Here is a 72,089-nt window from a genome sequence, read left to right as displayed (position 1 = left end):
ACCTGAAGAATGGCCATGAAAAGAGGACAGGCTCATTTGAATTAAATACATCAGATAAATCCCTGAAACAGAATTGCAGAGCTTGCAACATATTTGCATATTAATAAAGTTGGAGGTAATTCATTTTCCTAGTTAATTATTACTTGATAGCAGTAAAAAACAATGAAAGTAATACTATGTATAACTGTTTAAAGAAAGGGAAGAGGGAGGCATCTCTGAGCACAGTGGCATCATGAAAATAATTATCCATGCCATTCCTATAATCTCCTTAGCCCTACCATTCTTACCTGGTGTGAAGCTAGCTGAGATGGTGTAAGAACTCTAGCTGATGTTGTCGTATGAGATGGCAGTTTTCATGCTACACCTGTTTTTTCTCCTTTTGGAGAGTATCTACCTTTGGTGAAGTGATAGCTCTTGACTTCCAGAGTAATCTCCAGTTTCAGCTGGTGACTTACCTGTTGCAGAGATGCCATCACTGTCAGTGCAGCACGGTGCATTGCCTGCTGCTGTAGGCACTGCTGCGGTCCAGCATCGGCACGTATGTTTTAGCCACGATGCAGTAGCTGACTCCAGGCCTCAAGTCTTCTATTTTAATAATCTTGTTTTTTCCTTCATACACCAGGACTCTGTGTTGCTTTTGGTGGAGCAGAGTGAAAACAGCCAGTCAGGCACATTGCTCTAGCAAGCATGTCTGTGACTGAAGTTTGGTAAGAACAGAGGCTGCAGAGCAGCATGTGGACTTGCACAAAGTCAACAACATCAATAGTTAATGATTTTAAAATATTCCCTTCAAAATTCCCCTTTCGTCCCCTTTTTTCTTTTATTCAGGGCTTAGAGTATGAAATACTAAGTTGATGGGAAAGAATAAAGGGAGGAATCACAACTCAATTCAAATTCAATTCCTGAAACATAAGCCTACTTTGTTTTCAAATGCGTACCCAGTCTTTCATATTCTCACAATCCCAGAAGACAATTTCAACTGTAAAAGAAGAATGATGTGCCCATACTTTCCTGGCTTTTCAATGGTAAAGGGTATTATATTTGAATATGCATTTACCTCGTCTAGCAAGTTGTTTATTATGAAGACTTGATATAGCAGATCGTAATAATTTGTCATTGGTATCTTGCTGCCTCTCTTCCTTTTGTAAGGAGACCGTGGAGCCTGGAGCTTTAGGATTATGGACTTGTTGCTATGAATCACAGTTACTGTCGGAGGTCCTATCATAGCTAAGGAAAAAAACCAAAGCTATGAACACAATTGTAGTTTGTTAATGTTTCACAAAATACAATTACAATCCATTAAACAATTTAATGTTCTTCTTCCCATAATATATTATGCTGTATTTACTATTAAAGTGCCACTTTGTAAATCCTTACTTATTAGTACTTATTTCTTGGGACATTTTGGGGGTGACATTTCCTGTGTTTGTAAATCTGTCTTTGAGACTGACTTTGTGAAATCTCTCTGAGCTGCATGTTGCTGACTGCAGCCAGGTCAAACAAATGCCTTGGATTTTTTCCTTGACTTTTTTTTTTCCATATTCGCACGCTTGGATTGCACAAAACAGCTATCTGAACCATTTTGGTTATGCCAAGGATGCAACCTCAATAATTACTTTCAAATTTTTTGCAATCTGCTTGGCTAGACACACCTAAGGGTTCAAGCTAGTGCCTAGATACTTGTGTGTGCAGTCCCCAAGACATGGGGAGCCAGAGCAGCAGCTGCCCTGTGTGTCTCTCCAGGAAGAGGAGGTGGCACAGGGTGAGATGGACTGCTGCTGCTGCAAGGTGCTGCTTTATGTCAAAGCTTGTGGTTTCATCTATACAGGAGGCTCAATGTAGTTTGCACTGCAAGACCGTGAAGTGACCTGCATTCACGTTCACAGTTCAATTTTGCATTGGCTAGTGAGGGAAAATTGGTTAATTCATGGGGAACTTACTGGTAGGTACACTGTTCAGAACTTATGTCGGTGTTTTGACAGTCTTCCGATTTCTAACATACTATGGCACTATAATGAGTGTACTAGCTAACAGCTTGGCTCATGTCCTTTCTAAATACACTGCAGTCAGGAAAACACATAAATGTGAGAAGAATGGTGGCCACACAGCTCTCAGTTCTCTTCTCCCTTTTCTCCTCAAGCAAAGAACTTCTCCTTCTTTTCCATCTTGTGTCCTTTCAGCAGCTCCAAAACCAGCTGAAAATAATTTCTATAGTTCCATGCCTCAAGGAAGGAGTTGCATTAGAGGGAGACACACATTTCTAATCCCCTAAGTATGGATAAGTGCCTACTTATCCATAATAGGTTGGCTTCCAAGTGTGAGGAAAATGATTTAATTTCAACCCTTCACCTGAGAGCTATTGACTCACAACTTCTGCAGTTTTGTAGCTGGAAAAGGATTACTCATGTTTGTAAACTGTAAGCAGAAATGATACATTCCATGCCACAGAAATCCCAGTTCTTTTCTCAGAGGGACCCATATGTTTGCACCTACTTTCTCGCCAGGGAGTGAATCTGCAGCTGAGGCTCCAGTCAGAATAGACGCCAGCTGATGCGGCTTTCACTCTGCCATAATAAGGCTCATGGATATCAGAGGTCTCATTTGTCAGGTCACAGACATGGTTTTGAATCCCCCAGCAGTCATCTTTGTTTTGCCACATGCTCTGCCCATACCTATGGAGAAAGAGAAGGATGGATGTAAACTTCAGATGTCGCCAACTGGGTTAATACAAATCTTTAACTATCTGTTTTAACTTGGTGGTACTGACAAGCATTTTGCCATGGAAATGAACTCTCCAATCTAATGGCAGGGAAGATTGATTTCGTGGTTCTTTGGGAACTACAGGTTTGTGTCTTTTCTGAAAGAAACCTAAAGTGGAGATGCAGGTCACCAGCCCCGCAGGAAACTGCTGCACACTTGCCTCTCAGGAGAGACAGGTGAGCTTTGGCATAGCTGGTGTGTTCAATAACGAACAAGACGCTGTTTTCCACTGACTCAAAGGTTATTTCAGGTGCTCAACAGGCATGCCAGGAATGGGAGCATACCTCCTCTGAGGACCAGCCCCTAGTGCTGCCTCAAGTTTGCTGTGCGATGCACCGTGCAGCACTGCTGTGGGCAGGGTGGGCCACCAAAATACCCTGAATGCACTATTGTAGAGATGCTTGGCCTAGTTAGACCTGCTTCAGGAAGAGGGTTGGACTTGGTGACCTCCACAAGTCCCTTGCAAACAACATTTTTCCACAACTCTATGGTGCAATGAGGGTGCAGAGCGTGTTGCTGGAGGTGCTTGTTCCCCTGCAGCCTCAGGCTGTTCAGCTGCCCCTTCTGGGCTGTCAATAACTGCAGCAACAACCGAGAGCTGGCAGCTGAGCAGGACATGGCTGTTTGACAGATGTGGGGAGATACATCTCTTGTCACCTGAGAAATCCGTTGATATTCCAAGCAGAGCCAGGTGCCAGCCCCACAGGAGGCTGGGATTCCCTCAGTACTTACACTTTATACTGCACAAAGTAGACTGTGTCTCTTGCCACTCTGGCCCGCCCAGGCTGCCAATGCAGAGTGCTGTTGAAGTTTAACGAATGAAACTCTACCTTCTGCGGTTTAATCGAATCTTGCAAGTCTCGATTTTCCAAAACTAAAATCACTGCAAGTAATAAGGACCAATAACATAATGAGTTTGTCACAGACACACTCCTTCACATTTAAACATGGGGTTATTGCTACATTTCATTAGGCTTTATGACTAGCAGACTTCAGGGAATTGAGTCTCCTGTATCTCATGTTCAAAACTTTTCAAGTCAGGGTGATGAGATCCAGCAGTTACAGAACAGACACACTTAATAATATGAAAGGAACATTTTTATGTGTAGGTTGATTTGGTTTTGTTTTTTGTTTTGGTTTTAATTTTTCCTTAGTGAGTTTACTGCTCTGAAAGGTGCCTGATGAACATCCCAGGAAACAAACCCTTTGGATCAGTTCACAGAGTCTGCAGAAAGCAGCCACATCAATAATTAAAGCTGAGTGCTCTTTCCTCCACATCTCAACTTTAACCTGCAGGGATCTTAGCTATTTTAATAGTTGCCAGAGTCACGTTTATCAGCTTTTGCCTAATAAAAAATAATCTGAGATTCACTGCTTTTTCAATCTGAACTTCTGGAAAAACTGCCTGACAATTTTCAAGACAGTCTGTTTTCAAAGTGTGATGGTTGCAAGAGCACAGAATCAGTCAACAACCTCTCTGAAGCATCCAAATTCTAGCATTTTTTCTGGGTTTTGTGACCCAGATGACTCTCTATTACTGCAGATTTATCCCTGGCATACCACAGAATCAGTTAAGACTTGTTCTAATTGAACTGAAAATGGTGATGCAGTTATGAATAAATTAAATGAGCCACATACTTGAAAGGCAAAACAACAGACTAATTTGGAAATGACAGGACTTTTGAAACCCACCAAAATATTCAGAGATTTCTTGACTCATTCGGAGATTCAATAACAGACTCAGCACCCCCCTTGTCACATAAGAAAAGAGCAGAAAACCTTTACTTACTAGTTATCTCATCCTGAAGCAGGTGCATCAGCAAGCAGAGGGAAGAAAGCCTGATCCCCTTCATGCTTAAGAGAGCAGCTCCATGACTGAAGAGCATCTCTCTTCCTCTTGGGCATGTCTTATGAGGAAGTAATTATTAAACACTCTAGAGTTCCCCTTATTTCCCGTGGTTTCCAAAATCCCCTGGTTTGGCTTTGGTTTACTTTAGCTGGAAAACATATGAGTTGCTCCAAATTAAACATAAGCAAATATTCTTACTTGGCAGCTGTGGTCACTCTGGAGTTTGGAACTAATTATGAAGCAAACCAGCCTGAAAACAGTTTTGTTTGGTTTTTTTTTTTTTTTTTTGGCACTGATTCCCAGATGATGTCTGGCAATTTTGCTTTAATCCCATAAATTTGTCACAGAAGCTTGCCTGCTTGCCATGCTATTTTTTGTTTGTTTATTTGTTTTCCCAACTTGCTAGTCACTCAGCACTGAAGAGCACAAATTTTGCAGTAAATACATAAGAAACCTACCCATGGGATGTCATCTGGTTTGGTCGCCTTTCTTCAGGTTGAATGCAAGCGGATGGAGTTTGCAGGTGTATTTGTGGCAGAATGTCACCTGGGCATTTACCATGGGAGGAACGAGGTGCTGTGGAATCGCTGCTGGTCCCGCTGTGGGGCACCGTTTCCACACTACACTGGCTGCTGGAGAGATGCTGGGGCAGCCACAGTGCTGCCAAACCCTGGGCAGGGAACCGGGAGGAGAGCCCAGCCTATGGGACCAAAGTACCACTCTACGTTGGACTTTCAGACTGCCAGGAGTCATATGTCCCAACCGGTGTGGGTGTGTCGTGACGCTGCCTGCACAAATATTGGCATTTGTTGCAGCTGTCCTCCAAATCCTGCCTTTCCTGTATGGGCATCCCTGAGACTGACCCCAGGGCTGGGGATGCCGGGGGCTCCCTGGTGAAACTGTTTGTAAACACTTCAATGCCACATGTGCACCTGCCCAGTGGGAGCTGGGTTTTGTGCTCCTGGGGTGCGTGGAAAGCTCAGTCAAGTCAGCTGCTGGCAGCAAATGTGATACTTGCTCACCCTCTTTTCCAGCCTTGCCCCTCACTCTTCCCTTCCCAAAAGATCCCTAGCACTGATGTCCACGCGTGCTTTGCCGCTCACATACCAGAGTATCTGAACAAAAGCCTGGATGCTTACTCCTTTCACCAGCTATCCTTGACAAGGAAGAAAAGACAACCCCAATTTGGTACGCCCTAGCGCAGCACCGTGTCACATCACCCACCAAAGAAATAATTTGTGTGAAGACTACTTCTCTGCAAAAACAAGAATTTGCCCAACAATCATCTTTACTTTGGGAAAGGTTGGAAAAAAACCACATACCAGGTCAAAAAAATGCAAGTTATGGCTCAAATTAAAGTATCGTTTTATTTAAAAGCATTTTGTTAGCAAACTGGACAACTTCCAGTCAAGAAGCTGGCCTCAGTTGGATTCATGGGCATAGGCTCTCAGTTCAGCCAGTCACCTCTACCTCATTGTCCAAGAACTGAATCTGGAACAGCTGTATGAAAACTCCAGATGCATAGCTTTAAGTAATTAACTAGTTCACCCAATTAAGGGAATTAAAGAACTGAAAAGGAATGCAGAAAAGAAACAACAACAACAACCAACAAAAAACAAAAACAAAAAACAAACAAACAAAAAAACCACAACAACAATAAAAGGAGGTGGAACGCAGAAAGGCCACTCTGCCATTACTATCTTGGAATTTTTAATCTATCAATTTCCCAAACACATTCTCATAATCCTTTAGGTAGTTCCCCACACCAAATGCAATTAGTATTTCATCATGTTATATGAGCTCAAGTGCGGGAATAGGGAACTTCTATAAACCAAACATCAGACTGAAATGTCATCAAAGTTTAGTCACGCTTGTCACAGGTTGCGTATTTGCTTACTTGAATTGTACCAACACACCTTCCCGTACCCCGTGTAACAGCCCATTGTAAGGAGCTGAAGCATGGAGCTTTGCCAAAATTGCTTTTGATGGCAGTTTCTTCTTTTTGATGGCGAACACAGAGCTGAGGATCAGCCTGCGTGATGTTGGTGAGTTTTGCTCAGAAAAGGCTGCTCTGCTTTCTGGTGAAATGGGGAAAGAAACATCTATTCCATGGAAAAATTCAGGGTTTTCTGTGCACTGCACTCTCATAGAGCTTTATCTCCGACTGGTCTTGGCACTCTGAAGTAGGCAGTAACCCCTCACATAATTTTTTGTGATGATTGAAACAGCCACTGGTAATCCCCAGGTTATTGGCATCCATAAAAATTGTCCTACGCATCAACTTCAGTCATGTTTCTTCAGTACTTTGTGGATTAAAAATAGCTACAGTCAAATGAGTACCAGCTACACACACACATATATAGACATCTACATACATACACGTCTTCAGTTTCATAGATGACACATATAGTACATTTAAAAATGTGAACAACTAAAAAACATTATAGGATGACGTGCACTGCAATGCTATTTAAAATATGAATAAGACTTTTTAAAAATCAGTATTGTTTAAAAATACTCTGAACAGCACTTTATGAAGAATGGAAAACGCATTGCTTTCCCCAGTAGAGTCCATGTAATTAGATATGCTACTAGCTCATCCTAGCTTACACTGAAACATGTTTGCAATCCAAACCTTTGTGAAACAGCAGTACTGATGTTTTTGTGAACCGACACAGAATTGCGGGCATGAATTTTTTTTCCTTTCCTGGAACAAAAACCAATCTGAATGCTGGGTAAACAGACTCTTTTCTCTTCAGGATTGACTATTGCTACACAGAGGTAAAAGTCAAGTACATTCTTGCAGTAAGCTGCCTGACTCATCCAGTCTGATAGCATCACCTCATTTTTTTTATTCTTCCCCCTTGAATGAGTTGTTTCCCATCCACCTGGAGGTTTAACTCTGGAACTGCTCCTGCAGCACCACCTTTGGCTTTTCAGATGAAAGCCTCTGATATTTGCAGTGGATGCGAGGGTGGGTTTTGCTTGCATGCTTGGATGAAGGCACGGAAGATGAAGGAAGCAGAGGAGCTCCAAAGCAGACACAGAATACTTCTAGGAACTGGCAGAGGCCAGACGAGTCTCTCTTATGTGAGTCATTTCATACAAACTCAAAATAAAAATTGAGTGGTTCAGATTATTCTGGACCCAAAGACTACTCTCAGCTGGAGCGGTAGTTTTCAGTCTTTTACCTTTCTAAGCAACCAACGCGGGCTCACAGAAAGACTTGTCTTGGGAGAGGGAGGTCAGCCAGTCCAGTCTAATGCCCAGGGCTGGGCTAATGGCAGACTTACTCCATGCTTAACCATTTTCAGGAAGAGGTTTTCGCCCATATGTCTAAGTGGGACACCCCTGCTGAAGCTTACGACAGCAACTTTTTGTGTTTTGATTGGGGCACTTCAGAGAAAAGTTTGCCCTTTCTGCAAATGTCTATATAGTCGCCAAATGCAATTGGATCCCCTCCCCCGTCATTGCCCCTCCCAGCTCCCTCAGCATCTTCTGGTGTGTCATGTGCAGCAGGGAAGCCCTTCAACAGCCCAGTGGGGAGTGGGAGAATGAATAACTACACACGTACAAAAGAAAAAAAAAAAAGGAAAACCCCAGAGTTGGGCAGAAGGGACTTTTTGGGTTTTTTTTTCCCCTGCCCTTCAGGGAAGAGGTATTGCACCATATTGGTTCTTACAGAGCAGTTTCTGAGGAAGCAAGGTTGACTTTCACCACGCAGCGCATGCCTTCCCTGCTTCCTGCCCACAGGTACAAACTGTTACAACGGCTTGGGTCAACATTTTAAAGATTATGATTAGAAATTCCCAATGCCATAGCTACACCTCAACAGTGAGACATTTGAACATATTAAAGATGAAGATCTGCTGAGGGATTGCTTTGTAACAAGTCATTATTTGCGCATACAATATTTATTTAACAATGTGCAAGACAATGAATTGCACCTGAAAGTTAGTAACCAACGCTAACATTCATTAGGAACTGTAATAACAAACCCCAAAATAGCTCAAAGTCTTTTAAATTACTAGTTTCTTTAAAATTGTCAGTTTTTCTAATTTGCAAAGCCATATGATTTTTTCCCCTATCTCTAAGGAGTGGTGTATCTTGTTTAAGCCCACTGAGAAAATACCTGCTTTTTTTAAGTTGGGGGTACCTTCCCAAATCATATACAGGCAAAGCCCCACCAGCTTAGAGACACGTGGAATTAATATTCCATAGTTTGTTCACTTTGCTTGGGTAATCTTAATAGTAAAGATGCCAGGCGATGATTGATCCAGCAGAAACCAGAGATAAGCCTGGATAGGTACAAGACAAACATTGCTCGTGCTTTCTTCGTCCACCTACTAGAGTAAATAAAAGAAGGCTGAAAGCCTGGTAGTGCCAATGCCTCTCTCCAACACACCACCAGCAGTAACACCTGAAATATTACCAGTGTGGACAGGAGATGACCCACATGTGCATTTTTTTGTAGGTGGCGGTGGCTGGAAGTCTCTGTGCCAGACCGCTGAAGCCACATCCAGACCGCAGATGGCATCAGGCTGACCCACCAGGCAGCAGGAGAAGGCCGAGAGTTTGGCAGGCACTCCTTGGGGGAAGAGAGAGAAGGAACTGGGATGGCCCACCTCCACGTCTGTAATCAAGGCTTGAAGAAAGAGCAAATGATTCTGCTAGCTACTTGGGCCAATAGAACTTTGAAATATGCAAGTTCGATGGGTTTCCCTGACCAAGGGAAAAAAAATTAAAAAAAACCCCACTTCAGAAACAAATAAACCAACCAACCCAAACAAACAACAGAAAAAGAAACTGCCTTTCACTTACCCATTCTGCAGTGTAGGTTTGTAAGCAGCACACTTTCCAGCCAGTGGCTTAGTTCTGTGGCTGTCTCTCAAGTTCTCAGTATCATCTATCATCCAAGGAGTGTGAACTCTAGAAAAGTACTCTATTCTTACCAACAATCTTCGCCACCACCATCTCCAAATTACTATTGAATTTGTAAACATACTGTATTTTTATTAGCCTTTTTTTAATACAATGTCTCTGATCTTATGTGGATACAGTCTCCTGGCATTCAGGAATCAGCATGTTGAGCATTTCAGGACAGAATCCTCCATGCTCAGTGTAACTGGTTTTCACACTTCTCAGAGGTGTTGGTTTCGCATTTACTGCAACGTGACCATTTAACCAGAAAATTTAGATCACACTGTGATACTTACTTTCCAAAAAGTTTCGTTCTATATTATTTTTCTTATAGGAAATGAAATTGGGCATCTCAAAAAAAATTGCTAGTTTTGCTGTTCACCCTGGAAGCAGTTGATAAAGTCACTCAGTAATTAACCACCTAAATCCACAGTGTTTTGTTCCAATTTCTATTCAGACTTGGGGAGGAAACAGATACTACACCAGTGCCTGACATAACGCTGGATTGATTCCTGGGATGAATCCACCTGGAAGCAGGGACTGAGGAATGGCAAAGATGCTCCCTGCCTCCATCCATGTGCCAGCATCATTTTCTCAGGCATCCAGGTGAACTTTTACAACCCTTCCTGTTACAATTACAATTCCTGTTACCTCACCTGTTACAATTTATCTCACATTGAATTGTATTTGCAGCAAGTTGCAATCACAGCTTCTGTTGTCACAGGTCTCAGCTCTACCGAAACTGGAAGAAGAAAAGTACATAACACTACATACAGTTACCATCTGTTGTGATGGGACTCCACAAGCACTCCACCCTTCCGATAATTAACTGTTATTAACTTAAAAAAACAAAACAACTCCCCAAAACATAACACGGAACAGTCATACCCACAAAGAAAATCTGGTCTGTTAGATTTTTATTATTTTCACTCTCTGTTTTCAAACTGAAAGGATTCTATACACTCTTTGTGGAAGGGTATTTTTGAAGGGGCAGAATTTGTTCAAGCAACCTTTCAGAGTCTGTGGTACCCAAGATATGTCAGTACAGGAAGAAACCAGATCAGACCTGACACTGCTGCTTACTGCTCTACTTGTACATGTTGCAAGTATTCGACAGCTGCAGGATTATCTTTGCAGAACACCGAGCGAGTTGGCTGGCAGAACCGTCTGGCTCGTCTGCTCGTTGTTTTCTGTGTGTCTCTTTTAAGCTGTGGCTGGACAGTAGAAAATAAAACTTCTTTGTCCCCACATACATGCAAAGTTAATTTTCAGTCTGATCAGCTACCCTGTCATTGTCCAATTATACAAATGGGCAAGTTACATCAGGGTGAGAACTGTGTTCTGATGAGATTAAAAAACCCAGAACCTCAGGAAACAAAACTGTTTTGACTATAATTCATAATGGGTTAATAAAACCACCAATCCATTACTAAAACTCACAGAGTCTATGTTACAAATATAAATGTAGCAATTAATGCAGACATACTATAAATTCAAGTTTTTCCGTGTGTTCTGACTCCGCTCAATCTGGAACAGGTTGCTCGGAGAGGTGGTAGATGCCCCATCCCTGGAGACATTCCAGGCCAGGCTGGACAGGGTTCTGAAGCAACCTGATCTAGTTGAAGATGTCCCTGCTCATTGCAGGGCTTGGGCTAGATGACCTTTGAAGATCCCTTCCAACCCCAACTGTTCTATCATTCTGTGGTTCTAATCTGCACAGCCATTTTTAAGAGAGTCTGAATTCCTAAGGTATGACTGTTCTTACTGGATTCAATCCAGAAACAGCACTAGTCTTAATCTTAAGAAGTTACTTGGAAGGACTAAACATGCTGATGAGGAGTAGAAAACATTTTTAAATTGCACATTCTAGATTTGACAGACAAGTGAAACCAAAATTCTTCTAACAGTAGCCTACATTCTTTTGGGTAAATTATCATGATGCTCAAAGACAAATAGCTCATTTCCAAGATGAACATAAGAATGCACATGCTCCTTATTAAGAAGTAAACACCAGATAAATAAGACTTTTATGACCACTTAAACTTCAAATAAAGTGACTGGTAAGTTTCAAGGAAGCCCAGCTTTCCTTGCTCTTTAGTAATAAATCCATTGGAATGCTGTGACCATTTAATCCTTGTCCATAGCTTTTGAATGCAACATAAGGAGAGTCCCTAGCCTCAAGCAACAGAACGGGACTGACATTATCTTAGGCTGCATCAATAGCGTCAGAGGACAGAAAAGAAATTGCAAGGCCAATGGCGTAGTGAGAATCAATGTGTCACAAAGAGCTGCTGTGCATCAGCCCTCATCCCTCTCCACAATCAGCTACTGGGGTGAGAGAGGGAGAGAAAGAGAGAAAGCAGAATACTGTAACTGGCTACGTTTAATTACACACACATGCACACTATACGTATCTCCCACAAACAGTGTTTTCTGTTTGTTTTCAATAATGCTCAAGCAGACGTTACATATGTAACGTGAACTGAGCAAGCTTCAAAAGCAGATTTAGTCTTAAGTACAAAAGCTAACAGTAAGAAAAAGGTGAGCACACACACACATTTGCCTTCTGATTTTTTTTTTAATTCAAACGTTTACAGTATTTACAAGTAGTTTAGTTACAAATTTCACACAAGAACTAAAGTATGTTTCAGCAGTTCCATTACGGATCATTTAATTTCTAAAGTCAGTAAGACTTCCATTAAACACTAGAAAACACTTTTTAGGCATAAAAACTCTTAGAATGGGGTCATGGAGTTTTTAGACAAATGCATAGTAGGAAGTTCTGGGGAGAAGAAGGAACTGTGGACCCCTGGAGTTCCCACCTAGCCCAACGATTGCATTCATTTAGAGGATATTGAAAGTGTATTAAAAAATGGCTCCATAATTAAAGGACTGAGTCTTTAAAAAAACCACAAAAAAAAAATATATGTGCAGGTCACTTATAAGATGAAAGGTGCTTTGTGCTTGGCTTGTTTGTTTTTAAGACATGCTGAAACTATTAATTTGAACGAAGTACAATGGTTTATTTATTAATACTAAACTGTTTACATGACACCACTTCAGAGCACCCGGTGATTTCTAGCCTTGAGAAAAACAGCTCTTCTCATGCAAGCTCCCCTTCCTGCAACCTTACCTAGTGAAGGACTACATACAAATATGCATGTTTGTTCTAAGCAACTGGAACACTACAGAACATCCTGATTTCACAGATGTCAGTAGTTTCAACAAGAATGATTTTTTCTTTTAAACTACATTATCGATTTATGTGGAAAAAGCATAAAAGCACTCAATGCTTCTGTGCCAGCACGCAGTACTACCACAGTGCTTCATTGTTAGTTGTACATCTGAAGATAAAAAGTTACAATGACCACGCAAAAATGAGAACTAAAGAAATGTTGTCAGGTATTAGGTCCATGTGCTGTGATACAATGTCTCTAACAGAGGATATAATGTTTTGGAGTCTTAGATTAGATTCCGTTATCTTTAGCAGACAGGGATGCTGAGCAGCCATGACAAGAGTAAAAATCAACCGAAACATCTTGTGTTATAGCTGATATATCTGTATAAGGCATGAATATAAAATACTTTGGAACCTGTAAATGTTAGCCACTGACAGCTCATGCCAAGCTGTCACGCATGAATATCCAGAATTTAAGCAAACTACTTCTACATCACAAGAATATTAATTTATTTAAACTCATTTACTAGTTAAGTGAAAATGCAGAGATAAACACTACCTGACAGCTTTCAAACCACATCTCAGGTATTTGGTATTACAGAACAGCAAAAGCAAATCTAACCAGCTGTAGCTGGGTAGGCATGCCTGTGTTCCCTGTCCCAAGAAGTCCTCACACTGCAGGCTGCTCGACTGTATCCTAGCAGAAATACCATCATGCACTTGCCCTGGTTTTAGGCTCTCTCTCTTAGTATCACTACTAGCAACTGCTGGAAAGATGACTAGGAGAAATAGGGCTTATTGACCCAGGGAACACATTCTTTTGTCACTGTGGCCTCACATTTTCAGCTGGTCACAGCTAATACAAGAATCTGGTGCTTTGCGCACCCTTAAATGTATTAATTTCACAATTATAAAATCTGCAAGTTGGCCTGAGCAATTTAAACATCTAAACTATCCCTGTGCTATTGGCTACTTATTGGTTACACAGTGTACAGAAGACACACCTACAAGGAGGGTGCTACTTCAGTGGCTTTTATGATTACAATTCAGAAAATTTAATTAAACAAAATATATTTAACCTTGTAATAGTAAACAGGAAGAGGTCAGTTGTAAGTATATATATATTATACATGCTGTATGGCACAAGGCACTCATACTGCTGTGCCTCATTTTCAGCATACAGAACAACAGTGTTCTTCCATGATATGTAACTACCTGCCATGCCATATTTTTTCCGTGTATTTCTGTGTCATTGCTGATCCATCTTAACATCTTTGGTTTTACATTTATCCTAGCACCATACTATCAACTGAACAGTCACTTTAGTTGAAATTTCAAGTACAAGTTAATTCTGATTTCTAAAGCCTTCTTCTAACACCAAGAGAGTTATTTCCTGCAATGGAGATATCGACACACTAGCAGATCCTGAGCAATAAGTCTCAAACAATGTCTTCCAGGAACGCAACCCAGAACATGCCATTATACAAGTTAATAGAGAGTCTCACTACATTTGAATGTAATGCAGAAACAAATCTAAGCCAGCTAACAGATACTGAAGTCTGTCTAGTTGGGCTTTCCATTACACCATAACTATAGAATTTGGCTTTTCCTAAAACTATCAAAACCCTGCTAACAGATCCGCTATTTTCGTGTGAGTAGAGAAAGGAAAAATAGCTATTGTATTTAAATATTTTGGAATGTGTATGTGCTACTGTAGGTTCATGTCTGATATCTGCAGGAATGGATGCAGACCAGAAATTGCTGTATAAACTAACTTTATCTCAGGAATCCTCATAACACTGAGAAACGGAAGGACCGAAGTACTAGGATACTGGTTTACCTTTAAAATCACCAGCTATAACATGCACACATTTCTGATAATCCTACAAAAAAAAAGTCTTTTAAAATAAAGACAGCTTTGTATAAATGCAACACCTTGTGTCTGTAAAACAACTTCTCTCTGAACTAAGCTTCATTAAGAGCTATTGTAAACTTTCCTGACAAACAGAAAATACCCACCAATTCTTGACTACAGGGAAATAACTGGATGGCAGGCATTAGATTCAAAAGTTTTTAAATATAAAAATAATGAAATGCTGATCCTTCAGTTTTCAAAACTATAACCTCATGCTACAAAATTCAGAGGGTTGTGAGATGACAACTTATAAACCACAACTTATCACACCACCTTTCCATTGCCCTGGGATATATTTTGAGAGCAAGGTAATTCAGTGTAGTTTCTGAATTACGTAATAAAAACAGGGGAAAATGGCACTTACTTTCAACCTGCTGGAAAACGTGTTTGGAAGAAGTATTGCTGATTTCTATTTAAAAAAACCCAACATACTGTTTTAAGAATTAGGATAAAAATGCTCTGGGGAAAAGCAGCCTTTTGAATTTTGAAAACATTTTCTAAAGAATTTGTGCAATCACCTGTTAGATTTTTCTTTCTTTTCCAATGACAAAGAGCCAGTATGCTAATACAAGAATTTACCAGAATGTGACATCTTTACACAACATATCTAAGTGATCCAAATGGATGCAGCTATACACAAATAGCAGTACTTTAAAAAAGAGTTTTTTAGTCATGAGACTTATGTTACCAAGGAAAAAAATGATACAGCTCGTGTTTCTTACACCTCCATGAAGTTTGTTCTCCATAGAGTACTGTTAAAAAACAAACAAACAAACAGAGCACCCTTTCAAACAGGAAATACAAGTGTTTGTGTATATCACCTAAATCGCTAAATTGATCATGAAACTTCCTTCCACTCTATGGTCTTTTCAGATGCTACCTTCAGTCCTATTTAATCCCTCTGCATGATGTTGTTACCTTGATTGGCTCAGAACAAACACACCTTGTACATGTTCATGATAAAATGAAGACTTTACATTATCTTCAGTAATACAGTTCTTCCTGAGTTCTGGTTAAACACTTCAGCTATCCTGGTTAGTCAGTCAGCCTGTAACCATTCACAGGCTGTTCTTCACCAACATCTATCAACATATCTAATGGCACATGAGGCTTGTCATAGCCAGAAAACTTGGGACAGCTGCTTGGAATTATTGTTTGGTGTATTTCTGTGGCAGAAACGTCTACACCTGAAGAGTTACTGGATGTATCCATTTGGCCACTGTCAGAAATTACATAAGTCTCCTTTACTTTGTGGTTCTGTTCATCATCAGAAGGTATCTCCTCTGTGCCTTCCTGCACAAACACCTCTTCTGTTTTGGCTGGTGACTCTGGGGGAGGAACAGAAGATGCTGCTTCACAGGAACTGTCAGGACTAAGAGTTTCATCTTCTGGCTCCACCTCCAGCGAGGTTACTTCACCATTCAGTGGCAATGCTGACTGGCCAGACATGAAGCTTATTACAGATGTGTATCTTGCCTCAGATCTTGAGTCGACAATGGTGTCTGTGTTCAGGTTTCTTATCACAGTGACCTTAAATGGAGAAAAAAAAAAAAAAAAGAATCACTTTTAGTTCCACATAATCCAATAATTTATCTGGTTTATCTTGTGTCAAAGTTTAGATGTTTTTTTTTAAAAAAAAAAAAGATTCATGTTTCTAGTACAAATTTAGTGTCATTACAAGCAATCCCAACAGAAATCAGCAAAATTAGAATCTGGCAAGGTCATTAGCCTGTATCTATGACTTCAATTGTTTCATGAACATTTTATGCCAAGCTCTCAAAACTGCTTTCTATGTGCAAAAACATTTGCAAGGACCAAATCCACTTCATGTCATCCACTGTATTTTAAGTCATTTGAAGTTTGCAATGTAGAGGAAAACAGTGAAGGATGAAAAAGCTGTGACGCTCTTCAACTAGTGGGAGAAACCTTTCATACTCTATAGCTAATGAGTGTAACCTACAAGGACTGTAATATTTTGTGGCAACTATGTCAACTGCGATGGAAGCAAATTGTGGAAAGAGATCTTTAAAATGACATGAGAACTTTTATGCATACGCAGTCATCATAAATATGAAGTCTTCCCAGTTATTTCTCCTGTGTTACCAAGCCCTCCCCCAAGCTTTAATATTTCACTTTGAAACCACTTCACAGGAAGAACATAACTCCTTCGGTGGCCAGGCTCCAGCTTGTTTTAAATGATTATGACAGGCCTTTAGGACGTTTAGATTATTTTTTTTTAAGGAAAAAGGGTGTTTGCAAGAATACATATGAAAAACAAAGGACAGTAAATTTCCAGCTGTATGATGGTATACACTAAAGCTAACAGAAAGCATAGGGAGAAAGGGATACTCAATTAATAGTTTACTTTTCCAAATTTTACTACATATATCACAGACTATCAAATATTATACATAAGCTTATTTCTTAATAAAATGTACACAGTTGCTGCTGAGATACTTGGTAAAAAATAAATTGACTGAAGATACAGGTTGAGGCAAATTTGGAAGAAAGGGATGTAGGTACAAGGAGGACAGGGGGAGAAAAAAAATTGTGTCTAAGAAAAGCAAAAAGAACCACCCAGTCTGTATTAGTGTAAGAACTGAGGAAGCCTTCAGAACCAGATGATAAAATCTGACCGTGCTTTCCAAAAACCCTCCTCGATCAGAAAGTTGTGAGGCTGTATCTTTATACATACACCTTCAGAATCTGCTGACAGAATTTGCCTTCATCTCTCACTGCAGCCCCATACCTTTCCCCTCAGTTGCCCTGATATCTGTTGGTGGTACTGTGGTTTATGCTGGATCAATGAAACTACTGTAGTTTTAAAAAAATACAAGAACAAAAACAAGCCAACCAAACAACAAACACTCCCTGAAGAGCAGAAAGTTTTATGAACAGCTGTGTCAGCACCACTAAAGTGAGGTGATCTCCTTAGGAATCAAGGAGTACCACTGGAAAACGAGTAAAAAGAGCATTAAGGTGGCTCCTGACACTGAGAATAAACCACACTACAAACTAACTGTTATTCAGTCACCATTCTCTCCGGATGCTCATTTTCTGTTATGCAGAATCAGTCAGAGTACAATATCAAGAATATTCAGAGTATGTATGGAAACCACCCATTCATAAGCAGCAGATGCCTTAGTTGCAGGAACCAGAAAACAATCAATAATGTGTAGATGCTGAAAATGTTATGAACAGCTGGTAGAATTAACGTATCTTTTGAAAACAAGTTTATAAAGATATATGAAAACATATTGGATATTTCTACTATCCTGACACTGACCTTGAAGGGACCAGCATATGAAGGTTTATTTGGGGGGAGGAAGTAGCAAAAATCTGACTCTAATACTCACACAATAAGCAACAGGAGAAGGCAATTCTCTGTGCAAGCTGGAATACTTGAGGAATGCGAACTAAAACAAAATGCTACAGAAACTATGGCTAAAAGCTGCATTTACAACTTCACATCTCTCCCCATACCAAAGTTAAAACCAAAACCCAAGTTCTTGTTTCTGTCCTTTTGGGATTTTTACATGGCTCTAAAAACCATAGTCCTAAAATGTGTTAAGGGAATGTCTCATACTTTACGCAGGTTCTGCATTTCACAGTACCAGCCGGCAAAGCTTATATATATACCCCAAGGACAAAGTAAGCACTGTCTATTAAACTACATCCAAGATTTTTGTTCTCAAAAAGGAAACATGTTTTTCTCTTGGTGAGCTTTTGACCAAAGCAGGATGGTGCAGAGACATTCCTATTCCATGAAAGAAGGAAGCCATCAGAAAAAATAAAACAAAACAAAACAACAACAAAAAACCAACTCTTGTGGGTTTCCTGGTGCCAAAGGCTCTTTAGTAGTCACTGAGTCACGATTACAAGACAATTTAGCAATTCAAGCAGTTATTTCCAGCTTCTAAGAGAAGAATCACAGCTTACTACACTAACTGGAATGCCATTCAAAGCATCTCAGGTTACAAGGGTAATTAAGATATGGTTGCTGTTTGAAGAAAAGTATTTACCGTAGGTAATATTTTTCTTTCATACACCTTATCTATTACTAGCAAACTGACAGCCTATGAGCTTAAGCTGGACATCAGCAGTATTTCCTGGCATGTGCAGGTGCTCAGATATCTTCCTGTCTCCACTGAGAGCATCGGAGCTTTCAGGTCTTTCACTGTCTCAACAGACTAGGGAGATGCACCAGTGGAAGCCGGGCTCAAAGATACGTTTAAGTAACACATCCCCCCACAGTTAAGGTAATCAGTAACTTCTTTTTTCTTAACTTCCATTTCTAAGGGCTTGTCTACCTATAAATTCCGAGTAACTTTCAGGTGCACATTTTCTGGAGGCAAGTTTGAGAAGTCCATTTCCACTCTTATTAGGACCTTGGCAAAATCTGCACGGTCTTTGCATGGTTCCACAACAAATTAATGCTGGCTAAATGTATAAATAGGAGACTACGTTACTGCCCTAATGAAGCAGCTTCTCTCTTGTAAGATGACAATTATTCGTGGTGAATATCAGTCAAAAGTTACAGGACCAACTGCAGTTTCTCCAAATCAAAAATACATGTTGTATAAACAAAAAGCCAGCCACAAAGAAAACACTTAAGTGTTTCATGAACATCCACAAGCGTTCTACAAATATAGTGAGAAAGCACAGCCTTGTCATTCCTGTCAGGCTTAGAAAAGACATCAGTAGATAGCTGAAGTGTTGACTTTAGTATAAGCTAAAAATGAAAGTTGATGTTGTTCGATCAGTCTTTCTATCATAGAGTGTTTTCTACCCACTAAAATATTTGCTGCTATTTAAAGATAAAAGGCACTGAAAAAAAGACAGTGAAGTTAAAGCAGAGGGAGATGCCCGCAGCGTATCAGTGAATTAAGAACCAGGCTCCTTTTCAAGTGGATAAGCCCTCATCAGAAATCTTACAACAAAAATGTAGCACAAGGCAAACCACATACATGACAAACTGGAATGGCTGAAGATGGTGGGTGGAAGGAGATGGCCTCTTGAAATACTTTCTGTGAGATAAATGAAAGAAAATGAACAGCGCTGACTACAGTTGGACTGCTAAAACATCAGATCCCTGTGATCCCACAGAAGACCATCATGATGAAGTCTTGTAAAGGAATCTGTCCCATTTCACTAGATGCAAATGCCTGGTAGGATACTAACACGCATAAGGATGTTTAAAACATTTAAATGAACATTTTCTCTAATGAAGATAATCATTCAATGCCCATACTGAAATACATTTGCACTGTGTAAGTAGGATCTATACATAACTGACATGTTATTTTTGGGAGTCATAAACTGCAGAGACAAGGTCTTGAGATTTAAATGCCACTGGATTTTTTTTCTTTTCTTTGGGTAAATGAGACTCTCAGCAAAGGCAGCTGGTTGATAATTTTTCTTGCACAATTCCAACTTGCTGAAAGTCACTCAAACGATGTTTTAGCATCTACTTAAAGCCACCAGGAAGGAGATCACTGGAAGGCAGCAGTCCTAACCAGGACACAGACAGAAAAACTCCCTAGATGTTTCATTTTCAGACAAGCTCGGGTAAAGCACGATGGTCATAATCTGTATGGAAGGAAATGTCTAGTACACATTCAACGGTCAGTGACAGGCTCTCAGTTCCAAGACGTCTACAGAGATAACTTCATATCATTAAACTTACTATGAATATTAATTATTTACAAAAATCATTCATTACTTTATTAATTTTCAGTATAAAGACAATCAATAATTATTCATAAGTTGTTAATTGTTCTTTTAACTTTACCACATTATTCACATCACCTGTATTGAAAATATCCTTATGAGCTCTGCAATTTATATTTGTCACTAGAGACTTACACGGGAATGGACAGAATCACAGAATATCCTGAGTTGGAGGGGACCCACAAGGATCACAGAGGTCAACTCCTGACTCAGGGCATCCTAGAAGTTAAACCATACATCTAAGAGCATGGTCCAAATGCTTCTTGAACATTGACAGGCTCGGGACCATGACCATATCCCTGGGGAACTTGTTTCAGCGCTTGACCACCCAGGTAACGCTCTTTATGAACAGCTGTAGTTTTCATTTGGCTCCTTAGCAACAAGGCATGATGTGGAATGTGAATCAGATTGTGGTACACTGGAACCCAAGAATCATAAGATAACATATAGCCCAGTAAACTGAGAACATGGGCACACAAAGGAGTTTCTACAAGGTCAGCTAGAGCGTGAACTTGGAGCATGCATCAGGAAGATCACAAGAGTTAGGGAGCACACATTCTATTTGTGTGATATTCTTTTTCCCGATTCTTTAGGAAGCACTACTGGGAAGCCAAAGTACCTATGGATCCATTTAACATAGCACTGTCATTTCGGATGAGTTGTCTTCTGCTATAACAAACAGTCTTCACAAGAATTACTCTGTGTGCATAGGATGTAATGTTATGTATTCACACAGATACTGGTGTGAGGATGAAAAAAGTCTCCAGTGTCTCACTTCTTCTACAGGCCTGTGCATTTTGGTACTGTGATATAGTGGTGGATTCTATCAGACAGGTTTATCTCACCTGATTTTTTAACATCTACAGTGTGAATGGCTATCTCTGAACTAGTTTCATAGCTCCATCACTGTCCATGGAAAGAAACAGGTATTTGAAAGAGACCAGACAAGCACATTATTTTAGAATCAGATTAATCACCTTGTGCTGCACAAATTCATAGACTAGATTACTGTTTACTACCAAGGGACCCACCTAGCATCATTGGCTTGGAGATCTCCATTTAGCCAGAGTAATCTCACCTCCTAATATTCTACTACAAAGAAAGCAGGCTCCAGGAGGAGCTACCCTGCAACTATGAGGGAGGCTCTTTAAAAGTGTCTTGTAGTTGAAGAGCATAGAATTGAAGATCATCGCCTCTTCTCTCTAGAAGTCTTATAAGACTTCCTGCATCCGCTGAGAAGATATTCTTGATAGAATTACCATTTACTACTGCCTCACATGGCAGTTCTTGAATGCTGTTTCAACTGCTGCTGATTGTTCAGTTGCTGTGACTAATGAGACACCAGGAAGGCATTATATTATAAACAGTACTTGTCAAATACTCCACTCTTGCCTGATGGGAAATCAAGGAATACTGCTGTTGCTCTTTGAGGAACATCCACTCTGTTTCCTCAAGATGGCTACAGGGAGCTTTTAAGGCAGAGCAGCTACTGACCTCCTTTCCCTGTGACTGCTCAGTGTGAGAACAGACTTCTCTGGTTATTCTTCCCTCCTCCTACACCACTATTACTCCTCTACCCCAGCTCCCCTTATTCTGCACATCACTTTAAGAGCATCGTAGCACTTAGCAGTATTGCAATATTACCATGTAACTAAGGAATCTCACAGGTGTCCAGTGACAAGAGGAAACAGGCACAAACTGAAACGCATGGATTTTGATTTGAATGTAAGAAAACAATTTTTACTGTGAGGGTAGTTAAGCACTGGAATAGGTTGCCCAGAGAGGCTGTGGAATCTCCTTTCCTGGAGGTATTCAAAACCCACCTGGACAAAGTCCTGGGTCTCGGCAACCTGCTCTCATTGACCACGCTTGAGCAAAACAGTTGGACTAGATGATCTCAAAGTTTCTTCTAAACCCAGCGATTCTGTGGTTCTGTGTCTCCACTACTAGAAGGAACACAAACCTGTCTAGGTACACATTGAGTTTTTAAGAACTAAGTTCTCAAACTAGATCAACTACAGCTCCTTCAGTTAAAGAGACTGACGCCTAGCCTAAAACAAACACAAGGCTTTTGTAGAGGCTGCCAAAATATTACACTGGTATAAATCCTAAATATGTACGAGATAATGGTGTAAAAAAAAAAAAAAAAAAAAAAGACAGGCATTAGGATGTTATTGTTATAAAAGTTACCTAGTTGGATATTAAAAATATGATCCAGATAAGAAGTCTGAACTTACCAAAGACTTTGGCAGCTTTATGTTGTTCTTCCTCAGGTTCTTGCAGCCATAAATTAGACTCACAATCAAAATTATAATCACACCCAGAATAACACCACAGAGAACGAAGATGTCTGTTGTGCCTAAGAAGTTAGAGCAAAATTTGTTAAGAAGTTTGGAAAAACAAAACACTGCTGTATCATTTAGAGTAACTTCAGAAACTGTAATAGCTCAGAATGGTTAGCTGTGACATGTGAATTTGTCAACTTACCACCATTTTTAACTCAAGAAAACTTATTAATAAAGCATTATATCAAGTAAATACAAATTAGAATGGCAAAAGGTTTTTGATTTATATTAAAACAATCATGTTTTTATAGAGGTAAATGGATTTTATAACTAACTTTTTCTTCCTTAGAGATAACAAATGGAAATGAACAGATTTGTACATTTTTCCATGTGATAGCATTCTAACATAATAATTAGACATAATCTGTGTAAAATAAAATTAAAATGTGAAATCTTCCAAAACATTAAACTATCAACTATCACTAGTCTAATGCTCCTTAATGTCCTCCCCCTCAATCATACCGATGCTCTTGTGCACAAAAGAACGCACAAGATGACAATGGGAGGTTTAAAAGCGGCCGAAACCCGAAACTAGGGTTTCAGTCCACAAGGTCAGCTGATTGGAGCCAGCTCTGCCAGAGCCGTTTCAGCGGATCCTGAGGTACAGGGGGGTTTTGCGCTTCCTCGGGTTTCAATTTCGCGACTTGGAAGCCCCCTGGCAGCCCTTGCAAGAGCGGCTGACGAGTTGTGGGCGTTACCATGGTGACGGTGATCACACACCTGCTCCTCACTTTGAAAAAGCCTCAGAGAGGGCAGTGTCACTGTCCACCAGCTACTGGGAGGGGCAACCAGCTTGTGAAGCAGGTGAGCACCACCCACACTGTGCTGCAGCAGCAGGTGTGGTAGCTCATGTAGTAGGGTGCAGAGGTGATCACTCTTTGCTTATTAGACCCTCTCACCTATTGCCAGTGTCCCAGATCGCTGCCGACTATGGTCTCCTCCAGAAAGAGAGCTTGTCACAAAAAGACTGTGGCAACTCAGAGGCCCTGCTGTGAACTGTGGCTGTTCAGGTCTCGGGCTGCAGGGAGTGCCAGAGCCTGCTGCTGCCAGGTGAGGGTGGCCAGCATCTCACCTGCATGAGGTGTGAGCAAGTGCAAGATCTGCTCAGCATGGTCGTGAAACTTAAGTAGGAGGTCGAGACACTGAGGTCCATCAGGGAGTGTGAAGGGAGATCAACTGGTGGAGTAACTCCCTCCCTCCCAATCAGAAATGTCCCAGGGAGATAGCCTCCAAAAGGTGATGGACCTCCTGCCCTGTTGGGCACAGGGGGAGACCCAAGACAGCCCCTGCCCTGTCACTGTTGGGCAGAGGCAGGGGACCAAAAAGATGATGAGGGTTGGAAGCAAGTTCCAGTTCAGCATCACAGGCAACCCCTCTCCCTACCTTCTTTGCTTCCCCAGGTGCCCTTCCATAATAGTTTGAGGCCCTGGATCTTGAAGAAGAGGTAGGTGAGGATGTAGTGCAAGGCCCACCTATAAGGTCACATAGGAAGAGGCAGTTGACTCCACACCTCAAGACTGCCTCAAATAAGAAAGAAAAAAGGGTAATTGTAGTAGGCAATTCCCTTCTGAGAGGGACAGAGGGTCTAATACGCAGAGTTGACCCTCACCATAGGGAAGTTTGTAGCCTACCCAGAGCCTGGATCAGGGATGTCACCAGGGTGCTCCACAACCTGGTGCACCCAACAGACTACTACCCACTACTGATCTTCCAGACAGGTGGGAAGGAAGCTGCATCTCATAGTCTGAGGAGAACGAAGAAAGATTTCAAGGCATTGGGACAAGATGGTGAAAGAGTCTGGGGCTCAAGTGATTTTCTCTTCCTTCCTTCCATTTTCAGTTGACGATGTGATATGGAAGAGAAAAATTCAGTCCATAAATGATTGGCTACAGGACTGGTGCTACAGGAAGGGCTTTGGATTCTTTGATAACGGTTGGTTTTACAAGACACCAGTCCGAACAGTGATACGTGGGAAAGGTTTATCTTGCAGAGGCAAAAGGATGTTGGGACAGGAATTAGCAGGACTCATTTGGAGAGCTTTAAACTAGATTTGAAGGGGGATGGGGTTGTATCTGGGCTTGCACCAGTGGAACAGCACTCTAGAATTGATGAAGACCGGGAGGCCTCCCATACCCCTAGGGCAAAAATCAGTGTGCTCAGCTTGCTCCCTGAAATGCCTGCACACCAATGCACACAGCATGGGGAATAAGCAGGAGGAGTTAAGAAAACCTGTGTTTGGTCAGGAGATTATGATCTGGTGGCAGTTACAGAGACATGGTGGGACAGCTCACATGACTGGAATGTGGTCATGGATGGCTATGTCCTTTTCAGGAAAAACAGGCCAGCCAGGCACGGTGGTAGAGTTGCTGTTTATGTGAGAGCACAACTACAATGTATTGAGTACTGTCCAGGCATGGATGAGGAGTGAGTTAGTCTATGGGTGAGAATTAAGGGGCAGGCTGGCAGGGGTGATACTGTTGTGGGTGTCTATTACAGGCCACCAGATCAGGGTAGGAAGTTGATGAGGCCTTCTTCAGACAGCTGAGAGTAGCCTCACAGTCACAGGCCCTGGTTGTGGTGGGGGATTTTAACTTCCCTGATGTTTGCTGGAAGGACTACTCAGCCAGCCAGCCACAGTCTAGGAGGTTCCTCCAGTGCCTTGACAATAACTTTCTGATGCAAATGGTGGAGGAGCCGACTAGAAGAGGTGCACTGCTGGACCTCATCCTCACTAACAAGGAGGGTCTGGTTCAAGTAGTAAAGGTTGACGGCTGCCTTGGTTGCAGTGACCATGAAATAGCGGAGTTCAGGATCTCATGTGGCAGGAACAGAACAGCAAGCAGAATTGCAAGCCTGGACTTCAGCTGGGCAAACTTTGGCCTTTTCAAGCAATTGCTAGGGGAAATCCCATGGGCAAGGCTATTTGAAGGTAAAGAGGTCCAAGATAGTTGGTTAGTGTTCAGGGACTGCTTCTACCAGGCTCAAGATCAGAGCATCCTGACACGTAGGAAGCCAAGGAAGTGAGCCAGGAGACCTGCGTGGTTAAACAGGGAACTGCTGGGTAAGGTCAAGTGGAAGAAGAGAGTTTATATAGATCATAGAAGGAGAGGCTTGCCACTTGGGAAAACTATAAGGCTGTTTTCAGAGAATGTAGGGAGGCAACTAGGAAAGCTAAGGCCTCCTTAGAATTAAACCTGGTGAGAGGAGTCAAGGACAACAGAAAGTGTTTTTTCAAATACGTGGCAGATAAAACTAACACCAGAGGTGACATAGTCCCACTGATGAATGAGGTGGGTGCCCTGGTGACAGAAGATACAGAGAAGGCAGAGTTATTGAATGCCTTCTTTGTCTCTGCCTACACTGTCAGAGGCTGCCCTGAGGAGCCCCATACCCCTGAGGCCCCAGAGGAAGGCAGGACAATGGAGGAGTCTGCCCTGGTTGATGAGGACTGAGTTAGGGAGCAGTTAGGCAATCTGGACATCCATAAATCCATGGGTCCAGATGGGATGTACCCACGGGTGCTGAGGGAGCTGGCTGAGGTCATTGCTGGGCCACTCTCCATCATCTTTGCTAAGTTGTGGGAAGTGGGAGAGGTGCCTGAGGACTGGAGGAAAGCAAATGCCACTCCAGTCTTCAAAAAGGGCAGGAAGGAGGAGCCGTGTAACTGTAGACTCGTCAGCCTCACCTCCATCCCTAGGAAAGTGATGGAACGACTTACCCGGGGTACCATCTCAAGGATGAGAGGGTCATTAGGGACAGTCAGCATGGCTTGACCAAAGGGGAAGTCTTGCATGACCAACCTCATAGCCTTTGATGAAGACATAATCAGGTGGATAGATGATGGCAGAGCGGTGGATGTGGTCTATCTTGATTTCAGTAAAGCATTTGACACAGTTTCCCACAGCATCCTTACTGCTAAACTGAGGGAGTTCAGTCTGGATGATTGGGTAGTGAGGTGGACTGTGAACTGACTGCAGGAAAGAAGCCAGAGAGTTGTGGTCAATGGGGCAGAGTCTAGTTGGAGGCCTGTGGAGTGCCTCAAGGGTTAGTACTGGGACCAGTAGTATTCAATATATTCATCAATGACTTGGATGAGGGAATAGAGGGCACTGTCAGCAAGTTTGCTGATGACACCAAGCTTCCTGATGACACCAAGCTTCGAGGAGTGGATGACATGCCAGAAGGCTGTGCTGCCATCCAGCAAGATGTGGACAGGCTGGAGAGTGGGTGGGGAAAGATTTAATGCAATATAACACGGGCAAGTGTAGAGTATTGCATCTGGGTAAGAACAACCCCCATGTTCCAGTATCAGTTGAGGAATGACCTGTTGGAGAGCAGTGTAGGGGAAAGGGATCTGGGGGTCCTGGTGGACAGCAGGATGACCATGAACCAGCACTGTTCCCTTGTGGCCAGGAAGGCCAATGGCATCCTGGGGTGTATTAGAAGGGGGTGGTTAGTAGGTCCAGAGAGCTTCTCCTCCACCTCTACTCTGCCCTGGTGAGACTGCGTCTGGAATATTGTGTCCAGTTCTGGGCCCCTCAGTTCAAGAAGGACAGGGAACTGCTGGAGAGAGTCCAGCGCAGGGCAACAAAGATGACGAAGGGAGTGGAGCATCTCCCTTTCGAGGAAAGGCTGAGGGAGCTGGGTCTCTTTAGCCTGGAGAAGAGGAGACTGAGGGGTGACGTCATTAACGTTCATAAATATGTGAAGGGTAAGTGTTATGAGGATGGAGCCAGGCTCTTCTCGGTGACAACCAATGGTAAGACAAGGAGTAACGGGTTCAAACTGGAACACAAGAGGTTCCACTTAAATTTGAGAAGAAACTTCTTCTCAGTGAGGGTGATAGAGCACTGGAACAGGCTGCCCAGGGAGGTTGTGGAGTCTCCTCTGGAGACATTCAAAACCCGCCTGGACACATTCCTGTGTAACCTCATTTAGGTGTTCCTGCTCCGGCAGGGGGATTGGACTGGATGATCTTTTGAGGTCCCTTCCAACCCCTAACATTCTGTGATTCTGTGTAACTGCTTTTATCTATTTTATCTCTTTTCTCTAGTGACATTTTAGGCCATATGAAGTAACATGAAAAAGTTTTAAGAGGTTATCAGAGATATAAAGTTGGGTCACTAGCCACCTTTGTTTTATTTAATTAAGAAAAATATCTTAATACCTCAATTTTATGACTCCAAGTTGCTTTAAACTTGAGGAAGTCTATATACATTTTCCCCACTGGTAAGACTGAGCAAAAAGTCATTTGTTACAAGAGAGAGAGAGAGAGAAAGACAATGCTCCTGAGAATCATGTAACTCAGTGAATGAATAATTTGTTAATTACACCAATGATGAGGTGCAATGGAAACAAGTGAAGAAGGAAAAGCACCTCAAAAAAAGTTAAGGTTACTTGAAAATAATACATGATCTTTAGAGGTCTTTAGACCTGGGAAAGTGCATTTGGAAAAGAATTACCATGCTTTCCCTTTTTTGTATTCTCCCATAAGCATCCAAGTCATCCCATGGCTATATCAGAGCTCAAATACTTTGTTAGAACCGACTCAGTATGCTCTTATTAAAGTTTTAGAATCCTCTTACTCTGTGTCTGCTTGAGAGGAACATGAATACAGGTGTCTTCTGACGGGGCACCAAACATCACATAGTCTTCTAAAGTTCCCTTCGCTGAAACACAGTAAGTGGAACCTTCAGTAGGAACTGAGATGCTGAGGTTACATTTATACATGGTACAGGTGACTTCACGGAACTCTTGTTTACTCTGCAAAAAAATGACAGTTACATTATGTCATTTGACTCAATACAACAATATGTGTTACAGTACATTCCACCACTTCCCAAACTGTTAGAACACTATCAGATGTGGTTCCTATATCATCTATATGCCTTGCAAAATCTGTGTGAACTTCATCTGTCAGCTTAAGAGCTAGCTTAAGATATTATATTTGATCAGATTACGGTGCTTTCGGCTACAGTTTGTCCTGTTCGTAGTCTAGATTTGCATTCCTAATTCTCTTGTTAAACTTGTAGCTGGATGCATATGAAAAGGCAACTGTAAATAAACATAGCTACTATCATTTTCCTCAAGTTCACCCTCCATGACTGCTAAATGAAATGGTATCAATATCTTCAAAGGTAATCTTAAATGAAAGGTCTAGACAAGTGAAAAGGGCACAAGTAAAGTTATCAATGTTCAAGCATGTACGCAGAAACAATAGCACAGGATCTGGTGACTATCTTGTGTACAGCTAATGCAATAAACTCATTTTTTGTTGTAAGACATCCACTTGGACAACTAAAATCCAGACCTTCCAGTCACATGTCACTGTGGCGCACTTCACATTTTAGGGCTTCAATGGTCCTATGTTACGTTCAACTGGTTTTTTGGTATCTGTTTTCTCTGTGTGTCATAGGAATGAACCCCTTGTTTATGCATTTAAGGTAAACAAGTATTTTTGAATTGAAGTTTTCACTTTGGAACTTACCTTATTTTCACTATCCCGAAAAGTCACCGAGTATGTGAGGTCTGAATAAATCTCTGTGATCCAAGGAAGAAGTTCCACAGATGGGAATGCAGGATGGTAAATATTAACCACAATTTTATTACCCTCCCTTGAGAGACTCAGTTTTGGTGGTCCTATTTTTCCTGCAACACATTGCACCTTTGCTATTAGGCCAAAGCTTTTGACATAAAACATGCTACTTATAGTTAGCTTTCCAAAATTCATCTACAATTTGACAAGAATTACATGTTTAGTTCAATCCTGCTAATATCACACAGCTCTGACACTCAGAAGTAATAAGATGCATTAGGATACATTAATGAATCTGCTTCTAAAATGGAAACAAGAGATTGTCCATGTAGAATTTTACTGTTAAGCAATCCAGCTTTCCTATACACATAAGGCCACAAAAATTCAGCTCACTGACAACAGAAAAAAATAACAAAGCAATTGAAATACATATGTGAATGAGAACAGAACACAAAGCACTGCTGACTAGATCCCACCATACATCACAGTCAGCTAAAAACAATACTGCACTGAAACAAAAACTACCTGAAAATCTGAAGAAATGTCATCTTGAGCAACAGTACTTGGGAAGCCTGGTTTCCCATGGCAATGGCCTGCATGAATTTTTGGTGTCTAATTATCTGACTGAACACGAGTTTCTTGTTCAATGGGAAAAGGATTTTGTATCTCTCCTCCACACATGGCTACCAATTTTCTGGAAACTGTCCAGTTCAGCATTATTACCATGTCCTCTGGCCTTTTGACAAAACACTAGAAGCCAGCCACTGATTCCAAGTCATTAGAGCAATAAGTTGGGAGGAAACCATAGCCGAAAACAAATAAGGACTCCACTCTTTCAGCTCCAGCAATGCACAAATCCAGGTCTGTCTACAGCACAGCCCAAGTCTGGGAAAATCTCATGGGCAACATCCTGCCTGAAAGCTACATGATGAGAATGGAGCAAGTACAAGGAGAAGTATCTCAGCCTTCTCACTCTCTTGCATCTGCTTTGCACTGCCCATGCAATGCTGGGGCCTGCCCCACTGCTTTGGATGGGTTGGTCTGGAGTCTAGACACACAAATTACGTTCACAGTACTGACGTCAAATACTGTTACTTCTTCTGAAGCAGCCCAAAGGATTTATATGAAGAAGGAGTAACAGTTGGTTATTCAGCTACAGTGGACTCCTGTAGCTTCTAGATAGTATCTAGACACCCAAAGCTGTCAGTACACAGTATTATAGTGTCAAGCAAGGGATCACCAACCACCTGAATACTACTTCAATGATGTCTAAAGGTCCACAAGCTTCCAGTGGCAGCTTCCTACTCTAAACTGGTATCTGGGACACCAGACAAGAATATGGGAAGGAAGCCATCAGCATCACTTTCTTGCCTTTAGAAGTTTGGGAAAAAAATACTCAGATACCACAGTGAGGGGGCTAACAAGTCCCTGCAGAGGCGGAACTACAGAAGTCCCTACTGAACAACCATCATGCTTCATTTCATCCTAGACTCCTGACTATATAATATTTCCAAATGAGACAACAATACAGCAAAAAGGATAATTACTAACATTTTAAATTTGGAGAAAAAATGACAAGGTTTAGTTTATGATGGAACTTACCATGCTTTCGCAAAATAAACTCATCTGTTTCAACATACTCAGACTGTTGTGACCCAACAACAGCTTTAACTCGAAACCAGTGAGATTCAAGGGGTTTATCTATTTCCCTTGAGAGATCACAAGAATGAGTCGAGATGTTCACACACGTTGAGACAATCTCATAGCGACCTGGACTGTAGAAGAGATTAAGTAACACTTAATACAATTCCAATTGCGCAATATTGTACGATACGCTGACTGTGACAAAACATCTCTGAGGGTGACCATGCACTGGCACAGGTTGCCAAGGGAGGTTGTGGAGTCTCCACCCCTAGAGATATTCAAAAGCCATCTGGACATGGTCCTGGGCAGCCTGGTCTTGGTGACCCTGCTTGAACAGGGGGTATGCACCAGATGACCTCCAGAGGCCCCTGCCAGCCTCAATCATCCTGTTTTAGACAAATTTTGCCTTAATTTACACTTAGGCAACCTTCACTCTACCTGATTTCACCACATAGAAACAAAAAAATTTACCACGGACTGATTGCTTTTACATGCTTCTAGAGAATATCAGGTACAGGAAATGACAAAAGAACTTACTTGTAAGGTTTGATTTCCACAATAAAATGAGGAGTTTCAGACATAGATGGGTACTGCCAATGCAAGACAGTTTTGAAATTTTCCGATGTTACTACAGTCTGCATTGGTGAAGGCACTAGAAGAAAGAGAACAATTGCACTTTGATAAACAGACCTAGTCAAACATACAAACAGTCAAATATATTTCTAAATTTTGGAAAAGTCAACATGCTAGAAATGACTGGAAAAATTAGATGTAAAATCGCAAATACTTCCCCCCAAGTGGATTGGTTTGTCACCAGTATGAACACACATGAGCCTTACAGGCTGATTTATTATTCTTCTCTTCTACAGAGACAGTTTCTTCCTGTTTGCAACCCAGAACCTCAGATAACCCCATGCTCATTGAAACTAAGTCCATCAGATAGCCCAGTTCAGGTTCATAAACTGTGATTTTACCCCTACGTTGATATTATACAGATATAGCAGCAGACAGACAGTATGAATTTAATGAAGTTACAGAAGATTAGCCCAGGTCCTGTAGATTTTTCTTTCTCTTCAGGAACTGTATCAGAGATGAGGCGGAGAGAGAGAGAGAGAGAGAGAAGGTCCCAAAGCTGCAGTATTGGGGTCTGCACCTTCACAGGAGTCCTACTGGATCCTACCACCTCCTGACTCAGCCTCGCCAGAAAACAAGCCTGCTGGGGAAAGCCTGGATTCAACATCCATTTCTGACAAAGCCATTTTTACCACTTCAGCAGTATTTTCAGGAAGCTGGGATGATAATAATAAAAATAAACTACTAAGACTTGTAAGGAATTTGAACACTGGAGCTGTAATGTAGTTCCATATACAGGAAAGCATTTGAAGTAACATTTAATAAAAAACATTGGAAGTAATGTAGTAAGCGATACAAAACCAAAAAGCAGCATTGACAGTTTACTCCTACAGTAAGCTTCTGTTCTAAGCACTAACAGTGACAGATATTGGGGGGAGCAGCTGCAGGGGAAGGAAAATTACATAATTCAGTAACTATTGAAGGTTGAAAAAAAAAACGAAGGTCACTCTACTGATTTTAATTGTTACTTCTCAGCTTCTCAATGTCTGGTTAAAATATTAAAACATTAAATCCTTAATATTTTCTTACAATAACTTCTGTGAAATGTTGACAGGTAACCTATATTTGACCTGCTCTAGACCACTGCTTGTTCATAAAGCAAGTGTTCCAACTTTACCACGATATATTGAGGGAAAGTAAACAAATGTAACATCTTGAGAACGAGACCACAAAGATAACACTCTACGATACATAGAGGCTGAAATATGCTATTAACCACAAAGGCTTGCTACACGTAACATACATTACTCTGGAAATGGTGCTGTGGTTTAGTTACGTTTTAATATGTGCAAAAGTGGTATTTCAGTTATTGGAAAAAAGGAACACAATCTTCAAATTCTCAACCACAAGAAAACGAAGGTGACAAGTTGATAAAAGAGGTGTCAAAGCACACAAATGTTTCTTCAAATATTGAGCTTCAAGGCATGGTGTAGTAAGTCTTAGAAAAATTCACTTTTCTGTACTATTACACAAACTACACCTAACAAGAGTGGAAAATGAAATCCCAGAACGTATTTGAACTTCCAGTAGAAGGTACATGGCTTTTAGTTATATAATTATTTAGCACTGTGCTCACTCCTCCCTTGCTCTTTAACCCATCACGACATTTTTGTTTTACTCTCCTACATAGACAGAGCTGTCATCCTTGATTTCAAGAGACCAAATTTTAAGCTACTCAGGGAGCTACTTAACAATGTCCTCTGGGAATCTGCTTTTGAGGGCTTAGGGGTCCATAAGTGCTGGTCAGCTTTTAAGAACCATGTTTTAGTAGCAGAGGAGCAGGTAATCCTACAGAATCTTAAGCCAAGCCAGCGGGGCAGATGACCAGCTTGGCTCAATGGGGAACTGCTCATGGAAGTCAGGAGGAAAAAGAAACTGTATGATCTCTGGAAGCGAGGCCAGATTTTGCAGGAAGATTACAGAGTCATGATTCGCTGGGAGAAGACACAAAAGGCCAAAGCTGAACTAGAGTCGAAACTGGCTGGTGTTGTTTCAGAAGACAAGAAGGGCTTTTTTAAGTATGCTAATTGCAAGTAGAGGTCTAAGGAAAACATTGGAACAATAATTGAAGATGGTCACCTGACTAAAAGGAATGAGAAAAAGCAGAGGCATTATTTTTTGTTTGGTTTGGGTTGTTTTGTTTAGTTTTTCCCCTCCCGGTCATCAATAACACCGATAAACCTTGGGACATCCAATCCTCTGAGTCAGAGGATCTCAGGTGCAGGAACAATGACTTACCATTTGTGGACATGGAAACTGTAAGAGGCCAGCTGTATCAGCCAAATTTTCACAAGTCCATGGGCCCTGATGGGATTCAGCCCAGAGCACTGAAGGAGCTGGCAGATGTTACAGTAGGACTCCCCTCAATGACCTACCAGAGGTCTCTGGAGGTCCCTGGTGACTGGAAGCTGGCCAACACTACTCAAATTCACAAGAAGGGCACGAGGGAAGATCAAGAAAACTACAGACCTGTTAGTCTAACCTCAGTAACTTGAAAAATTACAGAGAAGATCATACTGGATGTGCTAGAAAGATATTTAAAGAACAATACAATCATCAGGCACAGTCAACATGGGTTCACAAAGGGAAAATCCTGTTTAACTAACTAATATCCTTCTACAATAGGGTCACCTGCCTAGTGGATGAAGGGAAGGTGGTGCATGTAGTTTTCCTGAATTTTAATAACACTTTTGATACTGCCCCTCATAGCATCTTTCTTGTCAAGTTGTGCAACTATGAGATGAGAAAGTATCTGGTACTCTGGGTGAAGAAATAGCTGGAGGGAGCTACATCTGCCTGGTGAGCCCTCACCAGTGGTGTTCCTCAGGGCCTAATTCTAGGGCCTGTTTTGTTCAGTATTTTTACCAATGACCTGCATGCAGGAGTTGAATGCAGCATTAGCAAATCTGCCAGTGATAATGAACTGGGAGGTGCTGTTGACTCTCAAGGCACGACAGGACTTGCAGGGGAATCTAGATAGACTGGAGCACTGGGTAATGATTAATAGGATGAAATTTAACAAGTCCAAATGCCAGATACTGCACCTGGGATGGAGTATCACTAAGCACAAGTATAAACCAGGAGAGGACTTGCACAGGAATGGGACACCCTGAAGTACTTGTGAATGCTGAGCAATCAACCAGAACTGAAAATAACCTACCAGGTCACTCCTTCACAGCACCATAAGAGACTTACTCAATCTAACTGTCCACTCTTCCATCCAGAGATGATTTTTAACATGTTCCAGCTCTGAGACTACAAAGGAACAAGCAGAAAACAAGCTTTTCTCATGAAAAGACAACTTTCTTCACAAACTCTATCACCATATAAACAGCCTTACCAGCCAACATGGCAAGATCTCTGATGGCACTACAAGTTGGCCTTGATCACTTACACATACCATCATCTCACCCTTTACATCCTCACTTTTAACAACTTTGTTTTAGTAGTCAAGTTAGTCAAGCACTATCTCCCCCTCTAATCTTTCACTCCACTCCATGTTTAACAGGTCAAGAGTTATTTCCCATTTTCTAAGGGATGACACCTTATTACAACTTCTACCACTTCCCTTATTCTCTACAGACACCTGCCATCTTGTCTCTCAAGTGGTCTAATGGATATGTAGTCAAGTAAAATGTAAGTTGTTCTCAGCTTGTGTTTATTTTTGAGGTTTTCTGGTTCTACTTTAAAGCCAGAGAAAGCCTGAAAGCTCATCTCTTTTCCCTAATGACACTGGTTATTTTCACAGAAGACTATCTCTCTATCTGCAAACCTTGCCTAACCAATCTGAGTGACCAAGGACCTTACTCTTCAGCTCATTTAGCAACAGCACACAAAAACTTAGTGCGACAGCAGCTTGAGATGCAGAAGTGAGTGCTCGGCACTGCAACAGTTCAGACCAAAGGACCTCAAAATGGGCAGAGAAAATGGATCAGCTTATGATACTTTTAACACCTTGGCCAGACAATTCTAGTTCTTTTCTTCGGGCTTGTTATCTGCCCTGCATGCCTCTCTCCAACCAATCAATTGGTCTTCATTGTCCTGCTCACAGCTCCTTTACTAAGGTTGTCTACCTGACTTTGAACGGTTTCTTCTCCAGCCGGTGCAGAGCCAGAGCCTTGGGACACCCCAGTATCATTTCACTCCAGCATCAAGACTACAGACCACAGAGAACATTGCAGATTTTCACAGTGCTAAGGTATAATCTTCATAGATGTTATTTCTGCATATTGACAGTTAAAATGTCATAATACTTTATGTGAACACTGTTTTACTTAATCCATAATGAAGCACTAATTTTTTTAAACGTTACACCCTGTTCCATGCTGTTCAGCAGGCACAACCAGAGGATAATAGTGGCTAGTGCCACAATCTTTAAACATAAAATTCCTTCTAATTTATAATAAAAACAAATGCAGCAATGCTCAAGGTACAAATTCAAACAGTGAGAAACAAAGGGTGGAAAAAGTGAGAAGAAAACAGATCTGCAATTCACATCATGATGCACAGGACACACAACAAGTTCTAGTTTGCCTCCAGCTCAAATGCAGCAACTTCCATTCACAGTTAGCTCCATTCACCTTGCCTTGTAAAACAGCAACACAGGCTCATAGAATGGCAACAGAGACATCAGCGAGAACATTTTTTTTTCACAGAAGTAAAGAAATTGAATTGTGTATGTGCATTGTAGAACAAGATAAGAGGAACTTCAGACATCAGCTCTATGTTCAGAGAATAAAAGGCAGAAGTAGGCCAGTCAGATTTACACTTTTTTAAGAGTACTAAAACAAACTAAACATGCCTGGATTTTTAGAAAAAAGAACTCAAATCTTGGAAGCAAAGGCAGGAGTAAGGCAGAGGTAAAAGCAAACACAAGCATGACCACAGGGTGATCTAGAAGTTGAGCATTTAATAAAGAACAGATGTGGGAATGCAACCACACAGTTTATCTCAGCAAGCTCACACTTTCATCACTTTAGAACCAACATACATAACTCAGAGAAATGTGAATATTTGTTCATATACTAACAATCCAAACTAACTATTCCTGCCATATTGGTGGCAAATACCTCAGCATGTGGTGTGTGTGTATATATACATAATCAATTGTGAAACTCTATTAACTTATGTATTTAAGTTTTGGAGACATTTACATCTTCAGCAAACTTGCACAGCAGACAGGAAGGAAGTATCTGTGGTAGGAAATTAAAAACCAAATGCCACTGAAAGACTTTTGTTTTACTGCAAATGCCTGGTGCTTGGTTTCAAGCTTGCTGAGAAATAAGGTTTTAAGAGGAACATTTACACCTAGTTGCATCTTCTAAGACTAAGAAAGAAAACTCACAGAACTAATCCAGTAGTTGCACAGAATATATGACAGAATTCGGCTTCCAAAGCATCCATCAAACCAGAAATTGCTTATATCTACAAGACAAGTCTAATTTGTCTTGTTTTGTACATTGACTTCCCCAAGACAAAAACACCACACTGAACATCTTTCACAAATCTCAGCAGGGTCAGAGACATGCAAACCAAGAAAGATTTCTATATTACCTTGAAACTAGACTAAATTGCTCACTCTGTAACCACCCCCAAACAATACCACCTATGGAAAGTACTCATGAAATATGAGTTTGAAGCAGCCATATATTCAATGAAATCTATTTTTAAAGCATATACAGAAGGACTGCATTTTTTTAATACATATGAAGATGTCCCACCTGTTCATTAAGCCTCAGCAATGCATCACCCAACAGTAAAAATTTAAAGAACTGGAGAATGGGACATTTCCAAGACATAAAAATGAGTAACCCTTTAAACTGATATTTATACCTTGTACAACATCAAAGTTCCTTCTCTCATTCTGGCAGGGGCCATGAGGCATTACTGCATACACAGAGGCATTCGTCAGCACTGCTGACAGAAGCAGAATTTAACTGGAAGTGCAATAATGCATATAACAGACCAGGTCCTGATGAGTCCACAATGCAGACCCTATGGCACAGCCATCTGAGACAACAGCAACTTAACCACAGAGTTCATTCAAATTGCATGTGCCTGTTAAACATCATTTAGGCACCAAAATATGGATTGAAAGCACAAATTGAAAGCTTCAAATGACAAACTGCTGGGGAAAAAAAAAAGTAAAAACATTCTTGAAAGGCTGTTTCTTTTTTGCACCTAGAAAGTGTAGCAGCTTTGGTGACTTCACATACATTAAAAAGTTATTCTCCTTATTTTTTACCACCACTGAAGAAGACAAGGAAAACAAGATCAGACAAATCTGTACAACCCAAAAAAGCTTCTGCAGGACTCTGCAGGAATACACATGGGAAAAAAAAATGACATGAAGGTTGCCCATACCCTGGAAAATGGATACAGATTAGCAAGTCTATGCTAAGGGTGCAAAATACCATATAAAAATAATTTAGCCTAATTCTTAAAGCTGTATTTCCTTACACAGTGGACCTTTTTGAAGTGAGGCTCTGAACAATCAATCTGTTCTGAATCAAATAAAATTGCCCTTCATTAAAGCAGAGAACAGCCACCTAGGGACTAGAATTTAGCTAGAAGCACTGCCCAGAACTGCAGGACAGAATTTTAGCAGGCAGAGGACGGTCCTCAGTACAGGCTGCAGGTGTACCAAGTGTGTGCCATGGGAACAAACGGGGGACAACTGTCAGGGAGGGGGCTCCATCCACTGCTGTGTTCCCCCTCGGGGTAGCACACCTGGGTCAGCATGCATCCATCTCTACCAGGTGCTTCTGGCAGGCCATGCACAAAACAACCCAGCTCTATTCTTGTCAGACCACTGGAGGGGAGACTGCCTGTGGGCTGGAGCTCGACAGAGCAGCAAACACCAAGCAGCAAGGTGCTGAATGAAGAATGTTGTTCCTGATACCTGCCTGGCCTTCTTCTAAGTGGCAGCAGTCACAGAGCATATGCAGAGAGGTTTGCACATGCCTGTCTTCACCTGGTTTCACTTATCCCTCCAAGAGAAACCCAGGACATACACTTCTCTTGTAATGCTGCTCCTATAACTTGATGGTACTTCCTTAACAAAGCCATAAAGAACAAGCTTAAATTAGTGCACGTAACAGCAATTATATGCAGAAGGTTCTATCAAAAGTTCTCAAAAGATCTTGAATTCAAAAAGGAAACCACATTCAATTTACAAATGAAGGTAGTACAAAGACTAGACATAAAATTTAAAGCTATTAATTTTTTAAATATCTAGGGAAATGAAATTAAATTATTTCACAGGAATCAGAAATAAAAACTATACACAGTACTTAGTGTATTTTTACAGCTTCTATTTACAACAGGTTTTTATCTTTTCAGGGCTCAGAGGTTTGACATTGTTCCACAGAGATTTTAAAATTGTTCTTTATGACAAAAATCTCTGCAAGGTGGTATGCTGTACTGAGAGAAGAGGTAGACCTAGATTACCATCTTAAAAAAAAAAAAAAAAATCACAGTAAGTTGCACAACAGACATTTTAAAAACTGCTGTCATAGTAGAAGCTAAATACTGCTTTATCTATTTTATGACCTCCATTTTGTTATAGCTGAGAAGTCATCATAATAGATGATATCTAAATACAGGACTTCATAATCTGTGTTTATTTGCAGCTGGACAGATAACTTCTATGACTGCCAATAATCTGAACCATAAAGGAACAAACCAAGACCACCAGGATCATCACACACAACAGGAAGTCAGCAGCAAAAATGAAGAACATATCTCCTTGGAAACCTGGCTTTCAATGTGCAAGAAATACCCAAACTGCTGTCACAGTCTCCAAATCTTCTCCTACTATCAGAATTTTGATTGCAGACCTCCTCCTCCAGGATACTGAAATGCAGACTGAGTGTTCCCATCAGCAAGTGCAGAGCTCCGCTGATGAGCCACAGTCCTATCTATGAAAATATGTTAAGCGTCCAGCCATAAGAAACACAGAGGGTATTCAGTGATTCAGACAACAGCTGCTAGGTTGTCTGGTTTTTCCATGGAAAATTGTGTCCTACAACAGAAGTTGAAGATAGCTGGGAATTTCCTCATTACACACTCAGCCTTGAGATATGTATTACACTATTGGCACACTGAAAGTCCTACTAAGACTTAAGAAATAAAATCACTGCACAGGAAAGCATAATAAACATGCTTCAGAATTCCCCTTCTACTTTCATCCTTCCACTGTAAACCAGCACATCTGTTTGCAATGTAATGATGAAGTAAGGACATAGTATTAGTTTGCCACTACAGATATAACCAGCATTTTCCATTCAGCTAAAACACAGTAGTACCTATTAGAATTATCTTCATCATGTTTCTGTTCACTAAAACCCTAAGTTTTTGCTTAAATGATGAAGTCTCTGAAAGGTATGGATATATAAAGAGGCTGCAGCCAACCTGAGTGCAAGTCACCAGGAAAACTCTGTGTTTTCAAAACCAAACGCAAAACTATACTCTGCTCCTTTCATCTGAGGGCTTGCTGCACACAAAAATGAGTTTTTGCTTCTAGGCAGCTGGCTACATCAACTACACCACCATATTGTTCTGTAGTCTTACACCGAGGTAACTGTTGTGCTGCATTAGGCTGGACTACCTTAAAAATGCAACATAAAAGTAGCATATTCTATCAGCAATAAAAGCATGCCCTTAAAATAGGTGAAATTAGACCTCAAAAGACTGTATTTAACATATCAAGCCTCCTTACCGCTCAAATGTGAAAATAAGGAGTTTCCCTGCAAGGTTTACTGGCTGACAATTGTCCACCATCTTGAACAAACTGGATACTCAGGATGCAAACTACCAAGGGACAAGTTAGCAGGCAGATTACAATTTTACTGCTCCTAGTCCATGTCAGGTAAACTTAAGCAGCCTTCCAAAGTCCCATACAGTGTGGGCTATCTCCAGGGGCAACAGAGTTCCATCACTCCACTTGGGCACAGATCTAGACTGCACAAAGTCCCAGCAAATCTGCATTATGTATTTGCAGAATCCAAGGAACCTGGACACATAATGGATGTTTCTGCAAGAAGCATTTTAGGTAAATTGATCTTGCTCTGGGGGTAAATCTCAGGAGAGTACCACTTAATTGAACTAATGTGTGGACTGCTGTGCTTTCAATTTCAAGCTCATGAATAGTACAGCATGCCGCACTCTACATATAGCTCTCAATGTTCTTAAAAATTAAGTGCATGCTCCCTTTTGACCTGAGCTATAAGACAGCAATTTCTGGGTTTAGTGAGCTGTTGCAGTTTATTTATAAAAACCCTGCCCAGAGACAAAACTCATGCTCTTTGCTGGCAGGACACCCATCCTTCCCCATCTGTTCTTGGCTGAAAGGTGCCCCCATACTGTGGTTGTGATTTCAATGCCTTCTTTGGACTCTCTGGTCTTGCACTCCCCACTTTTGCTATGAAATTCCCAATTTCTCTGCTTTTTTAGACATACACATTTATGAAGCACAGTGGAGCAGGCCTGTTCTATGCACATCCTACTCCTGCTCTACATGATAAAATGCTCAAACACCTGAAATAACAGCTGGTATCAGCCACCTCATCCTAAAGGACTTCAGCCACCTATCACAGCTGCCATAAAGTCGGGGGTTACACCTATCACAAGAACCAGGTAGTCCAGGCAGGTTTCAAAGCGCACAGACAATGCTGTTACCAGATTGGCTTTGCACGCCACCAGATCGCTCCCGCGGCAAACCTTCATCCCGCAGCCCCAGAGGGCGGCACCGGCACCAGCTCACCCCAGCGGAACAACACGGCGCAGCCCCCAGGGGGCGGCTGCAGAACCGAACAAAGTGGGACCCGATTCTCTCACCGCTGCCCGGCTGCTCGCTCCCCAAGGGACAAACCGGCTCCGCCGCTTCCTCTCCGTCCCCCGCGCCGGACGGCTGCAGGGGATCCGGAGGCCCCACCGCGGCCCCGGCGGCGCTCGGTCACGAACGACTCCGCGACAGGCCCAGGGGTGCGTCACCAGCCCCTCCGCGCTCCTCAGGAGACCCGCAGGGGGCGGCTGTGCCGTCCGTCCAGCCCAGCCCAGCCTGTTACCTGCGGGCAGCTGCTCCCGGCGAGACACTAGCAGCGGTAGTGTCGCGCTCCGGCGAGACACTAGCAACACCTCAAGCACCAGCAGAGCCAGCGCCACCCACATGGCGCCCGGTGGCGGTGGCTGGGGACCACCGCAGGCCGCGGTGCCCCGTGGTGATCCTCTCGGCTTAGCTCCGCTGCGCTCCGGCGCCTGCGCGTTGCGCTCCCTGCAGGCACGGCCCCGCCCTGACCGGGAAGCCGCGCAGTGCGGGGGCGGGCTGCGGCGCCGGGGGTCACTGCCGGGCAGCGGTGGCATTTCGGCGGTGGGGGTGGTGAGGGTTGTTTTGGGGCCGGGGGAAAGCTGCCCGTGCAAGGGAGGAGGCCGGAGGTGCGGAGCCGGGGTGGGCTGCAGCCTGGCGGCGTTCCTGAGACCGCGGCGGCGTCGGCGGGGGGGAGCGTTGGCCTCCGCGATGGCCTGGCTGTGTTAATTGTGTGGTTTTTGTTTTGAAGCGCCGATACGGTGTCAAACCGGTCAATCACAAGCGTTTAAAGAAGCCTCATCCTGCTTGTCATGTTGGGACCTCCCTCTATTCTCATTTCTGAAAAAAAAAAACAACACCCTCGAAATGTTCATCCTGTGGAGTTTTTCGGAAACAGTACTTTGAGCTTTTACCTGCACGGGAATCCTAATTTATGTTGAGAGATTTTATTCTTTCATGCAATCAACCTAAAGTTATATGCACTTCAAAACAATTAAAGGAAGTGCTGCCAAAAAAGACAAGAGATTGCAGCTTTTTTTCACCTTCCTGTTCCTGTGTCTCCCATTCAGCATCCCAATGCCAGATAATTCTGCACCTTAACCATCCAGTATCAAGGCCACCCTGGACCAGATGAGGACACAAAGGGCACATAAGAAACCTTCTGCTACACCTCAGCTGTAAGGAGGATATAGCGGCTTTTTAAGCTGCTGTCAAAGATTCTGCAGAGAACCCTTTTTCCAGACCTAAATTAGAGATAGCTTGAGCAATCCTTGACACCCACAATTCTTCCCAGCCTTTCAAAGAGACAGGAAAGAGGAAACGGAGCTGCTGGTCAGAGTCATCATGCTTCATCTTTATCACGCCTCTATTGGGAAACGTAACTTCAGCTGCTCCCTTAGCTCTATTTTCTATCCCAGACTTTGCCCCATTTCTTGGAGAAAAGTGTGGAGGATTTGCCTTTTTTTGCCATCTGCAGAGCAGGGGAGACAGCACGACTGGCTGTGTGGGAGGGAATGAGTAACGAGGAGAGGGGAGATTGTAAGCCAGCCCCCCTGCTGAAGAAAAGGCCCCACTGGTATGGCTTCAGAGATGGTGATGTTCCCATAAGGTGATGGGGTGGTGCTGTGGAGGGTAGGGTCCATGTGGGTTAGAAAGCCAGCATCTCCTCACAGCTGCCCTAAGGCTGAAGAAATTGGATTGTGAAACTACAATCACATTATGTAGTAACATTATGCTCACTGACTGACCTTTGTGCTTAATGAAGGTGCAGTAATGAGCTTCATAACCAACAAATACTGTCTTGATTGAAAGACTGGCTGCTCATTGGCACGTTGCTGGATGGTTGCATGCTTGCATGATTTTTTCTAATGCATAATACATTTTCTAGCACATAACAGTAGAAAGAGAAGAAATGGCCTCAAGCTCTGACAGAGGAAGTTTAGATTTGGTATAAAGAAAAATTTCTTCACCAAAAGCACTAGAACCAGAAAGTGGTTGGTTGAGTCATCATCCCTGGAGGTATTTAAAAGATGTGCAGATGTGGCACTTAGGGACATGGTTTAGTGGTGGACTTGGCAGTGTTACGTTAACGGTTGGGCTTGATCTCAAGGGTCTTTTCCAACCTAAATGATCCTATGACTGAAATGTTATTTTACACAAAAGTGAGAACAAGGAATCAGCAGCCCTGGGTAGAAGTCAGGTATTCTGACAGTCATATCAAGAGCTGACAGGGTGCCCGAAGAAGGTGTGTCACACCACCAGAGCTCAGTAAGGTTATGTTTTGTTATGGCAATACTGCACAGACTTGACAGAACCTTATGAACAGTGAAGACAATGAACGAAAATTACATCAGCTCTGTACAGAGAAATTAAAGAAATGTAATTCTGATTGTGGCAGCTCTCCCTGCACACCTTCTGCTTGTACCACCAGAACCCCTGAACGCAGATCCTGGCCAGGTCTGCTCTCCCTTTGGTGCCAGTGGAGTCCATCTCCACCCGAACTTGCTAAAATTTTTCCTGGTCTTGAAATGTTAAACACTGGAAAAGAGAAAGAAGAGTGGCCATTATCATGTAAAGTGTCTTGTATCTTCTTCCTTTGCACTCCTTTTCATGCTCAGCCCAAGTGGTGGTCACATGCCTCCCTGTGAAAAAGATCTTGACAAGATAACTTGTCACATCATGGGACTGGTTCCCATAGCCTTTTGCTTGCTTGGTTGTTGCTTGTTTGTTTTGCAGCTATCACTTAATTGTCTCACAGAGTTATTGTGCCTTCATGTACACGTGCAGTAGCACTCCTTGGGGTTTTGCTGTCCTTGCAGAGATGGGTACAGGAGGATTTTCACCTCACTTCTACTCCTCACTTCCTCCTCCAGCTACTTCTCTGATTCATCATGACAGTCATTGCAGTTACCTACATGTTTTCTTGCAAATCAAACTATGTTCCGGACCTTCAGGGTTTTGGCTTTGAAATATCGCCCAAGGTCTTTTGAAACAGAAAGGCAGATACAGTATCAGTGTTGTAACAAGTTTGGAGCCCCTATGAGGCTGTACAATAACACTCAGGAAAAGCATGTTTCAGAGGTAAATGCCACCTTTTCTTTACATGCTAGCACAAAGAGAAATCACAGCCAAAAGTAAGTTCTCCTTAACCAGACCTTTCCCTAGTGATTCAAAGCACTAGCTGTGTTCACCTTCAAAAGGTACAAATGATGAGAACTGCCCACTCCTCCCCGCCTGCCTCCCCCCCCTGTTGTAACGATAAAGGACTCAGCACTCCGATTCAATGTGAATCACGCCGAAGCCATTTATTACAGACAGATGTCTCCTTATATACGCAACTATTCTCTAATCACGAATCCACGCTCCAAGCATGGATTCGCTAAATGAGTATCATGGGCAGTCCACACGCTGGAGCCCCACCGATGATAGGTCCGACGACTCACGCCATGCTGAGGCCCTGTTAGTGAAGAAACGCCCCTCTTTCTCACAGCAGATTCTGTTCTCAGCTTCTCGAAGTGGCCTTGAGATTCCTTTGGGCCTGACTAATTCAACAACATATCTCCTTCTAACGAAACCCCTTCACAATTCCCCCTTTTTGTTCTTGAACTAGTCAGGCCCCTTAAACAGCATGCTGAATCGTCTTTGAAATACACTGCAACATAGGACACGTGATTAACAACATAATTACAGTTACATATAATGTAGCTAAACCTTACTTAATAAGATTAAACAACTATCTGCTTATACTCAAACCTTCATATCTTATATAAAACCTTAATTCTACTTATGACAACCTTACCAATGCACTATTTTAGAATAGTGAGACAACTTTATACAATATATTCTCTTAAATTCTTAAAAGATCTATAACTGCGCAGTTTATAGAGTAACGTACTTAATACCATCAGCATTTGCTAATTATTGACTTAATATCTTAAAACTTATATTAACCTATTCATATGCTAATTATTGAATTAATATCTTAAAACTTCTATTAACCTATTCAAAAGATCTATAGCTTAATCTTAATATCTCTTTTAAAACCTTACCAGTTGCTAAATTAGGTTACCATGGTAGAAATATCTTATACTTTTACCTTATCTATGCATAGATTATCTAATTGTAATATCACCCTTTTGGAACTCTTACCATCTGTTCAAATTAGCATTCTCTATGGAACTTATCTTTTTACTTTACTTTTTACTAATAAGCTTTTAGACCACTGGGTCTAAGAGCATCTATAACACTGAATAAGAATTCATGGTTTACATTTGAGACAATTCTCACAACTTATCTCCCTCCTGTCCTTCTGCATCTGTCGAATCTTTGTTGTCTTTATTCAGCCATGGCTTGATCCATTTCGCAGGAATCCATTTTGATCCTTGGTCTGTAATGACACAAGCATAACCCTTTCCCCAAGTTATTAATTGGAAAGGACCCTCCCAATCACCAGTAACTCCATTGCGTATTTTGACCTGACATTGATTTTCTCTAAGGTCTGTCAAGTGTCCTTTTAAGCTTGTTCCATGACGAATCATAGGTGGAATGTCGAACCCTTGCGGAAGGCGTAAAAAGTTCAAGACATATAATGCTTTGCTTAGTCTGTCATGTGGAGTAGTACAGTCAGTTCCCCCTTTTTGTTTGTCAAGCTGATGCTTGAGAGTTCGATTCATCCTTTCTACCAAGGCCTGACCAGTAGGAGAATTTGGTATCCCTGTAATGTGCTTAACACCCCACAACTGAAAAAAGGTGGCAGTAGCTTTGGCGATATAACCAGGTGCGTTGTCTGTCTTGACCTGTGCAGGAACTCCCAAAGCTGCAAAAGCAGAACGTAAATGTCGTTGCACATGTGAACTAGTTTCACCAGTCTGAGCAGTGGCTCATATGGCGAAAGAATATGTATCACTAGACATATGCACATACTTCAGCCTGCTAAATTCAGGGACATGTGTGACGTCCATTTGCCACAATTCCAAGGCTCCTAATCCTCTTGGGTTGACTCCTGCATCCAGCCCTACTGGGATGCGCTGACAATCTGCACAACTTTTAACAATATCTCGGGCTTCACTTTCGGACAATGAAAATTGCTGCTGTAAGACCTGAGCAGACTGATGGAGGAAACTATGAGAGCGTACTGCTTGCCCAAACCTATCTACTGGAGGTGGAACCCAGGCAGGAGATACAAGAAAATCAGCTTGGCGGTTTCCTTCAGCTAAATCGCCTTGAATTGTCAGATGACTACGGATATGTGTTATGAAGTATCGGTGTTGTCTCTCTTCGATCAACAACCATAGTTGCTTGAACAAAGACATCAGTTGTGCATCCTGAACCTCTTTGAGCAATGATCTTTCAATGCGAGCTACCACACCTACCACATACAAAGAATCGCAAACGATATTCACTGGGCTATGAGCAAATCTGATAAACACTTCTATTACAGCCCTGAGTTCCAAATGCTGAGTTGATCCTTTCAGGTCAGTTAGTATCACATCGTGCCATTTTCCATCTGTTTTCCATGTAATTGCTGCTTTCTGCATTTTACCCCCTGCGTCAGTGAACACTGTGGGTCCTTTAACAGGAAATTCTGAGAGAAGAGGGGGACCCTCCTCCATTGATCCCATATTCAAAACCGACATTAACTTGTGTGGAGGGGAAAATGTCTTAATTAAGGCTTGAGAATCTAATAACGCAATCTGAAAAGGTAAGGAGTTCTGCAAAGCCCACTGTAAATATTCTGAAACGAGGGGAACAATGATATATGCAGGCTCAGCCCCTGAAATTTCGACTATTCTCTGCCTACCTTTCATTATAAGCTGAGTAAAGACCTCAACCCTGGTTGTAATGGTTCGTTTGAGTCGAAAATGCAAAAACACCCACTCTAAGATCTTTAACGGCTCCTTACCAGTTGTCCATTGCATTATGAGAGCAAAAGGATAGTTAGTATTGTTTACAATTAGTAGTCCAATTACATAATCTGGGTTCCACCTATGGCTGAAAGCTTTTACAAGTTTGGACATAATCTTTTTCAGAGCAGCATCCGCCTCAGCAGTAAGCGTTCTAGGAGAGCTAATGTCACTGTCCCCTTTTAGCAGTTTTACAATTGGAGCTAAATCCTCATTAGTGATCCCACAAATGCTCCGGACCCAATTCAGATCACCCACTAGTTTCTGCACATCATTTAAGGATTGAATGACAGGCCGACATACTATTTTCTGAGGTTTCACTGTGGACTGAGAAATTTCCCAACCAAGATATTTCCACGCTGGTTGAATTTGTACCTTTTCTGGAGCAATTAGCAATCCTCTATGCTGCAATGTATCAGATACTTCATTTATCAACAAATCAGTCGAAAAAGTTTCCCCAGCTATTAATATGTCATCCATGTAGTGGTAAATCACTAACTCAGGATGAGATTTTCTGACTGATTGCAAGGCCCAAGCTACATAAATTTGACACATAGTTGGGGAATTTTTCATTCCCTGTGGCAAAACTACCCATTGATACCTTTTCGCAGGTTCAGCCTTATTTACAGAATTTATGGAAAATGCAAAACGTTTACAGTCATCAGGATGCAAAGCAATGGTGAAAAAACAATCTTTCAAGTCAATTATTAAGATCTGCCAATTTTCTGGAATCATGACAGGGGATGGTAATCCCGGCTGTAATGCTCCCATGTCTTCCATGGTATCATTAATTTTTCGAAGATCCTGTAACAACCTCCATTTCTTTGATTTTTTCTGAATAGTAAACACAGGAGTATTCCAGGGACTTGTAGACGGCTCTAAATGCCCTTTTTCAAGCTGTTCCTGTACTAGCTCTTCGACATGGGCGAGTTTTTCTTTACTGAGCGGCCATTGATTTACCCATACTGGATCATCATTTTTCCACTGTAATTTCAGTACTGGTCGCCCATCATCAATGGCCGCTTCTAGAAATGCTGTTGTTTTGTCACCAGAGTTGCTCCTAGTTGTCCTAACACATCCCGTCCTAATAGAGAAACAGGGATAAACATCACATTCATGCAGTAAAGAACTAAATTACTCATGTTCTTCTATATTATCACAAAATGCACATTTTGAATCAACGGAATCTCATGATTTAACAGACTGTGAACATATCGTACCATATAACAAAGACCTACCAAAATTGCAACATGCTTAAACAGATACCCACAAAGAAAACAGGTTAATAAGGAAAGCATCTTGCAGACTTTAACAAGTTTTCTGACCTGTGTGTTATCAGTTAAGTCTCTCTCAGCTTGTTGAAGTTCAAATCGCCCCGCCTGTAAAACTGTCTGAAAAGATTTAATAATTTCTTGTCCGAGTGCTTTCCTATGTTTTAAAACACCTCCCAATACCGATTTTTTAGGAACACAACTGAAAACAATCATTCCTGACCCCATCTTGCAAGTAAAAACCTTGAGGGGGGGGGGGAAGAGGCAAGGGGGAAGCACAGGGCTGCTTGCAGCCTGAGTGGGAAGAGCGGGCAGAAGGTTTTATGGCGCACTTAAAAACAACTAGTGAAACAATTAACTCACATTCCTGACAAGCTGCTTGATTTTCAGCGAGACGGTACACAGGAACACATAATATGTACTGTAAAACTCGCAAATAACATGCTGATAGCAAACATTAGCATTTTCTACTGCTAATTTCAACACCAGTGCTTCCTTAACTTCTAAGTTTTCAATCTGCTTATTGATGGTCTCTTGAAGGTGGTCAATAAATTGCATGTAATTCTCATTGGGACCCTGATTAACAGTTGCAAATGATTTGTCTGCTTTGTTGGTTTCAGGCACCTCTCTCATAGCTTGATATTGCTGACTGTTGGATTCACTCGCTGATAGCTGATCTGATCTTTCACACAGTTCTTTTGCCCAGTTCTTATCCAGCGGCTCCTTCTGTTCTCTTGTAGGAGTTAGAAGGATAGAAAGCGGTGAAGGCGGACACAAATCAGTAAAAGAATTGATATTACACTTATTTACGACTTTAACATTCTCAACTTTCACCAGTCCTTTTGACAAATTATCTGACTCCAGTTCTTTGGACTTCTTGGTCTCTCCAGGGTCGTGTGATGGTACAGGAGGCCATCCACTCGGTAATTTTCCTCCCTCCGCCCCAGACTGTTGTATCATTGGGGGTGCCGAAGGCACAACAGGGGATGGAGTAAGGAGGGTATTGAAAACACGAACTGGGTAAGCTTCACAGTTATTTTTAGAGTTCTTATCAGGCTGTAACGCTGCAAAAATTCCAGTAACCGCAGCCCGCTCAGCCTTAAATTCTTTTAAGGTGGAAATTATAAGCTTCCATGTAGTCGCTAATGATTTAGCTTCTTCATCTCCATCGCTAACCTTATCCCATAATTTCTGCCCTATATCGTCCCAAAGTTCAATTTTAAAAGCTTTCTCAGCTTCTGTCGGGTAGCCGTTAGTTCTACACCAAACCAACAGTCTACGTATGTTACTTTCTTCATATTTAAGTCCTCTCATAGAGAGAATATGCAGGAGGATCTTAACTATAGCTTCTTCCTCTGAGGATATATTCTGCCCCATAACTTCACTCTTCCCTCCTCCTGCTCCCAGCTGCTCACCTTTCCCGGGGCCTTCTTCAACAAAATTTATCCGCGGAACGTCCATATGTCTCCGCCCGGCTCTCAGTCCAGCTGAGACGCCTCCGGCTGGGCCGCTCCAGGCTTTTCCCCGACCTTAGTGAGACGCCGTTCGGAGTATCACGTCGGGGTCACCATTTGTTGGAACGATAAAGGACTCAGCACTCCGATTCAATGTGAATCACTCCAAAGCCATTTATTACAGACAGATGTCTCCTTATATACGCAACTATTCTCTAATCACGAATCCACGCTCCAAGTATGGATTCGCTAAATGAGTATCATGGGCAGTCCACACGCTGGAGCCCCACCGATGATAGGTCCGACGACTCACGCCATGCTGAGGCCCTGTTAGTGAAGAAACGCCCCTCTTTCTCACAGCAGATTCTGTTCTCAACTTCTCGAAGTGGCCTTGAGATTCCTTTGGGCCTGACTAATTCAACAACATATCTCCTTCTAACGAAACCCCTTCACACCCCCCAAAAAAAAAGTGCTCAGTGATCATTTAGCTTCTATACATCCCATGAATCTGTCAGGAAGTTTAGTGATCTTCTCATACAGACTTAGGGTAAAAATACATATTTTGATTTTCCAGGAACACCATTCCTAACTCTCTAGCAGTCATAAATTTCTACCCACTTTGATATTTCTCAACTACCCATTCTTTCAAAATTCACAGTCCCGGGAACCAGAGAACTGAAGCAATGAGACCTGAAGCAGTCTAAGCTGTGCTTTTATCAGGGTCTTCTCTCACTCATTCCAGAAGAGAAAGAAAATGTCCCACTAACTGGTAAATTATCTGTATCCTAGATTTAAAGGTCTTTTAAATGCCCATGCTGCATATCCTGTAATTACGCTTGCACTGAATCCTGAAGGAAGTAGATGAATAATGCACTATGGAAATTGTGGTATCACCAAATGCTGTTATCCGTCTAGCGACAGCTGACAAGTATGGTCACCTCTGCAGTAGAGCAGCAGCAATGAGCACTGCTTAGAAGTCAACCACCAAGTCAAAGACATGTTTATTTGACGCTGATGAAGGTACATGCTTGAACCATGAGATAAAAGAGAATAAAGAGACACAGGTAGCAAGGATATCTCAAGAAGACAGGGTTGTGAGCTGATGAGCAAGTCTCTAAAAGGCTGCCGTGTTTCCAGTGTAGCAGCTGCTCTGCTGTAGCTGCTGTGTTGGCAGATGATCTCTCATGCTCTGTGACTTGTGTTGGTCTTGTGCATGGATGAACTGATATGCACCATGAGACAAAACTAGCTCCATGGACAGTGATGCAGGACCTGCTTCTGCATGACAGCAGTCTGCTCTCAGGCTGGGAGGGGTACTGTGGTGGTTTGAGATAGAAAGGAGAGCCATTAACCTTCATCAGTAAGAGGAGAGGGCCTAAGTTTAGTTGGAGCTCTGAATGAAGTAAAAGCAGAAAACCCAGGAGCTTCTCACTTTCTTAAATATATTTGAACATTCTGAGACCTTTAAGAAAAGAGAAAGCTGGAGACAGTTGCTGCAATTGGGAGGTCGGCTTTTTGGTTTGGTTATTTTTTCTCCTAATACTGTAGTCTTTTGTGCTTTATAAATGAAGTTATAGTGCAAACCTTACTGACTGTTAGTGTGATTGCAGGTCCCATCCCCAGATACAGGTATGAGTAAAAGGCTTACCACCTTGCTTGGCAGTGGTAATAGCACTGTTACAGAAATGAGACTAATCTACTCTTTTGGTTAAGAGGTAAGGAAAGGCTATCTAAGCACGTCCTTCCCTGAGCAAGGGAAAGAAAAACATGATAAACAAAATAATGATTCAGTCAATAGTTCTGTGATTGTGGTGATTGTCAACTTCTGTATAATTACATCTGGCCTAGACCTCATAAGAGTTAAAACATAGACCAGGAAGATCATCCCTTCTGTGACTTTCTGGAAAAGAGTGCCATTGATCTAGGTACAATTTGCTCTTCGGATAAAGAGTGCCACCTCATAAAACAGGCTAGCAATATAATCAGTCTCAGAAGAAAATATGTTGGGTCCTTTGTTCTCTTTCAGTAATCCAATGTCTCCGTCTGATGTGGAAAGTCCCATGCAAAATAATTGCCAAAGATTAGCTGCATTTTAGAGATAATGCATATAGTCCCTTTAAAGACACATAATTATTTTATTATGCAAATAAATCTTATACAGACCACACTGTTGTTTGTCAGACTAGTGGGGACAAACTAAAGAATAGAAATTGCCTGTTTTGTTGAATGTTATGAATTTCTAAAATACGTTTTCATAGCATGAACAAAGTATCCCAATGGGAGATACTGCAATTCTGCGTGGTACCCAGTGATTAAAAATTCATATCAGAACCATCATATACACTCAGGACAGCATTAATCAATTCAATCCAAATTCAGTATAACTTTTTGTAAATCTATGTAGGGACTATTCAAAAGCAAAATTGTATTATAAATAATAAGGAGGTCCGAGAATGGGCACAAATACTTTCAACAATACACATAATACAGAATAAGATATCTTATGAAAAAAAAAAAAAGAACCTAACTTTCAGGTATTTTTTAATCCTCATGATTAGGTGGATTCTAACGGAAATTTGTGTTTGCTCATAATATTTGTTGTTATTATACTGATACACCTACTTCATCAGAGGCCCTTGTTTATTTTAAAGTAATCTAATAAACATTTCCTAGTGAGAGGAAAGTATGCAATATATTTTCTTCGGCAACAACCACAAGAACATGATATTTGACTGGTTGTGCAATGTATATGGACTACTGAGCCAAGCAGCAAGTGTGTGACTCATGTTGGCCATCTAAAGCACTGGTTTTGCCTAGTGATGATGTCATAGGAGACAGGATGCGAGGATGGAACTTGGGAATCAGCAACATAAATCCATAGGAAACCAGGCCTCATTAGTTCTGCTGCTCACATAATTTTTTTTTTTTTTTATGGGAATATGTGTTTCCAGAGGCAAGTTCTATTCTCTGGAAAGGGAGAATGCCAAAGAAACTGTAGTTGAAACGAGTACCAGAAAAAGAAGGTGTAGTCGAACGGGGCGGGGCGGGGAGGGGGAAAGCCAGTGTGTGTACTGATAACAGCCAAGCTTTTGTTTCTTTTTCACAAACATCTGAAGAGAATTAAACAAACATTGCAATAGATCACCTGGAGTTGATTAGCAACAAGAAGAGGAAGCTAAGGATAACCAGGTGCCCACTTGTACACAATGTTATGCTCTTACCCTTCAGCAGACTCGAGTTGGGGTAGGGGTCAGTTCAGGATCTCACAAGGAATGTGAGCAGTCCTGAGCCAGGTTACTGCTGGGCTTACCCCTGGACATGTGTTGCTGAGAGATGTCTCAGAGTAATCTCAGATGGCAGAGCCTAGTTTTCAGGGTATTTTTAGAAATGTTTTACATTTGCACCTGTCTTACCAAATTTATCAACAATACTGTATCACATTAACTCTTTGTTAGATATAATTTTTTGGTGTTATGCTTCTGCTGTTTAAAGAGAACTACAGCACATTTTATAAATAAATGGTGGGTCAGGAAACTGGCTAGAAAACATGACATTTGCATTCCAGTGCATTTGACTTGGTAGAACAAACTTCTACAGATAGAACAACAGATTTGAAAACCCTGTTGGAGAGCAGCTGACCACACCATGGACTATTTCACAATTTGGTTTCCTAAACATCCTGTTCCCAAAGCAAAACAGAACTCTGTCGTTTGGACAAATCTTTGAACCTACACTGTGAATACATTGAAATCAGAACTACCCACAATCACATCAGAAAATCATAAATTGTTCTTTGTTCTCATCCAAGGCATTTGTTTTTACAGAGGTCAACCAGGAATACAAAAAAAAAAAAATTCCAAAACTTCAGATATCTTAGATAAGAAATGCACCTTTGAGCTTCTTTGTTTCAGTACAAGTATTCAGTGTTTGGGTACATGCATCCATAAAAGCACATGCAGGTCCACAAGCATACAGAACAGGTAATAGAAAGGTAATCATTCTTGGCGTGATGCTCTTAATTACTGAGACAGCGAAACTTTGCTACAGGTGGTGGACACAACTGCAGTCCTGCATGGAGGGCATGTGTGCTTTTTATAGCTGAAGCAGCAGAAGCTGCCATTCAAACATGGGCCACTATGCAAGTCAGGAGCTGAGCCTGGTGAACATGGTAGCTAGAGATGCGTGGCTATGAGCAAATATCCTCGTAGAAACAAGGCTCAGAAGCACGTGGAGAACGGGAAGGAAAGGCAGAAAACAAACAAACAAAACCAAACTATGAACAGAAGAGTAAATAGGAAAAAAAAAAAAAAACAAACTCAAAGAACAGGAATATGTTAAAATGTTTTGGAAAAAGCTTGAAGATCTTAGAAAAGCCATTTCTTCTTCTTGCTTGTTTCTTACAGTGTTCACGTTCTGTTGTAAAGAAACCATGACTCAGTGTCAAATTTTGCTCATAAAGAAAAACAAAATCACTGTAAGTTTCCACAAGCTAGAATCAAAAGGAATAATAGTATGTTCATTAAATAACAGCAGATATTAGATAAACAATGAAGACCTGAGGTAGCCCTTCAGACACAGTTGATCTTGTTAATATAAAGTAAATGTCAACTTTGCTTTTACTTTACAGATCAAGGAGAAAGCTTTTATTTTCATATTGGTGTCAAAACACCAGTAGTATGATAAGAAGAAAAACATGGTTTTTTTTTAAAAAATCCTCTTTTTTCTCCTAATTCTATGCATTTGAACAAAATTTAATGAATCTTAAGACATCTAATGAAAAACCTCTCAGATGTTAAACCATGACATAAAAGTACCCAAGAAGAGACTTGGTTTATGAGGAACTCCTTTGTCAATGCAGATACGTTGGGCAAAGACTAAAGTTTATCAGCAATTTTGGGCTGCAAAACAGTTCCTGTACTTTCTGTTAAGTTTTTTAGCTTCTGGATGAAGGCCAAAAATACGTCTGTCTTTTTTGATATGTATATATTTTTTTGGCAGCCTATCATGTGCTGAAATGTTTCATCATACACTGCAAGTCCAGCCTTGATATACTATCAATGCTCTATGTACACCAGAGTTTTAAAGTTTGTGTTTTGGCTGGGAGGGGACTGGTGTTGGCTGCTAGCACAGGAAAAAAGATGCAGGTTACAGAAACATGGAGTGGGTTTAAAAGGAAGCCAGACACAATCACTTAGTTTTTAAATGCAAGGATGTAGTCATAGTTCATTGCAAGTTTCTGAATAGTTTTGGCCAAAGAGGAAGTGGATATTTTTTTCCTCAATAGCCAAAAATGACAGACAAGCACTTGCATGCCAAGTTTGCTGCTATTCTGAAAGACCAGTAACTCAGTTGGGAAAATGGACCCAGGAACCTGAATGTTACTCTTTGTGCTGACACTTCAAAATATTAAGCTTTTTGCTGAAAAACAAATATTAGCTGCTGTTGTGCTTCAAGGCATAAAAAATAGATGAATAGATTTAATCATCTGAATAGATTCAATCATCTATCATAAAGTAGATGATTAAATTGCTCCTGTATTTAAATAAGGGGTGGTGATTGATGCCCCAAGAGCTGTTGTCTTGACGATTTCTGTTGAAAAATGGAGGCAAGCAAGTAGAATCTGATGATTTAAAACAGCATACAGACTAGAATGCTTTTGCAGAGGGAAACCAACATAAACATACTAACTGCTCTTATTTTCCTGTTTTAACACATAACCGAGTGATCTGGTTTGGAACCAAAATTCTCCTCACAACCTGACCATAATGAAGGCTTTGCTATGTGTTTGCGTCTTGGGGAATAAACAGAAGTGGATGGCTGGGGAGAGGAGCCCTCTGCTTTTTATTGTGTGTCTCTCCATGGCTGTTGTGATGACTGGGCAAAATGTCTGCATTCTTTTCCTTATGAAATTGATGAATGAGTCAAATCTCCTGTGAATTTTCAAATCCATGGCTGCCAGGTTTATGTACAATCTTCAGGACAAATACAAGTATCTCAGAGGAGGCTGCAGAGAGGGTGCTAGAGAACCAGCAAGGAGTGCTTACGCAATAATGCCTAAGCCAGCCTCAGGTGCACAGTTTCAGAACTAAGACAAAAAGAGCTGGCAGCATATTGATTAAAATACTTCATTGTTCTAGAGGCAAGAGTGCAGAATAGAAACTTTTATGGAATTTCAAGTGCTGCTCAAGCGTGTCAGTGAAAATGCTAACTTGCTGGTATGACCTGTAGAAAGAGAGATAACATTGCAAGCAGTAAAGGGGGTTTGGGTTGGTTGCTTACTTGGTTGTAGTTTTGTGCTTTGGTTGTGTGTTGTGTTTTTTTTTTTTTTCTCCAGAGATGAGGAACATCAGCTACAATATGATAAGAAAATTTAAGGCAGAAGACCCCTAGATCTCTTTGTTGGTTTTGTACTTTAGTCTTGCATGCTTTGTAAATTTAGTTGAAAGGATAAATAATGCTTTATTCTGGAGAAATGGATAGCAAGTCCCTCTGATCAGCTGTGTCAAAGGTCTGTGTGGAAATCCCTAGGTGAGTCTGACTGCAAAGTGAAGGGGTGGCTGGTGACTCTGGGACCTTCAAAGTCAGGGACTTCGGGATCACGTTCCAAGACACACATAGTTTTATCAAGGATTACAAGGGCTTTTGCCTGTTAGCTATCATTTCATCTGACTTGATCTCCTGCTCTCCATTGTGTTACAGACAACGCATCCCTCCAGCACTGCTCTACAACCTCTCCAGCTTCCCTCCAGCTCCTTCACAGCTACCAGCCTGCACAGCAGCTTCTGCCACATCCAGTCCCTGTGGTTTCCCCCTTCTACTCCTAAAGCTCATTGCTTTGACACAGTGTGTCTCACAGGAAGATAAAGGGGAATTTAAGCTCCTCTTTCATCATTTTTGGTGGCTACAGTAAGCCTGTGAGAGATGCCCAAGGCCTGACTCCTGTGAAGGTACACTTGGGCAAGCTTTCAGAACTGAGACTGGAGCAGCTAGCCCAGCAATCATGATAAACACAGCACTCCCATTTTTATTTCCTCACATCCAAAGGGCTCAGGTGGTGACATCCGGAACATGTTGGTTTTAATCTCTTGCTGTATTTGTTTAGAGATACCTGTGCTAAGGTATGTCAGGGTTGGGGAAGCATAGCTGGTGTGTGAAACTGTACAGCTGAAGCGTCTTTCTCCCACCTGTGACTTCCTCTGGAGCTGCTTTGCTGCTACAGCCATTTGTTCAAGATCATTCTGCTAACCAGCCACACACAATATTAAGTGCACAGGGAAGTCAAAACTGCCTCCTTTTTTAGCACTCAGACCCTGCAAACTAACCCCTTCTCCGCATGCATTGCCATGAAAGACTGTGTATCAGCCATCTGTTTACTTGACGCTTAGAAGGATTTGTAAGCACTGCTGTAAAATCTGCTGCTGCCGAGACAGGCTGTCCACTGAGGGCATCGGTTTGTTGCCTTCTACATTATCACCCCATGCCCACGGAGGCATCTGTCAGATGGAACCGGAGAGCTATTTGTGTGAGGTATGATCCTTCTTGTGGGATTGTGAGAGTATTAAGAGCTAGAGTTCTAGTGTTGTAGCATTGGTAATACATCTAAGTAGAAAAGAAATAGCCTGGTGTAGAGAGTAAAGGAGGTAGCAAAAAGAAGGAAAAAAGGAAAGCACTGGCCTAAGACTTAGAAACCAGGGATCTATTTCTGGTCCAGCTGCTGTCCTTGTCAAATGACTTTTTACAAGTGACATCTTCCACTGCTTCCTGAGTTTCCCTCTTTCTAATGAGACAAATAGCTGCTAACTATAGAAGAAAAAACATCTGTGTTTGAAAGGCAGTGAATAAAACACTGAATTTTGTTTCTGTCTATAGTTAGATGCCCTTGAAGTTTGCATTAAAAGCACACATACAGAGAGAAATGGATGTAGCTACTTCACTAATGTGCATTTTAAACATTGTAAAATCTGCAAGTTAAGCACCAAAGGGCTGCTAAATCTAACACAAAGGGATTTACATCACATTTAAGTTGATTGACTACAGTGTCATTACTTTAATGGCAAATAAACATTCTCAAGAAATAGTTTCTGTTCTCAAAACAAGGACTGGAAAACTAATAAGATCCCATCTATATGGTCTTCTGAAGGTAAATGTATGTTTGGCTGAGATTACAGCAAGTCTATTTTATTTTTACTTCATATCACTTGCTTTTTGTTTTGTGTAAATCAGAATGTTATTAACATACATAAAGATAATTCTATAGGAGAGCAGTAAACAATTCATAGATCTTCCATCCTGCCAGTGAGCACTCACAAATCCAAATGAGTTCTACAGGTCTGACCTTTTGTCTTGCTAGCTTCTCTTTAAATTTAGTTACATCTGTTCCATTAAAGTCAAAACGAAACTTCATATGGGAACACACTGAGGCCATCAACTGGATGCAGTTTGCATTTAGGAAAATCTAGAAGTGTTATCATTGAACTTAATGTTTGGGACATATGTTTGTGGTGAGGATTTTTATTTAATTGAGGTCATTGTACTGCTTCTATCAAAATTGTACACAAATGTCTTTACGCCTCTATTTCGTAGGAAAAAAAAATCAATAAAAACACTTCCTCTCTGTCAAACAATGACTTCAGGAGGACAGCATCTTTGCAGGGAAGTTGTCCAGCATGCTGTTTAAAGTAACAGTATAAAATATTTTCTTACTCTTCCTTCAAATCAAGTACAGTTGGCAATGTGTGTATCAGGTTGTTTGTGGAGGAAAAGACAAGACATTGATATTGCAGGTTCTACCTATTTAGCATCACGTGGTGCTGGTAACGGCTGAATGTGGAAAGCTTTTTTGAGTTTGCTGGTGAGGCACTTTCTCATATACTAGGTTATGTTATCAAGGAGGGGATCTCTCTATGTATCTAAATGAGTGCACGTACCTTATTCTGGGCACCTATGCACCCTCTCCTAAGTGCTACTGGGAGAATGAGGTCAGAGGGACATTTGATTTTACTTGGGATGTTTCTTCTGATGAGCTCCCAATAGGAAGCTGCGTGTCAGAGAACTAATGTAACTCTGGAATGCATAAACAGAAGAACATCAGACAAGCATATAAGACATACCATGTTATAGCCACAGATAAAATAATTGGGATAGATACTTCACTTTAGTGACTATTTATGGTGCCTGTATTGCTTTAAAATTGCAGATTGTACAGAAAGGAATAGTTTAAGATAAAGAGATAAAAGAGATAAAGAGAACCCAAACCAAGCTGGTTTGTATAGTTTATCTGATAGAAGGAAAATTGGGGTCTCCCTAGTTGTGGAAGTGGTTTCTTACAGAAGACAGATCAATATAAGGGAAGAGTTGTAAACAGATGCAATGCAATAAAGAATCTGTATATTTTTCAACAATATGTCCCATCAGAACGAATTATGCAGGGAACTAATGGAATTTTCAGCACTTGATACTAAATCAGGAGTAAGCATCTTTCTAGAAAATATGCTATAACTTAACTTTTAGGGTTAATGCAGAAACTAAGGAGTGTAACACAGAAATCAGTAACTGCTTACACTGTGCATAAAGATGGACCAGGTAATCATGATCGTATGTTTGGATATTCGACTTTACAAGAGTACACAAGAGTCTGCAAAAATTACCAGCCATGGTTAGTAAGGGAATGCACACTGTGGAAGAGCGCTACATGATACAGAATGTTTCAACTACCACTTCCCTGAAACAGTTTTGAAATCCTTTTTCTATGTTGACTGCGGAACTGTAAAAATAGGAGAGAACCTCTGTTCCTAATTAAACTGACATTACACACCACAGGACATGCAAAAGACAGAAGAACCCTCACAGATTTCATAAAAAACGTTTCTTGCCCCTTGTAGTGCTGACCGTGTTGTGCTGCCTCTTCTTGACCCAAGCTGCTGAACTATGAGTGGCTAGCAGGAAGAAAAACTCATGACAGAGCAAGTTATTTTCCCACAAAATCATGTTTATTTGCAATACTGTATCATAACTTGATTGTTTTGTTTTTAACTTGGTATTTAAAGAGCTGGAGATAGACTTCCTGTTTGTTGTTGGGATTTTGTGTGTGTGTGCGTGTATGCATTGTCTTTTCCACTTGTTTTTAGAGAAATTGCAGCTGCCTCTTGAGACAAGGAGGGATGCTATGGAGAGATGATGACAGTCAAATAGTCCCAAGTGGTTTAGATTATTGCCATGATGCAACCTGATTTCATGCTGTGTAAGTGTACCTTTTCTCGGCTGTGGAAGCTGTGCCTCATTGCTCAGGATGATGGGAAGGTAGCTTGGGTGACCTTGTTCTCATGCCAGCTCTGCAGAAACCGTGGAAAATGCTAGTGACATTAGAAATTCTAGCATCACACCTGTCCGTTAGGGTGCTGGTTTGCCATTAGGAGGCCAAACTTCTTCTGTGTTGCTGCCTAGCAGGAGTTTAACGCTTGACTATCTTGGCTGTGTGGCCCAGAGTTGTTTAGGCAGGCCTGCCTTCCTTAGGAAATCCTAGCACAGCCCCTCACAACAGCAGACCTCCTTTTCTGTGGCATAACTGGCATCCTGGCACCAGCTAGCCATGGCAACAAGAAGTTTGGTTTGCCTATGGAGGTCTTGCTTTTTAATTAAAACAAAGATACAACTGTTGCTTAAGATTTTCCTGCAACCCAGGCTTCTTCTTCTGGCTCTAGGAAATGAAAATACAAATGTACTGGTCACTCTTTGAAAGTTGTTCTTCCTCAACCTCAAAAATACGTGATAGCTCTTGAGAATAAGATTTTTATTTTTATTTTTTTTGAGGAACAGCAGAAAAATTAACATTGGCAGAATAAGTATGATTCAACAGTAGGAAAATATCGAAACAAAATTGATACGGTGTCACGGTTTATCTCCAGCTGGCAACTAAGCACAACACAGCCACTCGCTCACTACCTCCCACTGGCATGATGGAGAGAATCAGAAGAGTGAGGAAACTCATGAGTTGAGATAAAGATAGCTTAATAAGGAAAACAAAAGCAACACACACAAGCAAAACAAAACAAGGGATTCATTCACTACTTCCCATAGGCAGGCAGATGTGCAGCCATCTCCAGGAAAACCAGGCTCCATCATGTATAACCTTTACTTGGGAAGACAAACACCGTCACTCCAATGTCCCCCTCTTACTTCTTCTTCCCCCAAAATGTACACTGAACATTATGTCATATGGTATGGAATATCTCTTTGGCCAGTTTGGGTCAGCTGCGGCCCCTCCCAGCTTCTTGTACACCTGGAACAGCCTGAGAAGCTGAACAGTCCTTGGGTACTCAGCAACAACTAAAACATCAATGTATTATCAACATTCTTCTCATACTAAATCCAAAACAAAGCACTATACCAGCTACTAGGAAGAAAATTAACTCTATCCCAGCTGAAACCAGGACTTACAAGCACTCAACACATTTAACATCAGAGTAGCTTCACTAAAAGGCATAGGCTGCCAAGTTCCTGTGCTCTGGTGACTGTGATTTGTTTCTTATTGCTTCAGCACTAACATGGCATTTCCAGAACGCAACAGACCATTTGTGTAGAACTACAGGAAAATAACATGACTCATACTGAGCAGCGCCTTTGTTCCACCTCTCTTTCCTGTGAAAGAAGCAGAGATTTCTGTACTTGCAGGGATGTTCTTATATAATGTTTTTTAGAGCCAACCGAAGCATTTGAAAAAATTGCCAGCTGTTCATTATGACTTCTTATCTGGATGTTGCTTCCAACACAGCTGAGCTGCTGGAACAGATCTGCTGGGTGTTCCCTACATCATAAAACTGGTCATGTTTGTGCAAGTTTGACAGTGGTTTCGACTAAACAAGCTGAATTTCTTCAGGAGCGGACTGAGGGTGCTTATGCAACCTACCAGTGTTCAGCTTCTGGAACTGGGGATTATATCTGAGTGAGCAGAAACTTTCCTTTAAAGTTTCATTTAAAGCGTGTTTGGATCAGCTTTTTCATCTTTTGTCATGAATGAGGAAATTTTGTTTAAAGACTATTTGATCCTGGCTCTTCTGTTTTTGAGAACATCCAGAGGTTTCATTAACCAATACAAAAGCTGAGGGTACAGAGAACAACTGAGATTTCTGCATAAGCTTTGGCCTCTGCCCAGTCCTTCTTCTATTCTACACCCAGGTTTTACTTGTCCATTCTCTGAGAAACAGTGTAGTAAGGCGATTGTATCCTGGCTGGCCATGGATCTGCATTTTCTCTGGTGTCTGATAAGACTTTTCCTGCAACTGAAACAGTCAGAATGTGTGTGTGTGTGCACATCTCTCCCTTTTTCTGCAGTTTCTGATGGGTAGCAAAGGTGGAGCCTGCACTGCAGCTTTCCTTTCAGCAGTAGCTAGAATCTCTTTCTTCTATCTCTGGCTTTTTATTTTCATGATATTTGTAACAAATCAGATGTTATTTAATTGAAATTGTCCAATTCATTAGGGAGTTTTTGGAAAGGAGGATGATCAGTCACGCAGAAGTACACACCAGGGGGTGCACTCATTTGTGCACATACATACCTCCTCCCCCGCAATGGAAATGAGGCTATAAATAATTTTTGTTTTATCTGTAAACTGTATTTGCAGCTATCACAACAATTTCAATAAAACCATAAACAAAAATAAGTGTATGGGAAAAAATAAAGCTGCATTTCTTCGCTGATCCTAAGTTAAGTGGCAAAACCAGAAACCAGTGCTAATACAAAAAAACCCCGTCTATTTAACCTTTTTTTTTTGGTTGTTGTTGTTCTGCTCATCTGGCATAAATTTAAAAAGAATAAATCTTTTGGGGGCTGTGGTTGTTTTAACCTGCCAGTAACCCCCTTGAGTTCATCAGAGCAAAAGACAGTGAAAGCCTGTTTATTGTCCAGCAGGCACCTACACATGTTGTAAGCACAGTTCCATCTGGTCACAACATCATGGATCATCTGGGTAACAGCCAGGGTTCATTTGCTTCATGTCCTGGACAGCATGGAGGCAGCCGAATAGGAATATTTAAATGACTGACCAACCGCAACCGAGTTTGCCCCTGAGGATTCATCTAATAATGGCTCCTCACGATGGAGCAGTAGTGGCTCTGTGAGCTGTTTTCTTTTTTAAATGACTCAAGCTGGGCTCTGTGGAATGATTTAGCCTTTTTATTAGGTGCTGACAATTTACTGGAGACATGGTCTGGAGGTGGATGTTGATTGTGCCTGAAGTTCTTCCTGGAATGTGTTTGTAACAAAAAACCTGAGGAAATCTGGATTGCGTAGCACAGTTGTTATTCTGGGCCTGACAGGCTGCTTGCACGGAGTGTATTTCACACCTATGTGGAGGGCACGTAAAGCGCTGCCGTATCAGAATTTCTGAGACACTTGAAATCATTCACACCTGTTTCACATGAGGGCAAAAGACAGAAAAAGCAGATGCACCACTTAGTTCTGCTTAACCCATGACCCAAGCACCTCAGAGAGACTTTCAGTGGCCAGCACTGCCATCGTAATGGCAGCGGTGGGTGGGCAGGGACCCCCAGGGAAGCATTGCCTCTGCTGCCAGAGCTTCCCCCACTCCCCAGGCTGGGCAGGAGCCTCTTACCGCTAGCAGTGCTGCCTGCCACCGAAGTAGGGTGTCCTGCTGCCAGGTGAATGACTCTGTTAAAAAGAACACCTCTGTTCTGATCTAGAGGTGAGTGTTAAGCTGTGAAAGTGCAGCATGTGGGTCCTAATGCAAACACGTGCAGTTCAATAACTAATGTTGATGGAGGCAGTGCTTGCTAGGTGAGTTAACACCCTTCTCCCAGGGCTAGCAGGATATGCATATCCAAACATGCTGCATGAACAGTAATAAAAGCTTCTAAAAATTCAGTCTGTCTAAAAATACTCTATTGGAGGTGCCAAAAGAAGCCTTTTTAAACACAGCAATTCTTTTGAAGTTCTGTACATGGCTCACTGCTTCTTTATGATAACAAACTTATTCAATGAGTGATATGGAGAAGTACTGTAATTTACTTCCAGAGGTATCTGTGAGAAGTATTCCTTTCTGCTTTTAAATGTGGGCATCTTCCATAAATTTGTCATTCATGTAAGACCTTGGAGTAAAAAATAGCCAGGAAAAACGGCTGAGATACCACAGGGACGTCTATAGGGGTAGTGTGTGGGCCAGTCCTTTCAGAAAATCTCAGGAAGAAAGTATCTAGATTAATTACAGGGGCAACTTCTTACACAATTTGCAGTTAGTTGGCGGAGAAGCCACAGATTATTTGGGGGATTTCACTCAGTCCGCAACTGTGAGGCACATATGTGTGCCTACTCCCTCCCATGGCCAGCCCTACTCCCTCCCATGGCCAGCCCTACTCCCTCCCATGGCCAGCAGGGCCACCCGGCAGCAAAGAAAGGTGTGCTTAAAAGTTCACAGAGGTTTCAGACCTTTTATGTCTGTATATGTATATATATATATGTGTATATATATATATGTATACATATATATATATATACACACATATGTCCTGTATCTAAAGATTGTGATGCAGGTGTGCACATAAACACTTTTCTTTAGATAAGTACGGACAATAAAACCAGGTTCTTTACTCGCCGGATAAAATGATGCCCGAGCCTCAGGAGGTATTAAATGGTGAATTTCAACCAGTTTAATGAAACCGCCCCAAAGTGCGGTTTCCTTCCTCGAGCGCGGCAATAGCGGTACGAATCCGCTTGGAGTCACTGTGACACAGCGGCCGGGCCGGGGCCGGGGCCGGGCAGGGCCGGGGGCGGCGGGCGCGTCCCCGGGCTCCGGCCCCCGCACCACGGAACGGCCCGTTCGTGAGCGGCCGGACTGACCGTGCAGGGCTGTCTTGTCCAAGTTACCGATAAGGAGTTGACCCTCCTTTTACATTTACGTTAGGTGGTGTGCTTGAGCTTAAAAGGAGATATTAATGTAGTGCATTTTGCTAAATATTTAAGGAATATCTTTGTGCGTTGCGAAGTGGTGTAAAAGCAAAGTGCTAACCTGTTAGGAAAAAACAAGAAAATTGTTTCATATCTGCTTGTGCACTTAGGTATGGGCTCACATGAGGTGTGCGGTCCCATCGAAGCGATGGAGTTGCTCACACACTCACTCGCCTCCGCAGCCGTGTGCTGTTGCAGGGCTGGAAGCTTTGGGAGGAAAGGAAAGGCGATTAGGAAAAAAGCAGCTCGGTGTCAAACGAAGATTGCGAAACTGGACAGAGATAGGTAGAGCACAGCTATTGAGAAAAGTGTTTGCCTCAGGTTTTAAGGTATGAGCAGCAAATGGTGTGTTTTATTTGGATAATCTTATTTTTAAACTTCCATCTTTTTTCCCCCCTTGCTGTTATACAGGAAGTCTCAAAAATGCTGCAGTGGTTAAGAGAGATTAAAACACAAAGCATTTATGCACTAGTCTGAATTGATAAAAAGGATTTTTAGTATGTTATTTAACAAGAGAACATGCTGTTTAACAAGTTGACATGCTATATAACAAGCCAACATTAAAATAAGTAATTTACAATGCTTCAGTTGGCAGAGAGGTGAAAAAACTTTCTAACTGTAAGCAACAGTATTAAAAGCCTATTAAATTATTGCCTTATAGTTTCAGTGACTAATGATGACTTCAATGGACATGAATCCATTTCAGTTTTGTTATGAAATCTTGTGTGCATTTCAGAGACAGGATGGTTTCCCTGGGCGGTAAGAGCATGGTCATGTCTGTCATGAAATATTCTGTCCCTGTCCCTTCTCCACATTATCATTTACAATTCAGATATTTAGACCATGCTGAATTATCAAATGAGATGTTTACACTGCCACTGCTGCCCTAGTTCTTACATTTCTTTTTGTCTTGAGCATTCTTATTTCAAGGGTGATGTATTTGCTTCCGAACAATCTCCTAAGCCATCAGACAAGTGCATATTGAGTTTGTTTAACAAAAGATCGAACAGGAATGCAGAACCGATGCTGAGCAGGCTGTGATTGCAGACTGTAATTCTCTGGGCAGTTCCAGAGAGGCTGTGGCAATTGGTGTTTAAAAGCGTTTGTTGGAAGGGTAAATGTGGTGTAAAATGCTGAATAAGAAGGAAGCTACTGCCGTTAGCCTATTGACGGCAAAGGGAATTTCGAAACTAACTTTAAAAACACACATCAGTATTTGTCATTCTGAATAGACAATATATTGCATTTCTGCGTAAGACTGATGCCAAGTAAAAAATAATAATAATAATAAAATTTAACTCACCAAAAACCAAAATATTTTTTAAAAATAATGATCACATAATTATATCCTTGCATATATTTACTTTTCAGATTAACATTATTTTACATTTAGAAGTGATTTATTTATTTGAAATTGCTTTCAACACTGCAGTTTTAATGATTGTCACAGCGCTGATCTTGTCAAGAGAACATGCTGAAGGAAACCAGAGGATTCTATCTTGAATATTTCTATAAATGTGCCTACTTACCACAGAACAGACTGTAGTATTTTGCAGAGTTCCAAGTGCAAAACAACCTGCAGTGCTGTGTAGGGGGACATAAAAATGAAGACTTCCACAGCTTCTAGAGGAATCTGAAAATCTTTCCCACAGAGCTATTAACAAAAAATGCTGTATTTTGCTCCTACCTGTGTACAATCTCAATCCAGCTACCGTAGACCTGAGTCTTAAGAATGCAAATGGTAATATATAATTATGGTTTTTTTCTTCAGCTACTTACTTGCCCTGAATTATGCTTTCCATCTGAAGCCTAATTTGTCTCTGCTGAATGGCATAATTTCCACTATCTGTATAGTTGAAAATGAACAAATACACACTTAAGAATTTCCACTGTGGCGAATGACACATTTACTTTCATTTATTTACCTTCATTCTGTCTGCTCAATCCAGCCCCAGTTAACATGCTCTCTATTTCTACAGCAAACCCTCTTCTGATATGTTACACATATGGAGGTGGTATATAGTATTTGTCACTTGCTTTAGGCTTCTGTGGATTTCATAAAGAGACTGAATGCAGAGTAATTGAAGAATCTGAAATATTCTCAAGAAATATGGGTCCAAGCAAATGTGCACATTTTCAATTTAAGCATTTTTAAAATGAAGATAAACCCTTCAATAAACTTCCATAAATGTGCAGTCACTTTTCTGAGAAGTGCTATTGCAGTAACTATATTAACTGTAATTTAGGATTGTTTATACTATAAAAGTGGTCATTTGGCTCTTTTTAGCAAGTGGTGACAGCTTAGAATTATCCAAATGAACTGTATGACAGCATTTTTCAAGGTAATTGTTCCACTAACTTTTTTATTTGCTAGGTAGAAAGCACTCGATGTTCAATAAAACATAACTTTAAGGAATTAATGAATTGATGAGTAATGTAAATACATAAAAAATTCTCTTTAACATCACCAGAAGTACTCTCGGACCTGGAAGGCGAAGAGCTTGGTTGGGTAAATTTTACTGTGTGCTGCCAATACCTATTGCACCATGAAAAAGTCTTCAGTGCAAAGCCTGGAGTCTCATAGCTGGCAATGAAACTGCCCCAAATCCCAGGCCATTACGTTTTACTCTTCTTACTGTGATACTTCCTGGGTTAAACCACTGACATTAGTTTGACCTGACAATTGCTGCTCAATTTTAGGGGACATTTGAGGTGTTAATAATTTAACAAAGAGTAACCGAGTCCTTGTGTTACACTCCCTAGCAGAAAGTTTCAGGAGCTTTTAAAGCCAAATTTGCAACAACCACCCAGGACACTCTCCCAGGGCACCTCTGGGGTCATCCTTCAGCTGCTCTGCTGTAATGAGGCTGCTCCCTCCTCTTTGCAAGGAGAAGAGTACCTCAGGGAACCCGTCTCTGGAAGCAGAGGAGCATTAATTAATGAAAAATTGGGAAGTGCCCTAAAAGGGTGAGGGCACTGCTTTTGGCTTCTCACAGCCATATAAGAATGGAGGAGACAGAAATGTAGCCCAGGGAGCAACAGGACAGGGCAGGTCTGTGGGTTCTTGTGGAGATGTGCCAGCAGCTCCTAGCCAGTCCTCCCTACCTGCTTTTGGCATGCTGAGCATTGCCATGGAGAGAGGAGACCTGACCCTGAAGCAGGCGTGAGGCTGGTGGCCATCCAGTGTGGCCTCTCAACAGGGACCCCGCAGCCCAGAGGACCTCCAGGGGACTTGGAGGAACCAGCATGTCTGGAATTCATCAGAGGATGGATGTGTCCTGAGGAAGCCAACATTGTCTTGGCATTGCTGGAACATCTGCTCTGGCTATTGCTTCATGGTGAACAATGCATGAAGGAGATATTACATTGCTCCCCTCCAACCCAGCTTGTAAAACATTGCAGATAGGCTCATTTGAATGTGAAATCCCCTGGTGCTTCTCCATGTTGAGCTGCTCAGAAGGGACAGGCTGGGCTTTAGGATGGTGGAATGAAAGCCGCCTGAGCCCATCAAGGCACAGGGAAAATCCTCATTTTGCTAAGGAATGTGCCTTATCCCCTCAGTATTGTTATTATTATGTTTGCACTGGACTAAGAATCCAGTTTTATCCCACCTAGCAGCAGGGCTGCCCTTTGCCAAAGACCCTTTGGAAAGCAGACTGTCTTGTCCAAAAACACAGATACCTCCTCCTGGGACTTCAGTGAGGTAAAGACTCAGTCTAAGGGCATAATTCTGCACCTGATGGAGCCAGGGAGAAAAACCCTGTTTGCCCCAATAGGGCTGGATTAAGCTCACCAAGTGATGATTTGAAGGTTGGTCTCCCAGGGACTAACCTGTGACTACAGAGACAACAGCCCTGGCAGCAGTGGGAATAGTCACACTTCTGACAGAGCAGCCTCAAAGAAATTTTCTTCCAAAAGACATGTATTTTGTTTTGGTTGCCTTCACTTTAAAGACATTTCCTCACACATTTGGGGGCTCTTATGGAAAAAAATGAAAGAGAGAAAAAATGAGAAAATTTAAAATTACCTCTAACAGACAAATTGATAATTTTAACTAGTAGGAAAGTATTTATTGTTTTCAGATAAAAACTGTTGGATGCCGGGTTTTTTAGTGACTGCTTTATTTTCTTTTCAGTCTTTAAAAATGGTAATATGATAATGATTTTGATAATCTTATCTGACACCTACAGTGATTTTCTGTCAAAAAATACCCAGGAAAATTTATTTTCTACTCATCTATCTGAATTAATTGAAGCAGCTATATAGATAGTTTATCTTTGGTAGCTCAAATTGTTAAAATTGCTGAAAACCAGACTCATTATCTCTGCATAAAAGTAATTTAAGGGATGAAAATGTTAGTTATTGTTGTGTTGTGTGCCATGTGACAAAACCAAAGCTCTTCAGACCATGGCTTACTCTTGCCAGCTCTAGCATGTGATTGCTTCTTCTACCTTATATATGTGTGTTGGTGTGCATTACAAATACTAGGCTGCCATATGATTTGCAAACTCACATGATGATCATAAAGTCTGTGTCCCTCCTGAGTCTCCGGCAGCGTTCCCCACCCAGCTGCCACTCTTTCCCAGTTCTGCCAGTTGCTGTGATGTTAGTGCTGCTCTTCAAAACTCTCACTGAGCACAGCAAAGCCTCAGCTGCCCCTTCAGAAGCAGATGGGTTTTTCTTTTCAGCAGAGGTGGTGAAAAGAAGCTGGAAGAGTTGACCCCTAAGTTCTGCCCACCAAACACCTTCCGGAGTTTCAATGAACTTTAAATGAAGCTCATAATATTTCTCAATTTTAAGCATTATGGAAACATCCATTATGTGTTTTGTGGATGTACTTTTTTTTTTTTCCCCCAACAGTGAGTGGCCCAGGATTCTTCTTCATTATTTCTCTAAGATGGTAAGGACTCAAATGTTCACTGATGAGCTGCTCCTGTCTTTGCTTGGGATCAGTCCGACAGCTTTGTTCACATCTTCGTGATACCATAAACTCTTTAATTGCTTTCTGTTATCTGTCAGTGTGAGAGGTGAGGCAGATATTTTGCAGTTCTCAGTTTTTATTCATAAATATCTGACAGGCTAGCCTCTACCTTTTCACCTGCAAATCACAGAAATGTTTTATGGAGTCCAAACCATTACTTATCACAGATATTAATAAACAGAAATCTCTGCCATTGGAAAGGGGAGGAAGAAAAGAAAACCAGTGAAAACACCAAAGAAGGGAGGTTAAAAGCTCTGCAGATAGTATTTTTTGTTAGCACTGTGAATATGAACACTGTAGTAACTTTCTGAGCTTCTTATTTTAGATATTCTCCTGTAAGCCTTTGCAATCAAACCTGACAGAGACCAGCAGCCAAAGAGATTGGTTTCAGTCTGATCTTTTGGGCAGGCTGGGGAAAGGCGGCTGCCCAGGAAAGCACCCTTGGGAAGTTTTTTTAATCGGACTGTAAAACACATTCCCAATAGTGCCAATGAATTGTAGCACCACTAAACAGTGATAAAACTGACTTGAGTAGTTATGATATCGAATGGCACTGAAGGCATGGAAAGACAGTTTTCAATATCTCATCCTCCCCTACTGATCTGAAAAGATAGGAGAAAGAGAAGAGGGGAGCATTAAGATGGCCATTCATCCTGCAGTAAAAGAGAAAACCCCAGCTTCTTGCCAAAAGCCCCAGAAAGCTTGTTGTTTTCTTTCGCTTAATGCCATTTCATACATTTTTGCTGCAGAGTAGGATGAGCACTCTTTCCATTTAATTGCCTGGGACAGGAGGTAAGTATCACATCCCACGTAGCTATGCAGTGAGTGGGTCCTCACGCAGAGCTGGGAGCATCTGCAGGGGCTGGGAGAACATGGGGGCAGGCTGAGTCATTCGCTGTCTCCCCATCCTCCCTGGTTATGTCTCCGGCTTGGGCTCCTTTCAGTCTTATTCATGAGCAGGTCACTGAGGGAAGGGAACGGGGAAGGTTATTTGCATTCCAACATTACATTTAAAAGCTATAAATTACTGGCAACTATAAACAATCTCAGTGCTGACAGCACAGCTCATAAAAATCTGGGTTTGCATATGTGTTGCATTCGCATGTGTGTGTGCATATTCAGCCTTGTGGGATTTTTCTGCTGGTTATGATGATATTAATTTTTCTGGACTCCAAATGCAATGCCCAATGAAGATTTTTACTGCTTTTTCTGGTTTGACATAGGTCCAGATGAAAAGTAGTCATTCTCACTGCTTTAAGTTCTGACTTAAACTGGGAGAAAAGATTGTAGGGACCTTGTCTAAAAGCTAGACAAGTGGCAGAAAAGCTTCTGAACTAGAGATATTTACCATAGCTATGAGGCTGCTCACTCCAAATTACTGCTGAAGAGGAAAATGTGAGGCAGATGGAAAAGGAGAAGAAGGGCAAAATCGCAATGTTTGCTGTGTGTCCACAGTCTTACTAACAAGTGTTTGAGTGTGGGGTTTGCACATGAAGCGTGAACTGCTTCACTTCTGTCACTGCTCTGCCCCAGCCTAAAGGTGTGAATGTGGAAGTAAACTGAGAGGGGTGATGATGAGAAGTCTGTATCTCTGCTCTGCTAAACTCTGTCAGGTACATATCATGAGGTGGTCACAGGAATGCAGTGATCCTCCAGCTTCATGGATTCCTGGGATCCAGCATGATTTTTAAAGTTTGCTCAGGTCCTCAGATGGGGAAGAACGAAATTCTGATGGAAAAAATCAGTCTGTTTTATATGTATTTTAGCCACATATTCTCTTAGGTAAATGTACAATAATGAACTGCCAGACTTTTTCCTCATGGGATTTAATTCCTGACTTTCCTTCATCTTGTAGATATACATAATGTCCCCAAGCCAGCAGAGTCCTCAGTCCTTGTGTTCGGGAGGTTTGAAGACTTTGACTGTCACACTCCATTTCTGCAGCAAGCAAGCTAAAAAAAAAAAAAAAACAAACACACACAGAAAGAAAACAAACGAACAAACAAACAACAAAAGAGTTAAAGCCAATTCTGCTGCAACAGACTGACAGTCATCTGTGTACATCAAGAGCGGGCTGCATATGCTGGGGTAGCCTGACTGACGACCAGGGAGAGGGAGTGATGCATGTGACCATTTCATAACCAGGCAGGGAAAGGCAAGAGTGCTGTGAGTGCACGGGAGGCATTCATGGCAAGAACCTCTGTTTA

The 72,089-nt window shown here is 41.5% G+C and overlaps 2 protein-coding genes across 3 annotated transcripts; both read right to left on the bottom strand.

Moving 5' to 3' along the window:
• Positions 1–478: 478 nt before the first annotated feature.
• Positions 479–4,665, bottom strand: IL22RA2 (interleukin 22 receptor subunit alpha 2). Its single transcript, XM_065835861.2, is given in 6 exon segments — positions 479–634; positions 1,058–1,227; positions 2,494–2,672; positions 3,493–3,643; positions 4,550–4,625; positions 4,627–4,665. Coding segments are annotated over 6 exon segments (771 nt in total).
• A 7,422-nt stretch (positions 4,666–12,087) lies between these two features.
• IFNGR1 (interferon gamma receptor 1) lies at positions 12,088–41,780 on the bottom strand. Of its 2 annotated transcripts, none has more exons than XM_065834526.2 (7): positions 41,577–41,780; positions 31,414–31,528; positions 30,835–31,007; positions 29,185–29,345; positions 28,283–28,460; positions 22,590–22,711; positions 12,088–16,152 (listed from the first exon to the last, which is right to left on the bottom strand). In XM_065834526.2, the coding sequence occupies exons 1-7, from the start codon at positions 41,677–41,679 to the stop codon at positions 15,658–15,660; spliced, it is 1,347 nt and encodes a 448-aa protein (XP_065690598.1). In that variant the 5' UTR covers positions 41,680–41,780; the 3' UTR covers positions 12,088–15,657. The 2 variants fall into 2 exon arrangements, with proteins under 2 accessions (XP_065690598.1, XP_071662599.1); XM_071806498.1 differs by lacking the exon at positions 41,577–41,780 and adding an exon at positions 41,347–41,367.
• Positions 41,781–72,089: the final 30,309 nt, after the last annotated feature.

This window comes from Patagioenas fasciata, chromosome 3 (assembly GCF_037038585.1).
Source record: "Patagioenas fasciata isolate bPatFas1 chromosome 3, bPatFas1.hap1, whole genome shotgun sequence".
In the NCBI taxonomy this organism is placed as follows: domain Eukaryota; kingdom Metazoa; phylum Chordata; class Aves; order Columbiformes; family Columbidae; genus Patagioenas; species Patagioenas fasciata.
Note: the sequence above shows the minus strand (reverse complement) of the source record. Positions and strands in the feature narration are given on the sequence as shown.

Excerpts from the sequence above, each read along its gene's own strand:
- IFNGR1 (XM_065834526.2), bottom strand. The coding sequence starts at position 41,679 with ATGTGGGTGGCGCTGGCTCTGCTGGTGCTTGAGGTGTTGCTAGTGTCT. Across the intron at positions 31,529-41,576 it reads CCGGGAGCAGCTGCCCGCAG|TGCCTTCACCAATGCAGACT; the intron begins GTAACAGGCTGG and ends TCTTTCTTCTAG. Across the intron at positions 31,008-31,413 it reads GTGGAAATCAAACCTTACAA|TCCAGGTCGCTATGAGATTG; the intron begins GTAAGTTCTTTT and ends TCTCTTCTACAG.